Genomic DNA, 72089 nt, shown 5'->3' with positions numbered 1-72089 from the left:
CGCTAAATAAAGTGAGTTCGGGGGTTTCTATGATAATTACTTAGTTTAGAAATTTTTATCCTAAATAAAATTAGTTGGGGAGGGTTTATTGTTAAAATTTCTAAAGTAAATATATGATATATCTCTTAATACCCTCCTTTAGATTAGAGCACAAAGATTATAAATGTTCAACTTGGATACTAGTGTATGGAAAGGATGACCAACAAGTGTTTTGGTAAAGATATTTGGAAATTTTTCCATTGTAAATATATTCTTCTTTCGAATGATCTCAATTTTTATGTCATCTCTAATAAAATAACAGTCCAGCTCCACATGTTTCATATGCTCATGAAACACAAGGCCAGCTGCGATATGAACCATCAATTGGCTATCACAATACAAATCCATCTCTCTAGAATGCCCAATACCTGTCATAAAATCAAACTCTTACACCAATTCAACTCATTACAGCAATATAATCATAGATCGATATTACGCCTCGGCCGATTAACACGACACCATATCTTGCTTCTTCGACTTTCATGTACTTGAGAGTTTACCAATTGTACCAACCACCCATTCAAAGATCTCGATCTAATTGAACATCAAGCGTAATCCAAATTACCCCAAGCTGTAAGATGGAAACTAGAAAAAAACTTTTTGAGATAATTCTCATTTCAGGACACTCCTTCAAGTAACTAATAACCTTCAATGCACCTGTACAATAATCTTCTCATGGATTTGCATGACTGAGAACATAGTAAACAATATTAGGTCTCGTGCCAGCTAAATGAATTAGTTTACAAAAAACTCATCAACACTACTATAGATCAACGAGTAATGGTGAGTCGACCTCCCCAATTGATGATTTGGCTCCATAGAAAAATCTATCGGCTTATGAACAAGTAGACCCCCATCAACAATAATTTCCGGAGCATTCTTCCAATAAATAGATACCCTCCAGATTTCGTGCAATTTTCAATCCAAGAAAGTACTTCAAATTACCCAAATCTTTTCATAGGGAAAACTGCTCAAATGTGTCTTAAACTCTTGGATAACCTCACTTAATCTTCTTATCACCACAAGATCATCAACATAAACTAGAACGTGAAAGTGAACCACCACGAACCAATGAGAAAAGTGAGTGATAGGCATTACACTGTTTGAATCGATAACGAAAAATGGCCTTTATGAGCTTTTCAAACCAACACTGTGGAGATTGTTTTAACACATATGCAATCTACATACAATTCTTTTCTCAAAATAATTCAAACATTGTGGTAACTTCATATACACTTTTTCCTCCATGTTCCCATGAATGAAGAGAACATGAATGAAAGCATTCTGCACATCCATCTGATGTAATTCACAATTTTTACCAGCTGCAATCTAATTGTAATAATTTTGCCAGTGGAGCATTAAAGGAGGATTATGCTTTACAGGCTCTCGATGTTTGCAGAAACAACCAAGCCACTGAGATTGTTGGGATCAAGTGAACGAGAAGAGGAGAAGATACTACTGTAGAAGCTGGAAAAACGGAATCGATACAAACGATATATATTTACAAAACGACGTTAAGGAAAATAACGAAATGAACATGGAGGCGAGATATGATCTCTTTCCTTAACTCTAAATATTCGCTCCGTAACGGGCACTGGCGAAATATCGAGTCCCAGGATACAACCATGGCAGACGATTCACGCTTCACTCGTGAACGCCCTATCAAACTATAATCTACGAAACACTCTCGGAAATAGACTTACGCTAAGGGAGTTTCTTTATTGGTTTTGCGAAAAGTAAAAGTAGTGAAAATGAATGAAGAGGAGAGACGATATTTAAAGAGAAGGAGACGAGCCACTTCCCGCAACAGCAGCTGCACGTGGACGGAAATCCCGCGGAGATCGAGAGAAGTTGAGTTGTGAACTTCCTCTGCAAGACTCTCTCTCTTATCTCTTATCTCGTTTAAATATCTGACAAAACAAACTGCATGACGTTTTTATTTTCTAGACAAACTACATGTCGTTTCAAAATAAAATGCATGTTGTTTTTTGAGAATTAAATGGGTCAAACGTTGGGCTTAACTTGGTCCAAAAAGAATATTCTTATCGGGCCGGAGGCCCTCCACCAAGACCCAAGACCCAAGACCCAAAACCCAAGACCCAAGACCCAAGACCCAAGACCCAAGACCCAAGACCCAAGACCGCGACCGCGCCGGCCGGACGGACGGCGGCGGCGGCGCAAGCGTGGGGACTCATCTGTTCCTCTGAGTCGTTTAAACAATGCTATGTGTCTGAACATATATATACTCCTCTCTAATGCATTTGTTCCCCGATGTGGGACTTTGCATGTCCTTTTCATTTAATTGACAAAACTTGGGCTGGACCCATGTCATTTTTATTCACGTTTTTTATAAAGCTAATGGGTTTTATAATTTGATCCAACAATCCCCCACATGAATAGAAATGACTCTAAACATATGCAGAATAAATGCAGACTCGATAGACTCTAAAAACTTAAAACTTTACTGACTAGACTTAAACTAAAGACTAGACAGACTGACTTATCGAGAGTGTTTGCGAAAAATTCACTGTGTTTGAGTAGGTGGCATTTTTAAGCCTTGAACCACTCATAGTTAATATCTGTCGGGTTTACTTTACCAGAAGGTGAACATGATGTCTTGAACCAACCGGTGTTTTATGTAGACCGAGACAACAGGCACAACACAGCTTCATTTTCTCGTAGAACTTAGTTCTCTATTGTGTTCATTGTGACCCTGAACTATTCCTGGTTTTCATGAGTGAACTTAGAGAATATAGCCTAGCATTCATTCTCCTAGAAACGGCCCCATTTCACACTCATTAGGTGATTGACCATGAAAAGTATTGAGTAATACTTCGCTGTAGAAGCTATGGAATCATTAAAAGCATATGCTTATCCTTCTCTCATTCGTTAGCACTTATCATCTTTAGGAGCTGGGATGAGACTACTTTGTCTCAAAGTGCTTTGGTTAGATTCTGTTTGATTTTGTTTTCCCTTTGAACCTACGTCTTGGGATCTCCAGTCATGATAGGTAGGGTTGCAGTCAAGCATCCTCATTAGTTATAGGCTTTAAACCCATTCCTTTTGATGATTTAGCAACAACATCTCGTTGCAAACCTTTAGTAAATGGATCCACTAGGTTGTCAGCCGATTTGATGTAATCTATTGTGATTACACCAGTTGAGATAAGTTGTCTAATGGTTTTATGTCGTCTTCTAATATGACGAGATTTACCATTGTAGAGATTATTCCGAGCCCGAGCTATAGCTGATTGACTATCACAATGTATTCTTATAGCTGGTACAGGTTTCTCCCACATAGGAACATCTTCCAAAAAATTTCTAAGCCATTCAGCTTCTTCTTCTGCTTTGTCTAATGCTATGAACTCAGATTCCATAGTTGACCTGGCTAGCACTGTTTGTTTGGTAGATTTCCAAGATATTGCCGCTCCTCCTAGTGTAAAAACATATCCACTTGTGGATTTTGAGTTTTTAGAATCTGATATCCAGTTAGCGTCACTGTATCCTTCTAAAACTGCTGGTTCTTTACCATAGTGAAGTCCAAAATCTTTGGTGTAGCGCAAGTAATTGAGTACTCTCGTTATAGCTTTCGAGTGTGTATGACCTGGATTACTTGTATATCGACTAAGTACGTTTACTGCATGCGCTAGATCTGGTCTTGTACAATTGGTCAAGTACATGAGACTTCCGATCACACGTGCATACTCGTTTTGTGAAACCGCTTCACCTGAATTCTTTGTCAAGTGCATTTGGGGATCTAACGGAGTTTTTGCAGTACTATTAGAGTAGTTTTTAAATCTCTCTAATGTTGTTTCAGCATAATGAGATTGAGTTAAAGTAATTCCATTTGAATTTCTTATGATTTTAACCCCGAGAATAACATCTGCTAATCCCAAATCTTTCATCTCAAATTTTCTTTTGAGCATGTTTTTTGTTTGATTGATAATGTCTTTATTGCTTCCAATAATGAGCATATCATCTACATATAAACATAACAAAACATACGCATTTTTGGTAATTTTGTAGTATATGCATTTATCACATTCATTAGTTTTGAAACCATTTGACATCATTGTGTTGTCAAATTTTTCGTGCCATTGTTTAGGAGCTTGTTTAAGCCCATAAAGTGACTTTACAAGTCGGCATACTTTGTCTTCCTGTCCAGGAATGACATGGCCCTCAGGTTGTTTCATGTAAATTTCTTCTTCTAAATCACCATTTAGAAAAGCTGTTTTTACATCCATTTGATGGATTTCTAAGTCTCTTAAGGCTGCGATAGCTATCATCGACCTTATAGATGTTATTCTGGTTACTGGAGAATATGTATCAAAATAGTCAAAGCCTTCCCTTTGTCGGAACCCTTGAACTACAAGCCTAGCTTTATATTTTCCACCAGGTTTTCGTGTCATTATCCATTTATTACCTAATGCTTTGCAGCCAGGTGGTAAATCCGTTACGTACCATGTGTAATTTTGCATGATAGAATCGAATTTACTTTTGACAGCTTCATTCCAAAACGGAGCTTCGGGTGAAGCCATAGCTTCTGCCAAAGTTTTTGGAACATTTTCTACTAGAAATGCCATTAGGAAATCATCACCAAAAGATTTCTCCTTTCGAGCTCTTTTGCTTCTCCGAGGTTCATCTTTTTCTTCATTTTCTGAGATATCATTTATAGAAACTTCAACGTTTGTCTCAATTTCTGAGTCCTTGTCGTTGTCTCTTTCTTCTCGAGTTCGTTTTGAACCATGTTTTTCCTTGTATGGAAAAATATTTTCGAAGAAAGATGCATTTCTAGACTCCATGACTGAATTTTTATGGATGTCTGATATTTCAGATTCATGTACCAGAAACCGATACGCAGTACTATTATGTGCATATCCGATGAAAATGCAATCCACTATTTTAGGTCCAATAGTGACCTTCTTTGGTGGCGGTACTGCAACTTTTGCCAAGCACCCCCATACTTTGAGATATTTATACGAAGGTAAATTACCTTTCCATAATTCATATGGAGTTTTGCCAGTTATTTTGTGTGGAATCTTGTTGAGGATATAATTAGTGATAAGCAATGCTTCCCCCCACATGTTCTGGGGTGACCCAGATTCCTGCAACATTGCATTCATCATCTCTTTAAGAGTTTGATTTTTTCGTTCAGCAACTCCATTAGATTCTGGTGAATAAGGGGCTGTAGTTTGATGTATTATTCCATGTTCCTTACAAAATGAATTGAATGGACCATCATACTCGCCTCCTCTGTCGCTTCTAACTACCTTAATAGTTGTTTTAAGCTGATTTTCGACCTCGAGTTTAAATTCTTTGAATTTATCTAAGGTTTCATCTTTGCTATGTAAAAGATAAACATAACAATATTTTGTGCAGTTATCTATGAAGGTCACAAAGTACTTTTTCCCTCCTCTAGTTGGCATATATTTTAAATCACATAAATCAGTGTGAATTAAATCTAGAGGTTTATTAGTTCTTTCAACACGAGGTGAGGGCGTTTTTGTGAGCTTAGCCTGTACGCAAACTTCACATTTTTGTTTACTTGTTTTAAATTTGGGAATTAAATTTAAATTCATCAATCTTTGTATAGATTTATTATTTACATGGCCTAATCTTTCATGCCATATATTAAAAGACTCAACCAAATAAGCAACTGGCTCTTTCTTATTCATTGAAACTTTTGGAGCTACAATTTTCGGAAGGACGGTCATTACATTCAACTTGACCAGTCCATCCTTAACATACCCCTTTCCCAAATACATCCCATTCTTCCTAATCACGAGCTTATCCGCCTCAAAGCTTGTGGCGAATCCATTCTTGCTGAGCAAGGTTCCCGAGACCAGGTTTTTCCTCATGTCAGGCACATGCTTCACATTTGTCAGAGTGACCTCACGTCCAGATGTCATCTTCAAAATCACATTGCCGCATCCTTCAATCTTGGAGACTGCAGTGTTTCCCATCCTGAGCTTCTCTTAAGTCTTGCTTTTCTGATAGGTGCTGAACATCGCCCTATCAGTGCAAATGTGGGTGGTTGCACCAGTGTCATACCACCATTCCCTAGGGTTGTTGCTTTCAACCATGTTGGCTTCAGTCACCACAGCAACAAGATCCTCCTCAGTGAGATTTGCCTGAGCCTTCTCATCTTTGATCTTCTTGTGACACTCAGCAGTCTTGTGTCCCACTTTATTGCAGTAGTGACACTTCCCCTTGAATCTCTCCACATTCGCATTGATTTCAATGCCTTTGTTCTTGAAGTTTTTTCCAGTAGCCTTCAGTGCTGCAGCAGTTTTCGAAGGCTTTGCTGGAGAATGGGCGTGTACCTTTCCTTTGCCTTTGTGCTCAGCCATGTTGACACTATGCTCCTTAGCATTGATCTTGTCAGCAATTCGGTTTCTGGATTCGATCTGAAGCCTCATGATAAGCTCCTCAAGGCCCATCTTCTTCTTCTTGTGCTTCAGGTAGTTCTTGAAATCTGCATAGCTTGGAGGAAGCTTTTCAATGAAGCTGAGAGTTGTGAATGTCTCGCAGATGGACATCCCTTCAGCTTTGATTTCATAGCAAATGAGCTGGAATGCTTCCACCTGATCCATGATGGGTTTTGAATCCACCATTTTGAAGTCATGAAATTTTGCAACCACATACTTCTAGCAGCCAGCGTCCTCACCTCTGTACTTCTTGTCAAGTGATCTCCATAGCTCCTTCGCCGTTGGAATGTCACAGTAGACACGGTACAATGGGTCAATGAGGCGACCCAAAATGTAGCCTTTGCAGACGAAGTCAGAATGCACCCAAATGTCAACACTTGCGAGAGTGTGCACATCATCAATCCCGTAAGGGACAAGGGGCTTGTCCTCCTGGATGAACTTGTCCAGCTTCATCGTTGTTAGGAAGAACATCATCTTCTTCTGCCATGTTTTGAAGTTTTTGCCATCAAACTGGTCTGACATCAGTCCTTGAGTGAACAGGCTGGGCACAGACGGAGGAGTTGGTACTGCAACCGGACCACTTGAGGTTCCTAGAACTGAACCCGTTTGATAAAGACCAGCACCGAACAAGCTACGGCGCGTGGTTTCATCAGCACTGTTTCCCGCAAGAAGGGTAGTGGTTGTTGTTGCTGCAGCGGTTGAGGAAGCAGTGATGTTTCCAGCGGTTGTCACACCAGATACATCAGTTGCAGCAACGTTGATTGGAGTTTGCGCGATGGTAGTGTCAATGGGGGTGTTGTTTGCATCCGTCATTTTTCTGTTGAGAAAACATGAAAACGGATTAGTACTCCATTCAACAATAACAAATTATTATTAATATTAAAAATAAAAATAATAATCTAAATCGATTTTCATTTTTGGTGTTTGAACCAAATCATATCGATTTAAGTCTGAATAAATGTTTTGCAAATTCGCTTAAAGCGTTCGCAGAAACCGTTTATGTAGACTTTTAGATCGTTTCACAAACTCACTTAAGAAAGTGTCCGTGGAAACGATTCTCATATACCACGTTTGATAATTCGCAAAATACGCTTCGCGGAAGTGCTAGAGAGCAAATCGCAAACACGTTGCAGAAATGTACGAAACGTTTCGCGGAAGTGCTATAAAGCAAATCGCAAACACCGTTCTACAAACCGTTTACAGATCCTTTAATAGACCGTTTTATAAACCGTAAGATCGACCCGAAACAGCTTTAGAAAACTATTTAGAGTTAAGATTGTAGAAGCTGGAAAAACGGAATCGATACAAACGATATATATTTACAAAACGACGTTAAGGAAAGTAACGAAATGAACATGGAGGCGAGATATGATCTCTTTCCTTAACTCTAAATATTCGCTCCGTAGTGAGACGGGCACTGGCGAAATATCGAGTCCCAGGATACAACCATGACAGACGATTCACGCTTCACTCGTGAATGCCCTATCGAACTATAATCTACAAAACACTCTCGGAAATAGACTTACGCTAAGGGAGTTTCTTTGTTGGTTTTGCGAAAAGTAAAAGTAGTGAAAATGAATGAAGAGGAGAGACGATATTTAAAGAGAAGGAGACGAGCCACTTCCCGCAACAGCAGCTGCACATGGACGGAAATCTCGCGGAGATCGAGGGAAGTTGAGTTGCGAACTTTCTCCGCAAGACCCGCGACCCGAGACCGCGACCGCACCGGCCGGACAGACGGCGGCGGCGGCGCGCGCGTGGGGACTCATCTGTTCCTCTGAGTCGTTTAAACAATGCTATGTGTCTGAACATATATATACTCCTTTCTAATGCATTTGTTCCCCGATGTGGGACTTTGCATGTCCTCTTCATTTAATTGATAAAACTTGGGCTGGACCCATGTCATTTTTATTCACGTTTTTTATAAAGCTAATGGGCTTTATAATTTGATCCAACAACTACAAGATAAGACAACGAGAAGGAGTAGTAAAGGAGAGGATAACAAGAGGAGATGGACATTCACACCCATACACACACATACAATACAACTCAACCTCAGGCTCACTATATAAAACACTCCGACCTTATTTGGTATTAGGCTCATCATTAGCTTAGATTGATTCTTCTTCATAAAAATGTTTTAAACCTTTTTATATTAATATATAATATATTTTCGTCAACTTGAGTTTAATTACATTGTTGTGGTACTGAGAATATTGTTCCCCATAAGTTCTTTCTCCCCTAAATTTATGATATTCAATGGTTTCTACCAATTTTAGACCATGGTGTAACTCCTATTTATAGTCTATATTATATGTTTGTAATAGAGTTTTTCCAAGTTAGGTATGTTTTAGGCAACGTTGGAGATTCTGGAGCAATTTGAGGTGCAGAACTACGCAGATGCATCCTAAGTTTACTAATATATAGCTTTGAGTTAGATTTCCAATTCCACCTTTTTTAGGATAATCCGGATCCTAGATCAAAATTTATGCTCAATTTACTGAAGAGTGATTTGTCTGCCACGCGAGAGAAATTGTGCCGAGATTATGATTCAGTGTCAGCTGATACCTCTGTCGATCAATACTCCTTCTAATCAAAATCCCGACGAGTTTTAATGAAGTTCAATAATTGCAAATTGCCCCAAATTTCCTCTTATTTTCAAAAACGTTTTGTATGTGTTTTTACCTATATTTAATGTTTCCAAGTCTATATTGACGGCTACACTTTATTTTTTTCTGAACTATATTGAAGAGAAGATCAGAGATTTTCTTTAGAGATCGATTGGAACTCTAGTTTCGTATCTTATATTTTACGTAATTTATTCATTCACTGCTAATGTGGTCCATGATTATCTCTGAGTAAACAACCTGTAAGATTTATGGATTTCATGAAATTAATGTTAAACCACTAATCATTGATTTCTAGGGTTATTTACTGAATTTTACACCATGCTGGTTTGTAATATAGGCTCTAGGGTAAATATAGGAAGGTTAATTTTTAGTTATTAACGCATTGGCATAAGATATTTTTTAAAAATACCGTATATGGGAACTATGCCCACATGAATATGAAACGCAAAAAACACTCATGCTTTAAATAAATGAAATCAATTAAAAATAGAAGGTATCAATCTCTAACCGCGCTTGCGATCATTATGTTTCACGTACCGGGACGGAGACAGAAACGGGGACAGAAACGGAGATGGGAAACTGGCAAAATTTAAAAATTATGGGTATGGATACAGCATATATATACCAGCAGTGCCGGCTTTGACCTAAAGCTTGTAAAGCCAGGGCTTTAGGCGCCAAATTAGATTAAATATTGGGAAATTTAGGAAAAAAGAACGATTAAACTATGCTATTGTCTCTTTAGAATCATTTTTGAGATTTTTGTCCACTTAAAATAAATATTAATGTTAATTCCAATTTAACCCTCTAATTATAAAATTAATTTTTTAACCTAAAAACCAAACTAATTTAAAAATAGTTTTAATATTTTTCATTTGTTTAAAGCAAAGGAGGCGTACGTGACCACCATTCCAAACTTGTCGATGTCCTATCTCTGGTCCAAGTCATCTCCTCCCCGCAGTGCTTAACTCCCTCGTCTTCGTCATGTTCAGATTAGTCGTCTTTTTCAGAGTCGAGCTCCGTCGTCGTCGTGCTCCGGATCCGGCGAGAAGAAGATCGAACAACTCCAATGGTGATTTCCCAGAAATTTACAAAACAGGTCCCTCAACTTCTGGGTGTTTACAAATCGCTCCCAAACTTTGAAGTTGGCAGAAAATGTCCTCTTGTATCAGACCCAAACTTTTGATTGGTTAATCCAGACCCCTCGTAATTGCATAATTGTCCCTATTCTCTTGAGGATTTTTGAATCGTCCCACAAGCTGTGTAATTTGCAAAAAAAATATTTTAATAAATATGGGCAACAATGAATCGAACACGTCACCTTGAAATGTATAACTACAACATAAACCACTGCACTACTTGAAACAATTGAGGTTAAGGAGTGATTACAAAGTTAAATACAGTAGGGCCGTAAGCCAACTCCAAATCGTGGTTGGCAACAAGGAAACTACAATTTAAGGGAAGAAGATTTAAAAGAAGGAAATAAAAAGGATTTAATCGTTGGTTGGCAACGAAGAACTAAAATTTAGGGAACTTTATTTTAAAAAATGAACTAAAAAAGAATAAAAAGATTTTGAGAATATTTTGTGACAGTTAGTTCCAAAATTTTCGGATTTTGTTTTCAAATCCAGTAGAACTTACATTCTACAATCGGTAGAATAGAGATGAGACGGTAGATAGGAAATACTAATATTGTAGATAAAAGAGAAGCCAGTAGAATGCATATTCGGGAAAAGAAGATGGAGGAACATTTATTAGCTCTTATGATTTACCGGAAATATAGAACGTAGACGAGATGTAGATTGTATATACTACAATGATAGATCCTAAGTTATTTGGTAGATTATATATACTGTAATGATAGATCCTAAGTAATTTGGTGGAATTCACCGTCTACATTGTATAGATCACTGTGTTTTAAGTAGATTGCATATTTTGAAACGCCGTAGATGGTAGATCTAATAAATTACCATATTTACCTAATTTTTCAACATACCATTCCAAATATTTTTTGAATGAAATAATATTTTTCATATATGCATATGCTTGAGTACTTCATGTTTAATATTTTTCTTAATTTTTTTACATTGTAAATTAATTGATATGAATTTTTATAACATTGAAGGATAGTGTAGGTCCAAAAGTGACAATTTTTGGTTTTGTACTAAGGGGACAAAGTCTTAGATTATTAGTTCCTTTTTTCCAAATTTCCCTTAAATATTTAAGGGCATCCATTTTTCCATAAGTTGTGTGTAGTCTAGTAGTTGTGCGCCTAGATATCAGTATACATAGTGCAAGGTTCGATTCCAAGAAGGCGCAAAATTTTATTTTGCTTTAGGCGTCAATATATACTGGGCCGGCACTGTATACCAGTAAAATATATATATATATAAAATAACAAATTTATATGGTGAATCTAACATAACTAAATATAATTTAGTATCATATGTCTATTTTGCCAACTTAAAATAAATAAAAAACTATAAGAACAAGCTTTAGTCGTTTCCAAGCCAAAACTTGTTCCTTCGATTCCTGCTATAAGTGTTTTGGCTCAAGTTTATGTTACACAAGTATTAGGTCCTATGAAAACTAGTCTTATTCAACAACAAAGTTCTCTAGAGTGGTCTCTTTCTTGTTTTCTGGTTACAATCGTTTGTAGTTTGATTTATAATACATACGAATTAAGCTGCACCGAAACGGATACGAGAACCGGAAATGGGAACATGAACATGGACGAAAACGGCATAGTCAAAAAAGTATAGATACGGTGACGGGCATAGGTACATCAACAAATATAGATGTATAAACTGTAAGTTAAATTTAAAAGATACAGAATGTGTTTAACGTTTAACAGTTTTTACTATGTTTTAGTAGTAGTTTTTCTGTTTAGTTAATATGCAATCAAGATCATTTTTATTATTATTATGAATTTAGCGAACTTTAGCCACCAAGTTCAATTGTTGGTTTGATATTTAACAATGGCTAGTAAATTAAAGAAATAATTGGAGATAATAATTAATACAGTTATTAAAAATAAAATAAATAAATATAGTTTAATAATCTTTTTTAATTAGACTTTTAGTGTGGAAGCTCTCTTGATCCAATGGTTTGACAAAGGATTCAATTGTTTTTACATCCGGAGTTCTCGGGTTTAAACCCCAGAAAAAATTAAATTATGCAGATTATGGTGAAACAGGTTACAAGAGATCTTCAGTTTGGTGCAAGGCATACCATCAAACATGAATCTCATAGGACGGTTTAGAGTGGTGCAGTCAGACGTGTATTTTCAAAGGGTGGTAGAATTGTCGGTTGTAGAATCGTCTTTGTAATATTTTCATCATTATAATAATGTAATTAAATCGATAATAATCGATTCAGACGTAAAAAAAAATTAGACCTTTAGCTATTTAAGTTTTATAAATCTATAATATTTAAATATTTAAATAATATTTGTTAAAATGAAGTATACAATAATATAATGTGCTAATTTCAAAGCTACCACACATCATCATCTTCTTCTTTTTCTTCTTTTTTTTTGCTAAAATAATCATCTTCTTCTTCTTAAAGCCATTTAAAAAAAAATCATCTTCTTCTTCGTTTAGAGGAAGTGATTGTGTTACGTTTATATATTTTGCAGCTACTGCATTATAGATCATTAGGGGTCACAACTTTGATGTCAAACTGTTTCGGAAACGTCTCATATCCAACCCCTACCATCCCCGTCAACTGACTGCCGTCTCCGTCTTGTTTGAAACGTCATCGGGACGTTTCCGACGTGTCCCCGTGCTGTCCCCGTTTCAAAAATGTCTCTGGTACGCGAGACGTCTCCAGTACACATACCCGTGCAACCTGCATAGTGCATACGATTCAGATAAGGACTCTTAACTAAACCAATTCCAACATTGTTATTTATTTCCAGGTAAATAAGAAAAATTGAAATCCCCCCAAAAAATGTTTTTATAGTGTCATAAAATAATGGTAAACGAAATATTTTCTGTCGACCCACAAAAAATTATGTAAGAAAAAAAATTTGGTGTTGGTATTTCGCTGTCCCTTTAGCATTGATCTTCTCTTCCTTTTATAGGCTCGACCCCGCTATTCTTGCAACTGCTCCCGCGACCTTCTCGACTTTGGCGATCTGCTTTTCTACTTTGTTGACGTCGCTATGGGCTTCTTAACTTCGGCCCAATCCGTTTTGTCCATAGAATCTTTGTCTCGGACTATGCATCCTCCTAATTATCTCCTATGGAACAGATTGATACTTCCTTGCGGGCTTCTTGTTTATAGCCCATAATCCGAAATAGGCCCAATCACTTAGGAGACCGAAATTGGATCTTACATTTGTCCCCCAGCCCAGTCGGTTTAATTTTAAGAAACCGAAAGGGCGAGTACTTTTTCTTTGGTCGCGAATCTCGGAGCGGAGTGACCACGCGCGCTCGTTTGATTTGACCTATCGGCCACTCTTCCCAGATCGTGCGGCTCTCATTGATCGCGAAGATTGTCTCGGGAACTGTCGTTTTTCCCTTTATTTATTTAATAGATTTTTTTGTAATGGACTCATCTTCTTCTTCTTCTGCTTCGACTTTCTTTCTTCTGCAAACTTCTCTCATTTGTTCATATTTCATGGCGTCTCTAAACAAACCGGATCCGCTTACCCCAACCAAATACGAATCCATCCTGGAGCTTCGGGGTGTTCCGTACGAGGCTACCATTGATTATCCAAATGGCGATACTCCGGAGAACGTGAGACCGGGATATTGCGGAGCCTGCATGTGCTTTTTTCGCCACGGCCTTATGTCATTTCCTATCCCTTCGTTCCTCCTCGAGATTCTAGCGGAGTTGAAGCTGGCTTTCACCCAGATTACTCCGACCTTCTGGCGTTACGTCTTGGCGACGTTCGTTCGGGCCAGAGAGGAAGGGTTAGAGTTTGGTTTGGCTGAGTTAAAGCAGCTTTACACTCTCAAGCGAAGTAGCGGCGTCACTGGAGCGTTTCTTCTTTCTCCGCGTGCAGGTCGCTCGATTATTAGCGACATCCCTGGGAAAGACTTTTATTGGACGGACACGTTTTTTGTCTTCAAGGTCGATCCAGTGACGGTTGGGGATTTTGACTTTTCTCGGATTCCGATGAAATGGAACGAGAACGTAGGTAAGTAATTTCCTATTACCTCTCTTTTTTTAAACTAGCACGATCATTTGTTAGGTTTTGATCTTGATTTTTCTTCAAGGTTGTTTGGATCCTCAAAGTCGACTCCAGAGCTGCGTGGTTTGATCTCGGCGCTCCGCTGAGGTAAATGCAGTTGGGACAGTTCTACTCCAGAAAGGATTCGAGCTGCTTATGCTTTGCCCCCCGGCGTGAATTGTGTTGTTCCCGTCGCGCTTGTGGAACCGGTTCGTCCTCGGAAAGAGCAGAAAGATAAAGGTGAGTTACTTCCTCGTATTTTTTCTTTTTTTCTTTTCGTTTGATGATTTTAATTTGTTGTTGTGGCTTTGACTTTCAGGGGTGAAAAGGAAAGACCCTCCTGCGGAGCTTTCAGATGCCAATTCTGACTCCACACCTTTGAAACGATATCACGAGACTCCGGACAGACGGGTGACTAGAGCAAGCTCTCAGATTCAGTCTCTGATTGTCCGGGCTATGCCGCTTTCAGTGGTTCGTCCAGATCGTGATGCTCAACCGGATTCTCGAGTATCGGGCGAGGTGGACATCAAGGAAGTCGCTCCCAAGGTTCAGCGACGTCGTCTGATCTTGGACGATGAGTCTTCTAAAGATTTTAACGTTCCAAGCTCGGAACCTCCGATGCAAGATCCCGGAGAAGGTACTTCTAAGCCGATCAACTTTCCTGCAGACTGTCGAAGGGGTTCTCCGCTGGCGTTCTCATACGACGTCGATGCTCCGATTTTGGAGAATCCTGAACGACTCGCTGCCATCTGGCGGAAGCTGCGAAGTTCTTCGTGCGTGCTTCCTCCCTTGGAGAAAATGCGAGGTCGTGATGTCTATGTTCAGATGGCGATTGCAAATGCCAAGGTAAATCGTGTGAAATTATTTAGATACTGAAATCATAGCCTTAATCTTCTTATCTTTTTAGGCTATGGAGGCTAGCAATGAGTACGCTGCTTTGATGGAGGAACGGTTGGCGAACTTCCCCTCTCGAGAGGAGGTCGAAGGTCATCTTACTTTGATCCAACAGTCGCGATCAAAGTTAAGTGCGTCGCAGGCGAGTGAGCAGGAGCGAATGAAGCAAGTCGTCGACTTGAAGGTGCTTTTGACGGCTACAGCGACGGAGAATGTTGCGCTTGAGGAGGAGAAAATCGCGCTTGAGAAGGAGAAGATCACACTAGAGGAGGAGAAAGTTGCGCTAGGGAAAGAGAAGGTCGCGATGGAGGCGGACCTTGAATCTTTGAAGGCGAAGTTCAGAAGAGAGGCTGAGCTGCGAGAAAGAGTGGCTCGGAGGGAGAGGCGAGCTGCTTGTCGGTTGGTAGCCAAGGGTTACGATGCTGCCCTCGATAAGGCTAGGGAGACTATCCAATGGAAGAAGGCGGAAAGCGCCGCGGAGATGCTCCTACAGGAAGTTTGTGCAAAGATCGAGGCTTTGGCCAAATACTTGGAGGGCGGGTTCGAGTATGGCCTCGTGGCAGTGTCGGACGACTCTCTTAGGGGTCTCGACCTTCCTCAAATTTCTGATGACTCTGTCAACCTAGGGGGTTGAATGACGCATGTTTGATTTGGCGTTTTATGTTTATTTAAAAGACTTTGTTTGCTTCGCTTTTGTTATTTATGTGTGTTTTTTGTTGAAGAACATTTATATATGCTTTCAACGGATTAATGGATAATACCTTTAATCTGGATTTCTGTATTTTTGTTTGAGCATGCGTTTAGTATCTTTCTTAGATATTTTTGAAGTAGAGACTGATCAGGAATCTACTTTGTTGGGGTTCACGTGGTGAACAATGTTTTGGTTAGAGAGTTGTTTGGTTGTTTGGGCTGCGCTCGATGTTGATCAAGCCGATTCGTAGTTCTGAAAAATGTTTTTGTTTTATGTTATGTCGTTGGTGGCCCCCAGTTCGATGTTGGATCGGAGATGGGACATCGAAGTTAATTATAATATCTTTTGAGGTTTTAAGCGTTCCATGGCCTCATTTCGGGGCGTCCTGTTTTGCATTTTTCCAATTCGTAGACACTGTTGCGAACTTTTTTTATTATTTTGTATGGGCCTTCCCATCTCGTTCCCAGTTTTCCTGCGCCTTTTTCTTTTGTTCCATCGAACACTTTGCGTAGCACTAGGTCGCCGACTGAGAAGCTGCGGCCTCTTACGTTTGAGTCGTAGTAACGTGCAACGGCTTACTGGTAGTTCTGGATATGCACCGCAGCTCGTTCTCGACGTTCTTCGATCATGTCCAGATGTTCGAGCAGCATTGCTTCGTTTATCTCGACGTTATCAGGACATATTCCTCGTCGTGTAGATTGGACCTCAATCTCGGGAGGTATCACTGCTTCGATTCCGTATGACAGGGAGAACGGTGTTTCGTGGGTTGCCGTGTGGGGTGTTGTTCGACATGCCCAAAGCACTCCGTTCAGCTCCTCGCTCCACTTGGATTTTTTAAGGTCGAGTCTCTTCTTTAAGTTGTTTACTATTGTTTTGTGTGTGGCTTCGGCGTGCCCATTGCACTTTGGGTATCGTTGGCTTGCGAACCTTAGCTTGATCTTCCATTTGTCGTAAAAATCTTTGATAACCTTCGAGATGAATTGAGGGCCGTTATCGGTGACTATTTCGTATGGGAGACCATGCCTATAGACAATATTCTTCCAAATGAAGCTCGTTACCGTGGTTCCAGTGATATTTTGGTAGGCCTCGGCTTCGGTCTATTTGGTAAAGAAATCAGTCATTACTAGCAAGAATCGAAGCTGTGCTGGTCCCGATGAAACGAAGGGTCCAACTATGTCTATAGACCACTTCATGAATGGGTATGGCGAGTATATGGTTGATAGTTTCTGTGTTGGTTGGTGCAACATTGGCACTTGCCGTTGGCATCTGTCACATCTTAGTGCGAAATGCCCCTTGGATTTACTACGAGTGACGATTGGAGCGACCAGCGGGAGGTCGTCCTTGTTATTGGGGGTTCCTTTTAGAGGGATGTCTATACTGGGTCGATCTATTCCTTCAATCGGAATTACCCTTCTTATAGTCGGACTCGACGTTGACGCCAGAGCGGCGAGGGCGTCTGCTGAGGTGTTTTCTCCCCTCGGAATTCTCGTAAGCTCGAACTCATCGAATTGATGTGTAATTCCTCTTAATACTGCTAGGTAGGCCTCCATCCTTTCGTTCTTAGCTTCGTATTCGCCGTGAAATTGACTCGTGACGAGCTGCGAGTCGCTGAAGGCGATTATTTTTCGGGCTCCAATGCTTTGGGCAAGTCGCAGTCCGGCGATTAAGGATTCATATTTGGCTTTGTTGTTTGACGCGTTGAAGCCTAAACAAAATGATTGTTCGATCATTTCTCCTGTTGGAGATTCGAGTTGTATTCCTACGCCCGACCCTTGCCTCGATGATGCTCCATCGACGTGGAGTTTCCACTTCCGGGTTTTGTCATTGGTGTTAGTTTCACTAGGGACGAGCTCGATGATGAAATCAGCTAACACATGTGCTTTCGAACTTGTTCGAGGTTTGTATTCTATATCATATTCTCCGAGCTCGATCGCCCATTTTGGTAATCTCCCGGATTGGCTTGGGCTATGTAAGACTGTGCGTAATGGCTGCGACGTCATTACCATGATCGTATGGGATTGGAAATATGGCCTTAGTTTCCGCGGCATTTACCACTGCTAGGGCCAATTTTTCCATCACAGGATATCTTGTCTCACAATCGAACAGGGATCTGCTAACATAGTAGATTGGCTTTTGCTCGTTGTTTTCTTCGCGAACTAAGACCACACTTACTGCGTGTTCGGAAGTCGCGACGTATAGGTACAGAAGTTCGCCATGAATTGGTTTAGATAGGATAAGAGGTTCACTTATGTACGCTTTAAGCTCGCTGAGAGCGGCGTCGCAGTCGGCGTTCCATTCGAACTTTTTGTTTCCTTTAAGGAGTTTGTAGAATGGGAGGCATCGATCTGTCGATCTTGATATAAAGCGGTTTAATGCGGCGATCTTTCCCGTGAGCCTTTGCACATCTTTAACTGATTTCGGAGGTAGCATTTCGATAAGCGCCGAGATTTGTTTGGGATTGGCTTCGATCCCTCTTTTAGTTACGAGGTATCCCAGAAATTCCCCAAATGCCACTCTGAAAGTACACTTAGTCGGGTTTAGCTTCATCCTGAACTTATTGAGGATGTTGAAGCACTCTTGGAGTTGGAGAACGTGGTCGCCGGCTACTGAGGATTTTATCATCATGTCGTCTATGTAGACCTCCATAGTTTTTCCCAGTTGGTTGGAGAACATTTTATTTACCAACCTCTGGTAGGTCGCTCTGGCATTCTTCAGTCCGAAAGGCATCACTTTATAACAATACATTCCTCTCTCGGTGATGAAGCTAATTTTTTCTTGATCCTCAGGATTCATGAGGATCTGATTGTATCCTGAGAATGCATCCATGAAGGAGAGCAGCTCGTGTCCTGTCGTAGCTTTGACCAATCGGTCTATATGGGGTAATGGAAAGGTGTCTTTCGGGAAGGCTTTATTTAGGTCTGTGAAATCGATGCAGACTCTCCATTTTCCATTCTTTTTCTTTACAACGACTGGGTCTGCAAGCCAGTCCGAGTATTGTACTTCACGGATCGAACCTATTTTCAGCAGTTTATCAACTTCGTCATTGACCGCCTTGGCTCTTTCTAGGCCGAGTTTTCTTCGTTTTTGCTTGATCGGCTTAAACGTGGGATCAACATTTAGGTCGTGTGATGCGACGTTGATGTCGATGACAGGCATGTCAGCAGCAGACCATGCAAACGTGTTGATGTTATTTCTTAGAAAGATCTCTAGATCGTCCCTGATCTTTGGGTTGAGATCGCGTCCAATGCTAACACACATCTCTGGAGATTGCGGGTCTAGGGAAATAGTGCACGCGAGGTCCTTCTCAGGATCTTTCGTCGAGGGAACTCGCACTGTTGGTTGGTTTGCCCCCTTTGGAAACATTTTGCTGTACTCCGCCATGTAACAAGATCGAGACTGTTTTTGATTCCCATAAATGGTCTTTTCTCCGGCAGGGGAAATAAAATTTACGCATTGATGATAAATCGAAGGGACCGCCCTCATCTGATGGAGCCAAGGTCGCCCTAAGACGGCGTCGAATGGAGAGAGGTCGTGCATTACAGAGTAATCCGTTTCTTTCTCGGAATCGTGCGTCCTGACAGTGATCGCCACGTTTCCTAGTAAGGGTACTCTGCTTCCACCTTCAAAGCTGTAGAGGGGGGAGCATATTTATTGATTGCCAAATCAGGTCGGCTGATTTTCTCAAAGGTGTCATGCGATAGCAGATTGGCTACGCATCCGGAATCGATGAGAACCTTCGAAAAGGAGACCCTGCGAGGTCAATCGTGATGATTAAAGCATCGTCGTGGGGCATATCAAGCTCGACATTCTCATAAAGAGAGAAGGTTATCGTGTTTTCGTTCGGGATTGCCTTTCCGAGTCGATGATCGTCCCTTGAGTCGTGAGATGGAGCATTGCGAGCGGGATCTTTGGAGACTGCAAGCTGTCTCGATCTCGGGTCATCGGATCTTCGTCGGCGTAGGGTGGGATCCATGATTGTGCTTAGAAATCCTAGATCGAGTTCTTAGCAAGGATGTTTTTCGTTTATCTCCCCCACAGTCGGCGTCAAAATGTAGAACCTAAAATCTACACTCAAGTATTTTGTAGTGTTTGTAAGTAAACTAGGGAAGCGACAAAAGATGTAGGCAACGATATCCTTAGAACACAACGATGTAATCGGAATTTGGTAGACAAAAATTGACTTTTATTGATTAAGAGGTCGAGTACAAAGAATAGCTAAGAGATCGACTATAACAAGGAGGTCGATCAAGAATGAGATCTAAACGAAGTAAGAAAGATGTAAATGCGTGGTGTGCTCTCTCTCTAGGGTTTTCTTTGTCCCTTTAGGATTGATCTTCTCTTCCTTTTATAGGCTCGACCCCGCTATTCTTGCAACTGCTTCCGCGACCTTCTCGACTTCGGCGACCTACTTTTCTACTTTGTTGACGTCGCTGTGGGCTTCCTAACTTCGGCCCAATCCGTTTCGTCCATAGAATCTTTGTCTCGAACTATGCATCCTCCTAATTATCTCCTATGGAACAGATTGATACTTCCTCGCGGGCTTCTTGTTTATAGCCCATAATCCGAAATAGGCCCAATCACTTAGGAGACCGAAATTGGGTCTAACAGATGTGACATTATTTATTTTTCTTTTGTTTGAATGTGAAAAAGTATCAAAAGAATGGGTTATTTTCAGAAGAAGATAAGGAAATAAAAATCTGAAAATAATAATTCAAGACATCACTTGGAACTGTTATTTCTACCAGCAACGCTCCGAAAGATAGCAACGAATTGAGCAGTATGGGACAAACAGTACAACTGCAGTGCAGTTCTAACAGTACTAAAAACATATAAATATGTGATATATAGAAAATTTTGTTACTATTAATTGCGGTACTATGCGAATCGTAACATTCAGAGCCTAAAAGCTTTAACATCTCTAATAGTCTTTTATTCCCATTATTTTTAAGAGGTTTTTCATTTTAGGGTCTGACTGGTGTAACCGCAGCGGTTGCGGTTGCGGTTGCAGAAGTTTGCGGGTGCAGGTAGTTGCGGTTTTAAGCGTTTTCTAGAGATTTGTACGACTGGTACAGCTGTTAGAAATTGTTGCCTTTGCGGGATTCTTATGACTGATAAACTATCAAACGCAACATCTGTTAAATAATAATTTAACAATATTTACATTTTAGGTAATTATAAAAATATTAAAAATCATAATAATATGATAAATATAAAATTTATATTTATAAAATCATATTATTCAATTTTAAAAATTTATAGAAAATATTTTAGTTTTGAAGTTTTATTATATAAATTGAAATATAATATGAATACATTTTACAATTTCTATTATTTCAATTGAAAATTTTTATTGGATATTTTTAGTATTATTTTATTTATTTTGTTTTTAAAGAAAAAAAATTATCCTCCCGCAACCGCCCACAACCGCAAACGCTAGCTGGAACCAGCTTTTGATTTTAAGAGGTTCGGAGCGGTTTGAAGCGATTTGTAGCGTTTTCTGTGATTGTTTCGAAACGCCAACAACCGCTATGAACCGTAAAAGCTGCGTTTGCGGGTGGTAGCGGAAAAACCAGTCAGCCCCTTAATAACTCCTTACCCCTTAAATTTTAAGGAGATAAAGTATTCTTCCAAATTTTGAGAGTTCCTTTTCTTCCAAGTAATAGAGAAGATTCCAATCTATTAGAATATCCATGACATGAAAGTCCACTAGAATTAGAGCATTGCCGATTTGCACTTCAAGGTTTCTGATGATTCCTTCTTAATTAACCTTAGAGTAATTAACAAAAATAAATGAATCCTCAAAATGATCTATCTTTAGACTTAGTTAGTCTGCCATCACCTTAGGTATGATACTAACTGAAGAATCTGTATCACAGAGTACACATGGATAGTTAATACCTCCAACAATGCATGGAACTACATCTCATTACTTTCACTAAAAAAATATCCAGTCTGTGGATGTAGTAAGCCTCATTGAATGACTTATCCTAAGAGATCCTTAGTACACTCTTTGTAAAGCTATCCATCTCTTTCTCATTAGCCTCTCTCCTTAGATGCTTGGGAACCCTGTTATTTTTTCTCCTCTAAATTTTTCCTTCAGTAGCCTGGTCAATTATCATAGGATTTGCTGCATATTCAGATGCTGTTTTTGTTCTGTGTTGATATCTCAGAGGGTTTGGATGGGTACCGAGTTGCATTCAGTCTGGCTACATTGATGCTTGGTAACCGCACTTGATATGTCATAGGAGGGTGTCGATCGTTGATGAACATCTGATGTAGATCGTTGCTCGCCAGTTGGTGGCGGTCGGCGCTTTCCTGCTCGTGTCGATTGATTATCTTTGTTTTAACACGGTATGGCACATGGGGGAAGGGGTGTCGAGCGGAAAACTTGTCTTGTCGCTCGATCCTCACGGTCTCACATGACCCAACTGATTCTTCAGGTTGTGCGATCAGTGGTTAGTTTCTGGTGTCAACTAACCACCAATGTGAACTGTCGAATAACATGGAGCTTTGACTTGAAAGTCTCCTTATTGAAGCTTCTCATACTTCACCACTTGCCAGAAATCATCATCTACGATGGAACTCATGTGGTGCTTCAGTGCATCTTGTCCTTTGCCTTAGATCAGTGCTTCATGCCTCTTAACAAATTCATATGCCTGAACCAACTTCTTTAATTACATGTATTCTTAGAGCTTCAAAACTTGGTTCATGTTGGTGTAGACAACATCTATCTTCCTATTGAAATCCATTGTCAACTAATAATGACCCTCGATAATCTGATCAAGCATTCCTTTTATCTTGTTCACTTGAGTTGATGGTGCTGGATTCTTGTAAGAAGAACTCTCATAAGTTATGTTGTTGATGTTGTTTTTGTTGTAGGATTCTGATATTATGAACTCTGGTTGTAATTTCTCCTGACCATATATTGCCATAGAATTTCATCTTTCCACTTTGATTCCCAGATCTCTGATTCTGGAAATCAGTACTACTCACAAAGTTCACATCATCCTCTTCTTCTTCTTTTTTTGTCGCCATTGAGGACTACATTTTCCACCTGAAAAACTGACTTGCTTCATGAGAAGTTTATGAACACTGTCCATCTTGGCCTTAACTTCACCCTTCTACTCTTTTCTTAAATTATCAGCTGATTTCTTCCTCTTGAAGTTAGTGTTCTTGGTGTTATTGATAGATGCCAAGTTTTCAATAAGTCTTATCGTCTCTTTTGGATTCCTAGTGTTGAAGTGTCCTTCACTAGCAATGTCTGGATCCATCTGTTAAGCCAAAAAATGATTGTGAAGAAGGTACTTAGCAATTGTACCTCATTGATATACATGGTGTGGATAGTCCCTCTGGTATGACTTTATTCTGATCCAGGAGATTCAGAAATATTTTGTCGGCTCCTGTGTGAATATAGCAATTGTACTCCTCAAGTCTTTAGCACGTGCATCATCGAAAAATTACGCAGGAAGGCGTTTTTGATGTCAATCCAAGATGTAAGAGATCCTGATGGTAACTACTTAAGCCAGTGTAAAACATCTCCAGCAAGTTAGTACTTGAAGAGCTTGCAAAGAAGATAGTCTAAAACTCAGAGACTCCATTGGCTCTGATAGCAAAAACTATATCCTCAAACCGCTCCATTGGATACTCATGTGGGTGACCATGATTAGTTGTATGTACCACTAGTGTAAAGTATGACGGCTTCAGATAAAAATTGTTCCTCTGGAAAGCTGGAGATGAATTGCAGATCTGTGGGCATAGTATTGATCTGGACAGTTTGTAGTCAGTTAAAGTTCTGGGCCGAGCAGCCTTGACATTCTCATCAGCTAAGCCCGAGCATTGGCTGCAACATTCTCATCATTAGCAGCCTGTTGGACAGTTTCTTCGGGATCAGGGATTAATGCCCCCCTCATCTATCCTCTGACCTATTCCATCACGCAGAAGACCCTCGTGGTCATGCAGGTCTCCATTCTCATCATGTATAGTACAAGAGTCATAACCATGACTGCTCGCGGGTTATGTCCATCGATTCCAGTTGAGAAGAATCAATCGGTGCTCGTTACAAGTGTCGATCGACAAGAAGAGTTGATGTCGATCGGCAAGAAGATTTGATGTCAATCGATGATGTGTCTCTTTTTGCGGATTGAACATTCCAAACGTGCAGGATCTGAGAATAAAAGTTGTTTCTCCTTGTTGTTTCCGGCACTTCTGAACATGCACCAGAAAAAAAAAATTTATAAGTAATCTAAAAATAAAAATAACCTAGACAAAACCTATTAATTAAGTCTAATGGCGATCCAATGCTCTCCGGCAATAGCGCCAAATTTCATATCACTCAAATTACCCTATGAGCAACTTTACTCTCTTAAATAAGAGGTTCAATTATAATGCTTAGGGATCAAATTCAGAGAGAGAATGAGCACACAATAGACTCAACAATTATCAAAATTAAGCTAGACAAATATTAGTATAAAGTAGCAAATAAAGTAAAGTAGATTGATTGATTGTTTGTGAGGATATAAGATTAAATATAGATTTAGGGTTTCCGAAAATCAATGATTATAAAATTATAGATGCTAAAGATGTGTGAATAACCATCCTATAACTCGAATTCTACTGCAAAGATATCTGGTTTTCGCTGCGAGTCTAATCAAATGACTAAGTCCTATGCTCCAGCTATCGCACGTGAACAAAGATCGAGTGTCGATCGATAGTACTAACTAGGTATCAATTGATACTTCCTTAGGCAAGCGTTATTGTCCTAATCGATATGTTCACTAGATTCCTAGACTAGGTCTCGCATGTATCTAACAATCTGGCTCAAAAAAAAAAATTCATGCAATGAACCTACAATTCTTAGTTGTAAATAATCATAAGTTCAGGGTTCTAGTTAGCTATTCTATAACATAAGCAATAAGAACAGTTCTGATGAAGGAAACCTAATAATTCAACCTAGCAGTTCTATGGTTTACTAATCCATCAAAACCCTAATTAACCTTATATCTAATAAAGAGAAACTACTCATACATAGTAACCTTAAAGTTCCTATACAAATCTATGAAAGAGTATTGGATCTTATCTCCAATATGCTTTAAACCCTTAAAATTGTATGATGTGCGTAACAGTGGTGGTAAAGAATGTATATTGCCCAAACAATGGCAAACACTAAAAATATTAGGTAAAAAATCGGTCAGGAGTATTCTTGTAAATATGTGGATCTTTTGGGCTTCAAGTTAGTCAAGAACAAGTTGGCCTGTCTACTTACGTCGGTGTTAAGCGACAGTGTCGATCGCACTCCTTCTAAGTATCAAATCTGGCTAGTTTCTTGAGCAGCTACGATTTTTTCATCCAAAACGTTCAAGTCTGTTATGAAAGATGAGATATGGGAGACACTCACTCATAAGACTTCTAGGAAGTCTTCTAGTGCATTATATGTTAGAGGGAAGTTTTCCAAAATCTGATTCAGATCTGAAAACATGAATATCCAAAAGTATTCAAATGGTTTGAAAACAGACCAAAAAGTCAAAATAATGTAAAAGGTTTAAGCAACAAAAAAGTACTTCAAAAGGTAACATATCTAAGCAACAAGAGGTTACCAAATGAAGTATAATGACTTATAGATCTACCTTTTGGCCATCTACTTAGTCTAGAAATCGGATACTAAGTATTATACACTGATCTGTCGTTGGTATATAATGCGAACAAGATTTCTTATATATTCTACATTTGCTATAATTCGTTCGATTTAATTCTAGCAAGATGTCGTTAGTTTATCTGAAGCTTGATAACAAATTATAAAAATAACTCTATGGTTGACCTTATCTTGTTTGTGTGTTATAACTTGTTATAAATATTACCTAATATTTCGTGTAGGGAATAATATGTTTTCCACCCACTATGCAGTGTAGTAGTCAATGTATAATACATATTAATAGTCAAATCACAAAAATAAAAAAAATTCTATATTTCAGTTTATTATCTTTCCTAATTCAACACAAATTCTACCCTAAATCTCGCACCGTATATTATTTCCCAAGTAAAAAATCATCAAAATTACTCTTCCCTCCACTTGAACCTGGGTTATTCAAGAGAAAATTGCACACACAAACCACAAATCATGTAGGATTTCACACTACTTTGATATGTATACTAGTTTTTATACTATCAAGTATAATAAAATAAATAAATCTAATTTTGGATTGATCCACAATTAATTTTTGAGTTTTGTATACATGGCATTTACATATAACAGAGTCAAAAATGCAAAAAAAAAATTTGAAAGAAGACCAAAAAGGTGATGAAAAGGGCGATTTTATTATAGTTATTTTTCCGATGGTTTTTCCGACAACTCGCCACGTTTAGTGTGGTTGAAGATGATTTATGGAACATTGTGGGAAGTTCGGTTTGGATTTCATCCACGATTTCAGTTATCTCCATAATGGACCCCAATTTCCATTGATGAAAGGCGGTTGAGATTTTTTGAGAAAGGAACATATTGTTTAAATCTGATTTTAATGATTTAACTCGGAAGATTACAGAAGATGAAGTTCAAGCGGCTTTATTTGACATTGGACCACACAAAGCACCAGGATCTGATGGATTTACAGCAGTGTTTTATCAAAAATTCTAGGAGGACCTCAAGCCTGAGATTATGAAAGAATTTGAGAACTTCTTTGAAAGAGGGATTTTTGATGAACAACACAATCACACTAATCTGTGTCTCATACCAAAGGTTTATCCACCATCAGGTATGAAAGAATTCAGACCAATCGCTTTATGTAATGTATCATACAAGATCATATCAAAAGTATTGGTAAACCGTTTGAAGAAGCATCTGCTGGATCACATTATTTCTGAAAATCAGAACGCTTTTATATCGAACAGTCTGATCTCAGATAATATAGTAGTGTCTCATGAGATGTTTCACAGTCTTAAGGCTCGGAAAAAGTTATGAGACATATGGGATTTGAGAATGTTTGGATCCACTGGATAATGAAATGTGTTACCTCAATCAAGTATTCAGTTCTCATTAATGGATCATCTGAAGGCTACATTACTCCAGAATGAGGACTTCGATAAGGAGACCCTTTGTCACTGTACCTATTTATTCTTTGTGCTGAAGTGCTATCTCATCTAATGCATAGAGCTATGGAAGATCGATCTCTACTGGGTATCAAAGTCTCCAATCAAGGCCCTTCAGTAAATCATCTCCTGTTCGATGATGATTCTTTGTTCTTCTCTTTGGCTAATGTGAAAGTAGCCAATAAGTTGAAGATCAGTTTCAGAATAAGCAATCAATTTTAGTAAGTCATCTATTACATTTGGAAAAAGGGGTTTCTCCAAACGTTAAAACAAGTATACGGAATTTATTGGATATTCATAATGAAGGGGGGATCGGAAAGTATTTGGGATTGCCTGAGCAGATTGGTTTAAAAAAGAATGAGATGTTTGCCTACATTATTGATAAATTCAAAAGAGTTGTACAAAGCTGGAAGCAAAGACATTTGTCACTAGGTAGAAAGGAGGTTTTGTTAAAGGCACTAGCTCTAGCAATGCCTATATACTCGATTAATATATTTCGATTACCCAAGGAGATTTGTGAGGACATTAATAAAATTCTAGCTCAGTTTTGGTGGAGATAAGGAGAAAACAGAAGATTTCATTGGTTTTCTTGGAAACGCATCAGTGTACCTAAAAGAGAAGGAGGACTAGATTCCAGAGACTTGGAAGTGTTCAATCAAGCTTTACTTAGTAAACAAGTTTGGAGGATCATGCAACATCAAACTATTTAATGTCGAGAATTTTGAGAGCAAGATATTTTCCTGATGGAAATATCTTAACAGCAACCCTAAAGAAGAAGGCTTCATTTGCGTGAAGATCAATTCTATATGGGAGACATTTAATTACAAAAGGACTGAAAATTACAGTTGGGAATGGTTCAACGACTAATATGTGGACAGATCCTTGGATACCAGATCATCCACCACGACCACCAAGACCACGCTCTGAAGGTAATCCCGATGAAAAGGTTAACAGTATTTTAATACAGTGGGCAATGATTGGAATGAAGAAAGACTGCAGCAATTTGTGGATCCAGAAGATGTAAAACGAATATTTGCACTAAAGATAAGCTCCAAAGCAGCTAATGATCTAGTTGGGTGGCATTATAATGAAGATGGGAACTACACAGTAAAGTCAGGATATTGGTTGGGAACTTACCTCCCTGATCATAATCATCATGTACCGATTCCAGGGAACTCTCAATTGACGCACAAGATTTGGAGGACAACATTACCAATGAAGCTAAAGCACTTTCTATGAAGGATATTAGTAAACGGTCTTGCTACAGGAAGTAACTTAAAACGAAGACATGTAATACAAAATGACCAGTGTCGGAGATGCTGTCAAGCTGAAGAAACAGAAGATCACTTATTATTTGAATGTGATTATGCTAAACAAATCTAGAGAGATTCAGGATTTATGAATTTGGTTGTAGTGGGACAGAATGCAACGGTAGAAGAAAAAATAGAAGCATGTTTATCCAGCTGTTCATCTACTAGGTTATCCCATTTGCAAGAACTTCCTTTGTGGATATTTGGAGGATATGTAAAATCCTAAATGTTCTTATATTCAACAGAAGCAATTACAGTGGCAGTATGTTCTTCAGTATGCTCGTAATGATGCTACTGAATGAAAACAAAATGGAGTCTCACAATTACTCTAAGGAGGTCAGAATAACAGAGGAGGAAGACCAAGACGAGACGGTCATTGGACACGACCCCAAAAGGATTGGATTAAATGCAACACATATGGATATTTTCTGAATACAGGAGTACAAAGTATTGTTGTATGGATTATCAGAGATGAGAATGGTGTGTATAAAGAAGCGGCTCAAGCTACAGGTAAACGAGTTATGAATCCCTTAGCGAGCGAACTACAAGGCATCGTAATGGCGCTACAGCATTGTTGGGTTTGGGATTTCGGAAGATCATACTGGAAAATGATTGTAGCAAAGCAATTGATATTCTCAATAAAACATTACATTTTAGCTTCTATAACTGGATCAGGGAGATCAAATGGTGGGTTATGAGATTTGATGAAGTCTGTTTTCAATGGACATCATGAGGAGCAAATAAGTGTGTTGATAAGCTTGCAAAAAGTAGAGTATTACAATTGTAAGGTTTTGTTTTCCATAACTATGTACCAACATTCCTATCAAATCTTCTACATGAAGATTATGTAAACTCAAATCTTTATTATCAATAAAGTATGATGTTATAAAAAAACAAAGTCAAAAGTGCAAGTTGAAAGTCTAAGACGAAATCATAAAGATATTTATGTGTATTTAAAAGTATTGGGGCGAACATTAAAGATATTTCCTTGAATCAAAAGTTTTGGGGCGAAATCGAGGACTAATCTGTGAAAATAAAAGTTATGGGGAAAATCAGAAAGTAACAAATCTCAGGGGCCAAGTGTGCAATTATATTAGAAGTTAGCCATTTTTTCGTGATTTGGAGGGTTCGATGTGGAGAATATGAATGCTCAATCCGTCTGGCTCCGTCCAAACAACGCTGCACAATCCGAGAGAACCAATCGGGCAATGCGTGAACGTGTGGTCTGCTCGATTCAATGCTCTCTGGCTGTGACTGCTTGAATGGAGAAGATAAGCCCATGTAGGGGTGGAGATGACACGGCAGTTGTGGTTCCGGTGAGAGGAGAAGTTGATGGCGACAAACAAAGCACGGTGAAGCGACATCGGCTGCAACGAAGGAGATGAGTCGACAAATGGGAGAGAGAGAGTGATACCGGAGCAATGTGTTGTAGAGATAAAGCAGAACTACTAGAGACGGACTCACATTGGATAAAGGGGTTGCACCTATCACAGGTTAACATTATATATTAGCGAATTTGTAAGGTGTAACTGAAAAATACATAACACAATTGGTGTATTAACTCCTTTCATGACCCCTCTATAACTGAGATACATGGGTTCAAACACCAAATGTTATCTTTTTCACTATTTGTTTTAGTTTTAATCTGGGCCAAGCCCAATTAGTGATATACCTTAAAACCTACCTTGGATCCGTGATATACCATGGATTTTACCCATTTTTACCCATGGTATATAAGTGTTTTATATACTATTTATTATTTATTGGAGTCTATTTAGAGTATTTACAGGTTCAGGGACGATTTGGAGATATATGGTGATTTTGGTGTCTTTTGGAGTCTTTCGCAGTGCAGAACTGCACGGACGCTTCAGATGTTTAGATCTAGATGGAGACCTTCCCACCATTTGATATATCCCATATTTGGACACAAGCTATAGCTTTGAGTTCGCTTTCCAATGTCACCAGTTTAAGATCCATCCAACGGTTAGATCGGAAGTTATGCCCGTTTTACTGAAGAGTGGTCAGTCTGCCTCGCGAGAGGAAGCTGTCGAGAAGAGGATTGTATGTCGATCGATGCAGCACACTGCATGTCGATTTACAGGGACATCAGAATGTGGGCTGAGTATATTTCATGACCGACTGAAGCCCAGGAGTCACCACAAAGTTACCAAAATACCCTTGACGACCAGAAATCCTATTTATGTTATTTCCAAGCCATTGTTGACGGCTATGCTTTAGACGCTTTAGACGCTTTCTACGCTATCTTATTTTCATTGTTTCTCTTAGAAGAGAAGGGAGGAACTCCTTGAGAGTCCTCCTGGAAATTCTTTGCTTTTGGTTTTATATTATCTATTGCATTTTTATCTATTCATCTATGATTTCTGCGACAAACTTCATGTCTGAATAGATCCACCTGTTAGATATATGGTTCAGATAGGTTTGTGGGATTAGCCCCAAACTATACTTGTTAAGTTGTGATATTCATCAATTGGATTGAACTCTATGCTTGTTCTAGATTTGCTAACTAGAACATAGATCACTAGGATCTTAGATTATCTTGAATTATTCATTTGAGCGATGCCTGTCTCCCGTTGAGATGAACGACAGTTCCTCCTTGAGACCTTGTGGTCATATTCGGCTCGCGCCTAGGCAGATCTAGAAGCCGTCGATCGATATCCCGACAGGTGAATCGATCGGCGCTGCAAAAGGTGTATCGCTCGATATCTCAAAAGGATATCGATCGACTATTTTTCTGTGTCATCATGCGAAAGGTGTGGCGAGAGATCTAGATATTTTAACCAGTGATACATCACATATGTTAAGCGGCTGAGATCTATAGTATCATGCAAGCAACTAGTTAAAGCATTTATAGAGATTATAATCCCCAATTTCTGAATAGAAGCCCTAGATCTAGCAACCATCCTTCCATCAACTACCTTGGTTTCATAAGAACAACTACATTGTTCGCCCTTGCTATTTAATATATTTATTATTTTATTTACTGCTTTACAATATATTTACTGTTAGCCTAGCTAAATCATAACTATTAGATCTAGTGTGTGCCTTAGCTCCTTGTGGATTCGATCCCTAAGTACTATAACTTGACCTCTTTTGATGAGAGTAACAATCACTCCTTAGGGTAATTTGAGTGGTATCAAATTTGGCGCCGTTGCCGGGGAGCTTCGATCGCCATTAGATCTTATTTAGTTAGATTTTGTTTAGGTTTTATTATTGTTCAAAAATCTCATAAAATTTTTTTCTTCTGTTTCAGGTACATACCAGAAGCAACAATGAAGAAATGATTTTTAGCTTATTCAAAGAAGCAACATGCTGGGTTATGCACGATCCGTAAGTCTACGAGGGATGTAACGATCGACACCCTCCAAGCAGCATCGATCGATAGCATACACCACAAATCGATCGACATCGTCCATCACGAATCGATCGACACCCTACAAGAACCGGTGATCGACAGAGTACACAAATCGTCAAACGACACTGTTCACGAGAACATGTTCATATGGGTACTGTTCACCGAGGTACTGTCATCGTGGTACTATTCACGCGGGTACTGTTCATCCAGGTACTATTCATCCAATTACTATTCATCCGATTACTGTTCATCCCGGTACTATTCATCGGAGTACTGTTCACGAAAACACTGTTCATCCGAACACTGTTCATCCGAAATCGATCGACACTGTTCATTCGGTGTCGATCGATACTGTTCATCGTGATACTGTTCATCGCGACACTATTCATCCGACGTCGATCTACATGGTTCATCCCGTGTCGATCGATACTGTTAACTTCAGCACTGTTTACCAAAACACTGTTCATCGCGGCACTATTCACGAAAACACTATTCATCTGGACACTGTTCATCCCGGATCGATCGATACTGTTCATCCGATGTCGATCGACACTGTTCATCCGACGTCGGTCGACACTGTTCACCGAAACACTGTTCATCGCGGTACTGTTCATCAAAACACTGTTCACCGCGACACTGTTCATTCGGGTACTGTTCATCCGACGCCGAAAAATTTTGTTCATCAAGAGTCGACCAACACCACTTGCGGGGAGACAAAGGAGGTCAGAGCACTCATACTTAAGATCGATAAGAAAGGTATCTGGCGAGACGAAGAAAGTCGTCATTGCAACACCAGAGGACAATTGATTAATGCAGACGGTGATGTAATCCCTGATGTGATTGATGTTGCTGAGACAAACGACTTTAATTTTACTAGCCAATGGTATGATTTTGGAAGCGAGGACCCTTTCAAAGGTCTTCCTTTTGAAAATCCCAAAGATCTTATCAAGACACTCGAGGGGTTAGCCTCTTCAGCCCTCTCATCAGCAAACATGCAGAATGAGGTACATGTAGATCACATTATTTGCAAGATCTTTCCCTATTTTTTTATCTGGAGATGCTTTTAGCTGGTTCAGTAAGTTGCAGCCAAGATCTCTAACTTGTTGGGAAGACATCAAAAGCGCATTCCTATGTAAATTTTTCACTGAAGCTGTAGCAATTCGAAATAAAAGGTTTGATTACATGATAGAGAAGATGACTGAAGATCATGAGAAAGGAATAATGACTAGTATCAGCTAGATTATTGATTATGTCTACAGTGAGCAGAAAGAAGATTTTGAAACCCCAACAACTCATGTCAAGCAGCCGGACATTCAGGTTCAACATGCTTATGAGGATACACAGAGGGACAAACTGAACAGAGGACAGCTGGTCAACCATGGTACGGTTGAGGATGATGAACAAGATGGATCTGGAGAGCCGAGCATAGTAGAAAAAGCTGATACAAGTGATTCGATTTCAGCATCGATCGATTTCGGCACTTCAAAAATGATCGATACAGACTTGTCTCATCGATCAATACCTCTCGAAATCCCTGATGCTACTGCTGTGAATGCTGGGACAGAACGACAAAGAGCACTCAGAGACTACAACAGTCCTGAGGATTTATATGCTAAAAGGTCTGCATTAGGTCGTTCAACATTCCAGAGTTCTGTCCCTGAGCTACCTACTGCATATATCTCTCTTGTGGGTCAGACTCCTTTTTATGGTCTTCATTATGAAGATGCCACTAACCACTTAGAGGCATTCGAAGATTTAGCTTCGACCATCAAATGCAATAGAGTCCCTGAAGACTACTACTTCTGCAAATTATTCTCATATTCTCTTGCTGGAGAAGCAGCATGTTGGTTCAGGAAGTTGCCACAAGGATATGTTACTACCTGGAAAGACATCACAAACGCCTTCCTCAACAACTTCCGATGTAATGCTGCAGCAAATCTAGAGATTGAGATAATATCTATGCTGGAATATAAGGTAGAGGGTGATGAACAACATGAATCTGGAGAGCTGAGTAGAGTAGAAGAAGCCGATATTTGTAACACAAGCTCAGCATCGATCGACCCCGCGACCTCGACATCGATCGACACTATCACTTCAGCATCAATCGACACCAGCATCTCAACATCGATCGACAGAGACATTTGTCACAGATCGACACCACCCAAAATCCCTGAAAATTCGAGTTTTCCTCAGGAAATTGCAGACTCGACACAGAAGAGCATTGATGTAACAAGTTGTTATCCCAACCAAGATGTAGAAAAAGAGATCACCATGGAAGATTTCTTGGAGCTAGAAGAATTTTTGGAGTTAGATGGTGGAAAACAACTTGGAGACTTGGATTCGAGTGTAGAAGTCACAATGAGAGACTTCAAAGAGCTGGAGGAATGGCTTGAGTCAGAACAGAAGCTTGACGACGAGCGGAACACTATGAGAAAAGATTTGGAGACTTCGTCAAAGGCTAGAGTCAATCGATACCAACCTGATGAGATCGATCAACATCCACTATTCATTATCGATCGACACCCACCCGAGTGCATCGATCGACACACATGGTTGGACGAGCTACCAGGATGCACAGTTAAGCTGGAACCGATTGAAGTGAGAATGCACAAGTCTGAGACCTCATACCTTGCTGTCCCTGAACACCTAAGACCCATATGCGCAGAACAAGCTTTTGGGATTTGCAAAAGAGTGAAGAGGATACATGACCCTGTGAAGATTGTGGTTCCCTGTATCGTGGTTGAAGCTGAATCTCCTATACCACCAGATAGAGGTATACGTCTAGATTCCTACAATGAAGTATTTAATGATCATCAGCATGTATTAGCTTCTCAGAGGGAGATTAGGTGTAGAACTGAAGTCGACAAATGCCTCAGAGAAGAAGCCTCAATCGACACTGTTCAGAAAACATCGATCGATAATATCACTGGTTCATCGATCAATACCAGACGTGAATCAGAGCAGAATGAGTATGAAGTGTGTGGAAATATTTTTGATGGAGATACCACCACGCGTTCAGAAAAGTCTGGGGGAAAGATGATGATGAATTGGAGGAAGAGGAAAAGAACCAAAAGGGATTCTCAGTTAGCATTGATTCCTCACTTCTCCGATGATGTCAGGAAATTTGCAGTGAGACTACACAAGTCTGTGGAAAAAAAGAGGAGAAATTGGAAGAAGCGGAAACGAACCAAGGGAGGTTCTCAGTTACCATTGACTCCTTACTTTTCAGATTATGTCAAGACATCAAGAGTGCACAACAGAAACTTCTCACACCCGTTTGCAAAGCTTCGAGCACTCCTTATTGTTGAGATGATAGACAAAGGAGAAAAGTCTATGGAGGAGGCTTTCACACAAGAATGATACAGCCTCAAAGATTTGACATTGAGATTTGTTTTGGAGCATATTCTCATTCTCATCCGGACCAAATCAGATCTCCAAAAGTCAAGTTAATGACTAAAAATAAGCGCTGAGTGGGAGGCAACCCACTGTTAGGTAAAAAGAGGGATCCAAGGAAGAAGCTTTAATCTACCAACATCAACCGATGACTGCGCATCATTGGTCGACAGAGCATCACTAGCATCGATCGATCACCACTTAATTGTGTTGATTGATAGAGCATCAAGAGTATCGATCGCCACTTAACTGTGTTGGTCAATATTCACATCAAAGTTAGAATAGGGACCCGAGTAAACGATTGCCATAATATCGACAGACGAGAAGAAGTCGATATCGATCGACATAACCAAATCTGCCACAACTGATGACAACACATTTACATCGATCAGCATCTATTCCGGTCAGGTATTTCGTTCTAACTTGTTAAATTGAGTACTTATGGTTTATTTCTCACCAATCTCCGACTTGATAACACTATTATAGTGTTATTTAAGTCTGGGGGAGTTCTACTAATATTGTGTTTTAGTTTAAAAAAAAAAAATTAAAAACAGATCCAAGTAAACGATTGCCCAGCACATCGCCCGATGAGACCAGCTCGATATCGACCGCCAGCACTTCATATCAAACGATCGATTGTCTCTTCATTGTGTCAAACGATCTCTCTAACCATCGACCGATGCGACCATGTCGATATCGTTCGACAGTGCTTCATCTTCAACAATCGATTGATACTTCATTGTGTCGATCAACACAGACATCAGCGAGTTGGTATATCATTATAACTTGTTAATTTTCGTAATTATGCTTTATGTTTTTCATACCACCGACTGTGTTACACTGTGACAGTGTAATTTAAGTCTGGGGGGATTACTAATGGTTATTTACTTTATTTGTCTTATTTAAAATGTTTTCAAAAAAGTTTTTATTGAGTCAAGAAGGGGATATAATCTTAATCGATTTACTACTTGTCATCTAACCACTCTTTAGACCAGTCTTAGACTTACTGATTGCAGAAGTACTAGAGATACTAAAGTGGATCAACCTGTCAACTATGTTTGCACTTGCTGAAATTGTTTGAAGGAACCAAATCTGACCTCCAACCTAATACTGGCTTGATTTGCTTGTCTTGGGGCTTGGTATACAAGGGATCGGAATCCTCCTGCAAGTCTGGAAGGTAAAAATTCTGTGTGTTTCTGGTTCCCTTCCTTCTCTCTCTTCGGCATCTCAAGAACTAAGTTTATAAAGAAAAGATTGATATGATTTTTTGAGAGGCAGAGGGATAGGTAAATTACCTGCGACCTCATTATTCTAAATCTCAAGGATGATCACACATTGTGGAAACGAGGGATAGGTAAATTACTTGTGACCCCATTATTTGTTACACTTTGTCAAAATGTATGAGTTACAAGTGTAATGTCAATGAGATAGACTAGATGACCTGTGTTGGCATCGAAACCTGTTAAAATTAAAACTAATAAGATATTCAGAGAAGAGAGCTCAGGGGAGAAAGGAATCAGAGAAGATTACATGTGTGTTCAGAAACTTGTTTGAGTTGAATCCATGTCTCCTTTGATCGATACTCCCAAGTTAAATCCTACACTTTTATTGCTATGCAAGAAATGAGGTTAGTAGAGGGGATTGTCAGACATGATTTGTCAGGTTGTGGAACTAGTGGAATTTGGTTGCTATATTAGGATATTGTATAATTTGCTTCTAAGGTTAGGATGTTTAATGATTTGGTTTGCACTACTAGAGAGATGATGAACTGAGTTTTTAAAATCCTTTAAGTCCCTGCTGTTTTCAAACCTCTTTCAGAGAGACTGCCTGTTGGTTTTGCTTGAGGACAAGCAAAAGGGTAAGTCTGGGGGAGTTGATATACCATGGATTTTATCCATTTTTACCCATGGTATATAAGTGTTTTATATACTATTTATTATATATTGGAGTCTATTTAGAGTATTTACAGGTTCAGGAACGATTTGGAGATATATGGTGATTTTGGTGTCTTTTGGAGTCTTTCGCAGTGCAGAACTGCACGGACGCTTCAGATGTTTATCTATATCTCTAGATGGAGACCTTCCCACCATTGGATTTATCCCATATTTTGGCACAAGCTATAGCTTTGAGTTAGATTTCCAATGCCACCGGTTTGAGATCAATCCAACGGTTAGATCGGACGTTATGCTCGTTTTACTGAAGAGTGGTCAGTCTACCTCGCGAGAGGAAGCTGTCGAGAAGAGGATTGTATGTCGATCGATGCAGCACACTGCATGTCGATCGACAGGGACATCAGAATGTGAGCTGAGTATATTTCATGACCGACTGAAGCCCAGGAATCACCACAAAGTTACCAAAATACCCTTGACGACCTGAAATCCCATTTATGTTATTTCTAAGCCATTGTTGACGGCTACGCTTTAGACGCTTTAGACGCTTTCTACGCTATCTTATTTTAATTGTTTCTCTCAGGAGAGAAGGGAGGAACTCCTTGAGAGTCCTCCAGGAACTCCTTTGCTTTTGGTTTTATATTATCTATTGCATTTTTATCTATTCATCTATGATTTCTGTGATAAACTTCATGTCTGAATAGATCCACCTGTTAGATCTATGGTTCAGATAAGTTTGTGGGATTAGCCCCAAACTATACTTGCTAAGTTGTGATATTCATCAATTGGATTGAACTCTATGCTTGTTCTAGATTTTCTAACTAGAACATAGATCACTAGGATCTTAGATTATCTTGAATTATCCATTTGAGCGATGCATGTCTCCCGTTGAGAAGAACGACAGTTCCTCCTTGAGACCTTGTGGTCATATTCGGCTCACGCCTAGGCAGATCTAGAAGCCGTTGATCGATATCCCGACAGGTGAATCGATCGGCGCTGCGAAAGGTGTATCGCTCGATATCTCAAAAGGATATCGATCGACTCTTTTTCTGTGTCATCATGCGAAAGGTGTGGCCAGAGATCTAGATATTTTAACCAGTGATACATCACATATGTTAAGCGGCTGAGATCTATAGTATCATGCAAGCAACTAGTTAAAGCATTTATAGAGATTATAATCTCCAATTCCTGAATAGAAGCCCTAGATCTAGCAACCATCCTTCCATCAACTACCTTGGTTTCATAAGAACAACTACCTTGTTCGCCCTTGCTATTTATTATTTTATTTACTGCTTTACAATATATTTACTGTTAGCCTAGCTAAATCACAACTATTAGATCTAGTGTGTGCCTTAGCTCCTTGTGGATTCGATCCCTAAGTACTATAATTTGATCTCTTTTGATGAGAGTAAAAATCACTCCTTAGGGTAATTTGAGTGGTATCAATCCGCCACTGAACACTACCACGGAGAACCACCGGAGTAATGGTACGATTGACAGAGACGAAGCTCGAGTTGAGACGCAGTTGGGATGAGGAAGAAGAAGACAAAATGCAGTCGTAGTGTTTCCCTTTCCTTTTTTTACCTATAAATTGTATTAAGTTCTGTAAATTTAAATATTATATTTTAGTTAAATTTAATTTAAATGAATTTGAGGGTATAATTTTATTTAAAGAAATTAAAGTTCTAGTAGGATAGAAAAATTTGGATAACATATTAGAGCGACAAATTCAAGTTGAGAATGTCATATTTTTCCAATTTTTCCTTAGTTATATTTCCATGGTTTCTTTATCTTACCGCAAATTCATAAACCCTAGACGTTATTTGAGAAGTGATTTTGCTACATGTCATCTCTATAATCTGTTTTACAAAAGAAATATGACATGACTTCTGAAAAGTATGACATATATAAATTTCATTTGCTATTGATTTATATTTTTGATAACCTTTCTAAAATATGGTAATAACTCATACATTGCATTTAGTATTGATATTTATTTTTTGTAAATTTTTAAAAATATGGTAATAAATCATATTGATATTTATTTTATATCATTTATTACTTTTATACAAATTGATTTAATATATTTAAACAATATAAATAGATAGAAAAATATGTCTAAGATTATAATTTCAAATAAACAAAATCATTTACCTCAATTTAATATTTAACTAAATCAAATCTATATTTAAATATTGGTAAGAAAATAATAAAATATATAATATTTATCCAAATTTATTTTAAATATAAGTTAAATTTTAGAAAGAAATTTACTGCACATGGTACATGAAAACACCTAATATATTTGATTCAAAGATTCAGCAACATCTGTTCGCAACAGGCCGCGTTATAGAATATAAGTCTATGTATATAACCTCGAACGATCAATTTTTCACATTCTATGAAATGCTATATAATGTCAAAAGAACCTTTGACATATGATGGTGGCCTATTAGTTTCGGTTTAAAAACAACACCGACTCTCTATTTGTCACGTTTTATTCTTTCATTTAATTATCTTATAATATACACCATACTAAATTACTAAAGCTCACACGCAAATCTATTTGTCAAAATCGGTCAACTTTGACTAATTGCTTATTAAATAGATCAAGAGTTGAATCTTTCTATCTATTCCTTCGCTCAATCTCATTACAAGAAAAAAGAAACAGAAATATGAACTCATTCCATCTCCTTATTTTCTCCGTAGTCATCCTTTTCCGGTGTCTAAATCCCACCAGAGCTGCGAACTGTAATCCCGATGATGAGGCGGGTCTTTTAGCTTTCAAATCAGGTATAACCAAAGACCCTTCAGGAATTTTAAGTTCATGGAAGAATGATACTAGTTGCTGCTCGTGGGACGGTGTTAATTGCCGTAACAACGACCGCGTCGTCACACTCACTGTCAACATAGAGTCCGTTGATGCCGGAATATTTCTCGCCGGCACTATCTCCCCGTCGCTGGCCAAACTCCAGCATTTAGAAGGCCTCGTATTTATTAACCTCAAAAACATTACTGGTCCTTTCCCACGATTTCTTTTCCGGTTACCACGTCTAGAGTATGTTTACCTCGAGAACAGCCGTCTCTCCGGTCCTCTCCCGGTTAACATCGGTTCGCTAAGCCACTTAGATATGTTGACGGTTAAAGGAAACCAATTCACCGGTCCAATACCAAAGTCGATATCAAACTTGACCCGGTTAAATTACCTTAACCTCGGTGGTAATCTCTTAACCGGTACTATACCGTTAGGAATCGGTAATCTCAAGCTCATGTCGAATCTGAACCTCGACGACAACCGTCTCTCTGGAACCATCCCGAACATTTTCAAACCCTTGACTAAGCTACGAGTCCTCACTCTTTCTCGCAACGGCTTCTCTGGTACACTACCTCCATCAATCGCATCCCTCGCTCCGGTTCTTGCGTTTCTTGAACTGAGCCAGAACAATCTCTCTGGTTCCATCCCTAGCTATCTATCAAGATTCAAGTCCCTCGACACGTTGGACCTCTCTAAGAATAGATTCTCAGGAGCAGTTCCAAAGAGCTTGTCCAAGCTGACTAAAATCGCCAACATCAATCTCTCACATAATCTTTTAACCGATCCGTTCCCTGTTATGAACGTGAAAGATGACATCTTGACTCTTGACCTGTCTTACAACAAGTTCCAGATGAAAAAGATTCCGGACTGGATTACCTCGACGTCGCTCCTCTACTCGTTGAAGCTGGCGAACTGTGGAATCAAGATGAGATTAGATGACTGGAAGCCGACAAGGACCGACCACTACGTTTCTATCGATCTCTCAGAGAACGATATCAGAGGCAGCCCCGCGACGCTATTCAAGGAAGAACATCAGCTGCGTGAGTTTCGGGCGTCTGGGAACAAACTCCGGTTCGATATGGAGAAGTTGAGTATCTCCAAGTCGCTTGAGACGCTGGATTTGTCGAGGAATTTAGTGTTTGGGAAGGTGCCCGTGACAGTGGATGGGTTGAAGAGACTAAACTTGAGTCAGAACCATCTTTGCGGAAAACTTCCGGTGACTAAGTTTCCTGCAAGCGCGTTCGCCGGCAATAAGGACTGTCTCTGTGGCTATCCGCTTGCTCCTTGTAAAGGTTAATGGATTCATTCATAGTCTGTCAAAAGTTCCCATATTCTTGTTTTGTTTTCGTTTGTTTTTCATGCATTTGTGTCTTATTTACTGTTTTTCAGTCTGTCAATAATTATTCACTGTTTTTAGTTCATACGTTATGTACTGATTCGTGCTGCAGAAATCATGTACTTCACCAACATTTTTTCTAGTATATCTCCAACGTAACACCTTCAAATATTAAGTCTCACCAAATCATTAAGAGAAATTATATTGGATAGCTTAATTTACTTTAATGTCACAAAAATAGCTATCAAAGAGAAAAATGACCAAAAAATGTTTTAGTAAAGGGCAAAATATTAATTTATATCATTTAGGTTAATTAATCTAAACTTAGTTTAGAGTTAAGAATTGAGTTTTGGATATGGGTTTCAAATTTCAAAAAAAAATAAAAAAAGAAATATTAAAATTTTCAAAATAAAAAAAAAGATATTTTGGTCATTTTATTTTTTGAGAGTTATTTTGTAACAAAAATTTAAAAAAATGTTATTTGAAAAAATTGTCCATTCATTAATGATCAAAACATTCTATAAAGCTCACCAAATCAATTAAAACTAGATGGTGGGCCCGCTCATGCGGGCATAATAATCTTATAGATATTTATTAGAGAAATTGCCAAATATACCACTTTCATGATACCACTTTTCATTTCTACACTAACCAACTTTACCACTAAATTTTTAATTGATAAAGTACTTTTATACCTCTAACTAATTAAGCATAAAACTAATATCTTATTTCTCCTACATTTCACGAGTCCGAGTCGAGTCCGTCGCCGCCTAATTACTTCGCCATAGCTGTTCTCATCAACTGCATCGCCATGCTCGTCTGGTGAAAATCCAGCAGTGAAGATCCAGCGAGCGGCTCCTGGAGCTCGAAACGCGTCGGAGCTCAAAACGAATCGGAGCTCGAAACGCTCACAATCCTCACTCTTTGTCAGGTATCGCCGCTGTGACCCCAGCTCGAGTCGTGGCAGCCTGTCTAGAAGCTATGGAGTCGTTGCCTCTGCTGAAATCCTCGCCGTGAGTCCGCCATGGAAACTCCGGTACCGTCGTCAAGCTTGGATGTATCTCTCCTTTGCTCAATCCGCCTTACACTCAGCTCTGTCTTATTCGTCGTGCTCAGCTTAGTCATGTTCTGGGTCGATCTCGTGCTCCACCGTCGTCAGGAGTTGCAGTCTTCTCGTAACGGAGAAAGCACGAAGCAATAATGGTGGATTTGAGATGTTTTGCACATCTGGTCCTCCTTCTTTTGAATATTTACGATCTGACCCCTTAACTATTAGATTTGCAGAAAGGTCCACTCGAATCAAACCCTGAATATTTGGTATATTCTTATAAGTGATTTTATAAAGGTTTATAAATCATTTATAGGAATATATATAAACTATTAATAAAGGTTTATATGATTTCTAAATTTTTTATAGATTTTATAACTTCTTTTATATGCATTTATAAATGGTTTATAGACTCTTGCAAACAATTTTACATACCCTTATAATTTTTTTATAATCCTTTATAATGGTGTATAAACTTTATAAATTAGTTTTATAAACTCTTATGAATTATTTACATACCCTTACAAACTCTTATAAATTATTATACAAACACTTATAAATTGTTTTATAAGGTTTTCTAAATGGTTATAGACTATACAACTCTTATATCACCCCTTATAAATTGAATATAAGCTTTTATAACATTTTTATAAACTCTTATTAATAGTATACATACCCCTTATAAATTACTTATAACTTTCATAACTCTCTTATAAACATTTATAAACAGTTTATAGATTTTATAGCTTGTTTTATATGCCTTTATAAATGGTTTATAGACTTTTACAAATAATTTTATTATAAATTGTTTTATAATCCTTTATAAGATGCGGCGGTTCGGAGCCGTTTGGAGTCTAATCGAGGAGATGAGGAAGGAGAATCCTCACCTAATCGAGCCAAAGCTCTTCGTTGTTCTCGCGAGGAGATTTGAGGGTTCGAAATGGTGAAGAAAGCTGTCGAGCAGCTCGACGAAATGCCTGAACCGGACGAGTATGTGTTCGCATGTTTGCTCGATGCCTTGTGTAAGAACGGTTGCATTAAGGATGCTGCAAAGATTTTCGAGGATATGAGGTTACAGTTTTTTCCAACGGATCGTAGGTATTTTTCTTCATTGTTATATGGTTGGTGTAGAGAAGGGAAGATGATGGAAGCTAAGCATGTTTTGGTTCAGATGAATGAAGCTGGGTTTGAGCCTGATATTGTTGATTACACTAACTTATAAACATTTATAAACAGTTTATAGACTTTGTAAACTTCTTTATAAGCATTTATAAATGGTTTATATACCCTTACAAATAATTTATAAACATTTATAAATGATTTACAAACTTTATAACCTGTTTTTCATAAACATTACAAAAAAGATGTATTAACTCTTATTGATTATTTTTATTCTTGTAAACCCTTATAAATTATGTTTCAAACTCTTATAAATTGTTTCATAAGCCTTTCAAAATGGTTATAGATTCTTATGAATGATTTAGAGATTTTCTAATTGATTCGTAAACCTATGTAGACCTTATAACTATTTTATTAACTTTACCGTTTTCATAAACATTTATAAATTGCTTATAGACTTTACAATTTTTATAAGTCTTTATAAATTGTTTACAAAATTATCTAGAACCTAATCAGACAATATTCACCCTTTAGCTGCAACATAAACTAGAAGATACAAATTATACAGAGATACTGACTCAGCAAAATAAGCAAAAATCAGAGGACATGTTGGATTATATCCTTTGAAGGAGATTTATTTCAGCCACAGAGACGCCATCAAGCTCCTGTGTGGAATAGAGACTTCTCAAAGACTCAAATGACACATACAAGCACCTGCAAAAGCAACAAACTTGTAACTCACTTGCAGTTCTTAAAAAAACTCATCAAATCATAGGAAACAACTGACATATGAAACAAAAATGCAAGAAAGAGCAACAGAAACTGAGTTATTTAACACACTGTTTTCTGCAGCTGAGGTGGAACCTTCACTTTCGTCGTAGCATACCTTTTGACACTGCTAAAGGGAAGAAACTCTGCAGTCTAAAAAGAAACAAAAAACATTAGAGTGATTGGTTAATAAGACTTAAGAAAAAAGTAAGAGCCAATGATGAATATGGTGATTACCATTGTAGATCGAAGAAAATGTGTGTTGGCAGGGTTGTGGCTCTTATTTAAGCTTGAACACACACTTCTTCCATGAGTGTCGGGAACTGAACATGTCAATTACATTACTAAATAACTTAGATTTAAAAAGGGTTATAAATTTTCAAAAACTCAATGTTCACTATCAAAACTCTTTCTCTTAGATCCGACTATTAACATATAACACTTTCTCTTAGATCAAGACAACAAAATCCGAGAGAAATACTTACAAGTTGTGATTCTTGCTGAGGATTCAATATTTTGAGGTTTTGAGTTTCGATCTCGTCTGCTTCATGAAAGAGGATACACTCAATCTCGTGTCTGTCGTTCGATCTCGTCACCATCACCGCTCGTCGCGGTAGTCGCTCGATCTCGTTTGCTTCTGAGATAGGATACACTCGATCTAGTTCCACTCGCTCGATCTTGTCGCCATCATCGCCGTCATCGATCGATCTCGTCGCCGTCGTCGATCTCACTTCAGTGCCGTCGCCGTCGAAGATTTCTCTTGAGAGACAAAGAGATGAAATTAAGTTAGGATTATAAGAGGGTTATTTTTGTAATTTGCTCATTAATGAAAAGTGTATTTGTGAAAATGTCTTTAGAGTGGTGGTAAAACTGAAAAGTGGTACCAAACAAAGTTTAATTTTGAAATTTCCCCTATTTATTAATACATATATTTTTATTTCAATAATTAGGATGATAAGTTATGTCTATACTCTTAAATTTTTAAATTGGCAATATATGTATCTATAATGATGTTTCTCATTACAATATATATATATATATATATGACCATTATTAAATTTAATTTTTAATCTTTATAATTAAAAATATTATTTTCAGATAACAATATATTATATTAATTTACGTTCAATTATCTAATTTAATAGATACACATAAAATTATTAAAATATCTTTTTAATTAGAATACATATTATATATAACTATTTATTATATACATGAATCATATTATCTCTATTCATGTTAATTAATAAATATGCATTTGTCACTTAATATTTTTCGATTATATAAATTAAGAATTTACTTGATTAATATGTGTTTTTTTAAAATTTTAAACTTTTTATTAAAATTCTTTTCGGATTACAACACAATATATATACACATTATCTTTTTATTTAACATATATATTTTAAGATCTCTTAAATTTTTAAATTGGCAAAATATGTATCTATAATGATGTTTCTCATTACGATCTATATATATGACCATTATTAAATTTAATTCTTTTAATCTTTATAATTTAAAATATTATTTTCAGATGATAACATAATATATATTAGAATTGTTTTATTCATTTTGGAAAAAATTGCATTATATTAATTTACGTTCAATTATCTAATTTAATAGATACACATAAAATTATTAAAATATCTTTTTAATTAGAGAACATATTATGTATAACTATTTATTATATACATGATCATATTATATTTATTCATATTAATTAATAAATATACATTTGTCACTTAATATTTTTTCCATTATATAAATAAAGAATTTTACTTGATTAACATGTTTTTTTTTAATTTTAAACTTTCTATTAAAAAAAATTTCGGATTACAACACAATATATATATATATATACAAATTATCTTTTTATATAACATATATTTTAAGATTTTGGATAATTCTTACTGCTATTAGTTTTAAATTCGTTTTTATTTTTAGCTAATATATACCTTTTTATTCATTAAGGGCAATATCGATATTAACCACTCTAACTTTTAACGTGAAAGCTCCGTTGCGAAAAATCACTTCGCAAATATTAGTATATATATACCTATTCCAATATACCCACTGGTATTTTGGATGGTGACACTTAAAACTTAAGTTTTAAAACTTAAGTTTTAATTAGCTTAAAAAGTTTACACACAAAAATATGGTATTTTCTGATGAAAATCGTAACTTTAAAATTACTAAAAATTGTCGACAAAGTACTGAATATATTCAAAGTAGAGTTTTCGTGGGAAATTCATCGAGAAATCCCGACGAATTTTCGTCGGTATTTACCGACACCACAATTCATCGATACATAATTTTGACTACTTCATGAGAAAAATATATTCGTTAATTAAAAGTTGTAATTCTTGAGGAAAAATATTTATTTTATTGGAGTCCCTAAAAAAAACTAAAGAATTACATAATTGTTTTATAGCCATTTAAAAATAAATAAATAATGGTGAAGAATTCCCATGGTATAAGATAGTATAAGTATCATTGGTTACAAGTTACAACATATTCAATAAGTCCAAAGTAAAAACATGCCATGGTAAAATTCAAATAGAAACCTAAATTAATAGGTTAGACTAGATTCTAACCTCCCTTAAAAAGGCGGATATATTTTTCCTTTATTTTTTTAGAAATTTAATTTTTATATATGTTTTTAAATCATATTTTTTCTTTGTTTTATGCGTTTGTAGGCGATCCAAACCCGCTTTTGTATTCGATACATACCCGCAGTCAAACGGGTAATCCGGCATATGTAGTGTGGTTCAGATTTACTTAAAATCCGATATTTAAAAACCAGCTAAACCTGTAAAATTTTTAAAGACCGTCACTAACCCGCGATCCGATATTGGTTAACCGATAAACATCCATTTAAGTCTGATTATATTTTTAAAAAATTGGTTCAATGTTTTTTATATATTTAAAATAGTACATAATTTGAATAAACTATATGATTTGTGATTCTTTAAATTTTGATAAACTTTTAAAGGGCGGATATAACATGATGGATTTGTCATATGTAAGACGCTTAGACACAAAAAGCTTGTTTATGTGTGGGTGTAATATTAATAATAATGATAATATCAACTTATTTACTTGTAAGCAATATATGTGTTAAAGGGTCCCACCACACAGTTAGTTGAATGATCAAAAACCGCGTTATACATGTTATAATCTTCTATGAAAACCGATTGCGGTATTATTTGAAGTTAGATAATTGGTTAAACAGTTATATTTACATATGCGTATAAGCAGTTATATTTTGGGGGAAATTTTACTTTTACACTTTCTTTAGTACCACTATTCAACTTTACCACTAATGAATGAACCTTTTTATAAATACCACATTTATGAATGGGTAAATGACTATAGTGACCCTGACCTAATTTTCTTCCAAATCAGCATCCGCTCAAACACCTCCGATTTTTCTTCCTCCGCTTCTCGACCTTCTCCGGCGCCATCGATGATGCCTCCTCTTCCTCCATTTACTCGTGTACTCGGGAGGACTCGTGAATCTCGCCGTGCTCGCCGACCAGCTCAAACTCAATCGACTTCTCGTACCGCTACGACGTTTTAATAAGGCGCGTCCATGATGAGTCCATGCGTCTCTACCTTACGCTGCATCTATCCCAAGCCTCCGCCTCTTAAGCAAGTGCAAGAGCATCGATTCACTGCAGAAAGCTCACGCGATCTTAAAGGGGAATGGACTAATGTCTGACATCTCTTGTGCAACAAAGCTCGTAAGTTTATATGGAGCCTTTGGGTATACTAAAGACGCACGCTTGGTGTTCGATCAAATTCCTGAACCAGATTTCTATTTATTGAAAGTCATGTTCAGCTGTTATCACCAGGACATAGAGAGTCTCGAAGTCATAAAGTTTCAGGTTCTTCACTACCAAGTTGGGCAGAAGTATGAGCCTCACTATGATTATTTCTTAGATGAGTTCAACACTAGGAACAGTGGACAACGTATAGCTACTGTACTTATGTACCTGTAAGTAACAAAAACATAAAACCTTTTTTTACTCTGACAAATTTCTTTATGCTTTTTTTTAAATCTTCTTTTGGACAAATACTTTAGATCGGATGTTGATGATGGTGGCGAGACAGTGTTCCCTGCTGCGAAAGGAAACATTACATTAGTGCAGTCCCATGGTGGACGAGCTATCGAAATGTGGGAAAGAAGGACTCTATGTTCTACCAAAGAAGAGAGATGCTTTACTTTTCTGGAACATGAGGCCTGATGCTTCTCTAGACCCTTCCAGTTTGAACGGTGAAGAGATTCAACCACCAACATGAGGCCTGATGCTTCTCTAGAGCCCTTCCAGTTTCTTTTACTGAGAGTAACAATAATATCAGTGTCTCTAAACTTCAATATCCTTTGTGTCTGATTTTCAGGTGGATGTTCAGTGGTAAAAGGAAACAAATGGTCATCCACCATTTAGAAAGGCTTATAAAAAAACTGTAAGAGTTTGTAACATAATTTATAAGGGTTTACAAGAATATGTAATAATAGATAAGAGTTTATAAATATTTTGTAAAGTTTATAAGAAAACAGTTTATAAAGTTTGTAAATCATTTATAAATGTCTATAAATTATTTGTAAGAGTTTATAAATCATTTATAAAGGCTTATAAAGAAGTTTATAAAGTCTATAACCGTTTATAAATGTTTATAAAAGAAATCAGTTAGAAGGTCTTTAAATCATTTATAAGAGTCTATAACCATTAGAAATGCTTATAAGGTTTTATAAAATTATTTATAAGGATTTATAAAAAAATTTAAAGGTAATTCGTTTATAGGTTCTTCAAAACATTTTTAAAAGCTTAGAAATCATTAATAAGGATTTGTAGAAAACTTTTGGCTTAGAAACCATTGGTTGGCACATGACATGACCAGTTGGCATGTTGTGGTAGAATATTTTTTTTACACGATGAAACTATCACCTTTGTGTCAAAACAGAAGAATTTATAAAAGGTTTACAAAATCACTTACAGATGTTTATAAAGATTTTATATAGAATTTATAACGATTTAAATAAGTTTGTAAAAAGTTTATATAAGATTTGTAAGGGTTTATAAAAGGTTTTAATGGGTTTTTAAGAGTTTATATAGGGTTTATAAAAAATTATAAATGTTTATAAAACCGTATAAATATTTATATAACTATTTATAAAGGTTTATAAAACCATTTATGAACCATTTATAAATTTTATAAGAGCTTATAAAACCTGATCTCAACCATCTATAAAGTTTATAAAACACATATAAAATATTTATATAACTATTTATAAAAGCTTATAAAACTATTTAAAAGGGTTTATAAAACTATTTATAAAAACTTATAAGCTATTTATAAGAGTTTATATATTTATTTATAAGTGTTTATAAATTAATTTACAAGGTTTATAAATCTATTTATAAGAGTTTATAAATCACCAAATTAACCAATTTTCCACCATTTCTTTACTTATTAAAGAACATCATTCTTTTACAGTTTCTTTTGTAACGCTTTATAAAAAGGTATAATTGAGCATTGAGAGATACCCGAGGCAGCTGCTCCCATTGCTGTTGATGTTTGGATGGAACACCTTAGTCCTAAAAGCCACCTACATTTTTTGTTTTTGGTCACCACCACACGTATGAGCAACTAAACAAAGCACAACATGCATAGAGAACTAGAGCTGGGAGATACATAACTGCAAACAGGACAACAATAAAAGTCGAGAGCTGTGAAAGGAAGTACCTTGGGAGGTTTAAAAGGATAATCAGGAAGGAAATGAATGGTAACAAGAAAAACACCGCCAGAGTAAGGGCTGTCGGATGGACCCATTATCGTGGCTTGCCAATGGAACATGTCTTCCGCGACCGGTCCTATCAAAATTAAGGAAACAAAAAGAAGTTCAGAGTTACTACTTTTTAAGATGGCATCCCAGAAAAGTCTCAACTGAAACCAGATCTAACAAGTTAATCCAATCAAATAAAGTTTGAAACTTTGCTAAATCAAACACAAGGGTTATTATTATCATGATGAACCTCTGGTAAATTTATAAATCTCAGCTGAATTAACCCAAAATCAACCAAAAAAGAGAACAGAGAGACGAACACATGATTTAGATCTAAGCAAAACGAGAGAGATCAATAATAATAAAACCAGAGCAAAGAGAAGAAACAAAAAAATCGAAGGACCCATCCATCCATCAACATCATCAGGCAGAGGAGCAACAAAAAAAAAAACATAAAAATTCGAATCGCAAAGTAAGTCACACCTGCGCTGCATGAAGTAGGAGGATCCTTCTGCAGATCTTTCAGTTCCTTCAAAATCCGTTTCGATGCCATCTCCGATGATTACCTTTTTACGATCCCACAAACAAAAAACAAAAGGGTCAGAGAAATAAATATTTGGCAAGGAAACCAAAGAAAGAGAAAAACCAGAACCTTTGTTATGCTTTGATGAATAGAAAAGCCAAATTGTAATGCTAAACTGATTGTATCTCAATCTCTCTTTGTAGTAATCCCAGAAACCCTTCTCTTCACGCCAAATCTCAGTCACCTTATTACCAAATCCACTGTAATTGATTTTAGAAAACACAAACCAGAAGTCTAATAGAACTTGGGGTTTCTCAACTTGATCAGTGTGCGTCCATCGTCGTTGTGTCCAGAGATGGTAAAGACTGTGTTATCGGTGAGCTTAGAAGCCACAACATAGCTTCTCTCCGCGAGCTTCCCCTGTAACTCATAACTCTATAATAATTTATAAGGGTTTATAAAAGTATGTAAAGTAATTTATAAGGATTTGTAAAAATAATTTATAAAGTTTATGCACCGTTATAAATGATTATAAAACAATTTATAAGAATATGTAAAATTTCTTAAGCAGTGGAACCTTGTTTGATGTCTACATGTGCCTCAGAATCTGCCACGTATCATCAGTTACAGAGTGTACGACAAAGCGTTGTAAGTACATTAAGAAATTCAATCTAAAATTAGCATTACAGTTTCAACTTCACAAAGCACTTCACCAGGAGCCACTTAATCACGTTCTTTCTTCAGCCACTTAATCACCTTCTTTCTTCAGCCACCTCGCAATATCACCTCCTTTCTTCATTACGAGCTCACTCCAGCAACAGCTTGGTCGAAGTAATGAATCAGTAGAAAAGAACCAGACTCGGAACAAAAAGTAGTGAGCTTAGAAGAAGAGTCGTTTAAGCACCCAGCTCCTCCAGATATATTGATACGGGAACCATGTGAAGGCCACGGGAATCATTACAAAATGATGTATAAATATTTATATGCCTTTATAAATTTTTATAGCTAATTTATAACTCTTTATAAAATAAGTTATAAACCCTTACAACTTGGCAAATAGCTATAATCTCTTCTCATATATTACCTAATCTCTCCCATCCACATTCAACTGCAAGAACAGCTCTAACTATCATAACTCCTAAAGAATGTAGTCAATTCATCTCCAAAGAAGAGGTTCAGGTAGAAACTGAACTAAACTGAGATGTGGAAATTGAATCAGAATTGGCCAAGTCAATAAGTTCCTCGAAACAACGAGCATATAACTCAATAAGTTCCTCTGATTCAACTTTGCGTGGAAAAGAATGGATTTTGATACTCTGTATGTGATCTTGTTGTTGTTAAGTTTTTCAGAATTTGAATTCACAGTCATTGTAGCCAAGAATCTGAGAGAACATTGAGCCAATGTTTGAGGAGAAAAAAAACAGCAAAACAGCTTCTCGTCCTCATCATCTCCGCTCTCACTTTCTTCAAGCCTTATTAGTCTGAGATTCAGATTGGCGAGCCTGCGTGAGGCTGATCAGTATACTCCCACATTTTTATAATCTTCCCAACAAAGAACACCCCAGAGTCCACTTTACTATCATCTCCAACAGAGACACAGTCATAAAGACAGTACTCACAACCTTATCTTCTACACTCTTTTACCCCACTTGAATGGTAGGCCATCGACGATGTTCGCTGACTTCTTCTCCATTATTCAATGAAGCAGGTTTCTCCTAATTAAATCCAAATTAAAAAAAAAAAAGTAAGCAAAGGCAAGAGCTTTCTCGAGTCCTCGTTCGAAGGAGCAGCCGGTGGAGATTGAATCGGCGTGGCTCTTGTTGACGCCAGGACGAGTTGGAACGGAGCTAGGGTTTTGGGTGGTGGTCGTCGTAGAGAATCCATCTTCGACATCCACAGAAGAAAACGACGCCGAGGAGAGCAAAGCAACCGAGATGGAGGAGAGATATTTTTTTAATTATGTAAGGGCATAGTAGTCTTTCTCCTTCTTAAATTTTAATGGTAAAATTGGTTAGTGTATTTTTGAAAAGTGGTATCATGAAAGTGGTATTATCGGCAATTCCCCTATATTTTGATATGCAGTATTTTTTTAAATTGGACTCAACTAATATCAATTAGACATGTTCCAAATTTAACAGTATTGACTAGATTTTGACCCGCCATTTCAAAAGGCGGGTATACTTTTTGTTTTAGTTTTATATTTGTGTTATTTTTGTAATCATATTTATATTTAATATTAATTTAATTTAATATAATTTTGGTAACTACATTAAATATGTCAAGTTGCATAACTATGCCCTTATGTTATATAAATTTCAGAAATTATTTTAAAACTCTATTCATAAAGTTTGCAACATATTTTATTTTTTTAATAGTTACATAACATAATTATCAAAGAATATTCTTATCCAAAAAACCTGATTCGGAATCGACCTGAAAATCAAAGTCCCATAATATATTAGAACTGGCATATATGCTCGAACGGTTTTTAAATTGTTATATCCGAAAACCAATATCAAATCCAATCCGCACCGAAAATCTAACAAGTTTTTTGAAAAATGTTTGAAATAGTAATTTTATATATATATATATATATATATATATATATATATATATATATATATATATATATATATATTTGTAAATGTGTTAATATGGTATTCACTAACTTTAAGTAAAATCAAATTCAATAAATATTTTTAATCAAATAATCTATTTAAAACCCGTTTAACTAAAACCCGTATAATATATTCTTATAAATAATACTTCCCTAATAATATCAACTGATACTGTTCCTAATTTAATATAATAGATAGATTAAATAGTTTAATTTCTTATAAAACAGCTACTTATATTTATTGTTTATATTAATTGATTCATGAATTTTTATTGTATTGGTCTAAAGTTTAATCTGTTTTTAAAACTATATATTATTAAGTTGTATATATTTTCTATGATGTTGCTAAAAATATATATATATTTGCTAAGATTTTTACTCATGGGCTGTTGGTAGTTGTATGTCATGATAATAACAAATATTTATAATTATAAATTATAAAGCTAACACTGACAAAAAAATGAATGTTTCATGAAGTCGTATAAGTTTCGTACTAATCTATACTATTATTTGCGAAGTGATTTTTCACAACGGAACTCTCACGTTAAAAGTTAAAGCGGTTAATATCGATATTACCCTTAATGAATGATTAAATTTATTTATTAGATTAGATTATTGATTATAAATTAATATTATAAAGTTTAGACATAAATAAAAACGAGTTTTAAACTTTTAAAACAAGATAATTCAATAAACTGTCATAATAAAAGTTATTCAGAAATTAAAATATATTTTAAAAATAAAAAGATAATTCTTATATATTCTGTGTTGTTAGCAGAAAAAAATATTTTTTAATGTATTTCGAAAATAAAAAATTAAGATCTAATATTTTTGGAGAACTTAAAAATAAATTGAAAAAGTATCTCAAATTTTATTATAAATATTATCTCAAAAAATTATATGAAAACGTGTTTGAAAAAAATACAATTCCATGTATTTATATTTATGTTTATCTATATGTTAATTTTTGTAATTATTAATATATATAAACATATAATAATTGGATTAATAATTAAACTAAAATATTTAAAATAGTTTAATAAAAAATAAAAAAATATATTTCTATTTTTATAAATGTAATCTGTCATTGAATATTTTTTTAAGTTATTAAATTTATTAACGATGTATATAAGCAATAACAATAAATTTATTTATATTTTTTTGTTAAAGTGATTTTTGGGGTATTTTGTTTTTATTATTCAGTTGCAAAAAATTATTAGTCATTTAAGTAGAAAAGTTAACATTTATTTGTCTTTATTTTTTTCAAAATATTTTATTAGGAATGAAAATTATATTTTAAATATATTTTCAAAATATCTACCTCCAAAAGAAAATATTTTGAAATTATTAATTTTTTTTATTTACGACAAGTACTTCATATTTGTATTTTCTTTTCCAAACATGTTTTCAAGAATTCCACGGAATTATGATTTTGTTTAAATTAAAATTCTTTTAAAAGACTATTATGTAAAGAAAAATGTGATTCTATTTTTATATAAAAAGTAATTTTCAAAAGTGCATTTTAGCTATAATTATTAAAGTTTTAAAGTTAAAAGACCATTATAATTATGATTTTATAATAAAAATAATATTTTATAGGAAAACAGAAATTTCTGCTTTTAGAAATGAAAATAACAATAGATAGAAAATGTTCTTATCTTATACATTATACATTAATGTTTTGTTTGTCAACAAAGTTTTTCTGTTTGAATGTTTGTTTAGTTATTATCCTTAATATCGATACTATCTTTAATGAATTTGTATATATAATTAAAACGAATTTATATTAATCATATTATTTTTTTCTAATAAAATAAGGTAACTTATATACTGTATTTTTATCTTTAAATAATTATTTCTATTATAAAGGTTAAAAAATAAGATATAAAATAGTTTAAAAATAAGATAATTCTTATGTGTTGTGTTGTTATCTAAAATAACTCTTTCGCTCTCACGTTTAAATTTAGAGCGTTTAAAATCTTTATTATTCTTAATAAATAATTAGAATATATTTGTTAATATATAATTATCCATAAATTAAAAAATCATTAGTTTGGTATTCCTCATTATCTACAAGATTTTATATTATATTATCTAAAATATTTAACATCATATATTTTAAAAATAAATATAATTTATGTATATATAGATATTTTAAGTTTATTTTACGTAACAAAGGATATTTTATTAGAATAGAATATATTGAATATCAAATTAATATTTTGTTAGTTATTAAATATTTTAAAAACATGAGAAAAATTATTTTAAGGTTTCCGAATTTATAGTATATTTGTTTATATTTTTCTAAAAACTATTAAGCCCGCAAGTGCGGGCAAAACACCTAGTAAATAATATTATACCTCTCAATTATAATAGCATGAAGTACATTACGGTTAAATCTTAAAAAAAAAGAATATTACTGGTATCTTCGTAATCCTTAGATATAGGAGTTTAGTGGTAACTACCTTGGTGCTGGAATGTAGTGAATTTAATTACTTAAAATACTTAATTAAATTTATATAATTAGTTAAGCAGTTATATTAATATGATGTATATAATCAGTTAAACATTGCTTCCATTTTTATTTTTAAATTAGACCCAACTAATAACAGTTGGTCATGCTTCAATTTTAATAATATCTTAATATATAAAGCTTTGTTCTTCAAAGTTACTAATTAACATGATTGTGACATGTTTCAATTTTTTTAAAGATGGTGACATGTGTCAAAAATATGATATAATTCTCTTTTTTATTATTTAATAAAGATTTAAAAAAGGAAAATTCTTTAAAAAATGAAAGTTTCTAAACAATTACTATTAAATAATTTTTATAATTACTTTTCACTATTAAATAAAATTTAGAATTATTTCTTCAATATTATTTTTAGTATATATTTTGAATCATTATATATTTTAGAAAAGAAAAATTACTATTACATAGTCTTTTAAAATTCTATATTATAAAATATTTGATAGTAATTTCTTTTTTTAAAAGACTAAACAAAAATAATAATTGCAAAAAGGTACTAGAAAGTTAATTCTTTTTAAAAAAAAATTATAGTGTTTATTCTTAAATTCACTAAAGATAGAGAATTATAAAAGATAAATTCAAATTTTTTAAAAAATGTTAAACAAACGAATTGTAAAATCCCACAATTTCAATTATTTAATAAAAAACATGGAGAAAAACTAACTTTATAATAAATAATATTCCTTTTTAAAAGCCTAATTAAAAGAAAATTGTAAAAGTACTCTTATTATTTTCTTATAAGTAACTAACTTTCTTTTCTAATAGATAATTGTATATTAAAAATTATGACCAAAAATAGCTACAAACATTTCACATCTATATTTAGGTTTAAGTTTTCACATATTATTTTTACAAAACACAATAGTATGTACATGAAAAGTATTACCTGAGTATTTTCTTTTAATTTCTTGATACAACTCAACATTTTATATCATTATTACATTTTATTATAACATAAATTCCAATTTTGATGTTGTTGTTTACATCATATATTAAACAGATATTTTTCTATTAAAGATAAAATAGTTGCATAAAAATCATAAGGAAAAACTAATAACGTAATGTTATTATATCTAGGGAGTCTGCTATCACTTTATGTTATAATAAAATGTAATAATGATATAAAATGGTAAAGATAAAACAAAATCTAGGGTCAATTTATAACTCTTTCACTTTAAAAAAAATAAAACAAAATTCAATTATACAATAAAATACCTGTAGTAGTTTACTAAGATCGTGAAATATCAAACTAAATTTTATTGGAGAACTAGACAAGAAGTGTCTAATATATAAAGAGAAGACTAACTCTAATTAGTATGAGCCATTTTGAGAATGAGCATAAAAGTCAATTCATGTGAGCTTGCCATTAAAACTCAAAGTGGACAATACCATACTATTTAGATAATATAGAATTAAACATGAATTATCAAAATCCCAATAATTGGTATCAAAGCGGTTGACGAGAAATCCGAAAGAACACCTAAATACCCTTGGAGAGATGAATGGTATATCCTATGAGTTAGGAATGAGAGGTGTGTGTGTGGCAGAGATCAAGTCAAAAAGATTTTGGAAATCAGTTGTAGAAAAAAAAGAGTCAGTTGTGGGATACGAGATGAATGTGATCCTTAGTTTGAAGGGGAGAATATGAAATATCAAAATAAGTCCCACATTGGAAAATTAGACAATGAGTGCCTAACATATAAAGAGAGAAGTCCAACTCTAATTAGTGAGTGTCTAATATATAAAGAGAAGTTCAACTCTAATTAGTCTGAAGTTTTTTGGAAAGGAGCCCAAAAATAAATTCATACGGACTTGTCATTAAAACTTAGTTGACAACATCATATTAATCGGATAATATAGAGTTGGACATGAACTATCATAATCCCAACAAAAATACTCATTTGGGCATGTTAACCGTTAAAGGTGCTCTAAACCACTAAAAATACATAAATCAAATTGTTAACTAATAATTACAATTTTTTATATATCACTGAATCAAACATTTTAAATACCTGCAAGAAGAAAATAAATAAATACCCGCAAGCAAAATGCTAATAATGCATCAACCAATTTGCAATTGCTTTTTTTTTTCAATTTACAATTGCTACTTTCATGTTATCAGTTTTTATAATCCATTTCGGCCACAGACATTTTATACGTCGCTTTGGTCCCGTAAGCTCCGCCTAAAGGTCTAGAAACCATGGAAACATCAAAAACCAAATAACAAAAACGTATGTAGCAAATAATGTCTACAAAAAACTTTTCTAAATCTGCCGTCCACAAAATGAACACATTTAGTCAGAAAAGAACCAAAAAAAAATGAACACAGCTTCTCTAAATCTGCCACATACATTTAAATCATCTCACATATATACTCAACAAAATACAATGATTTACATAAAGAAAATGGTTAGGGTATAAAAAAGAATTTGAAATAAAGGAACATATTAATTTACTGTAATGAGGTTTTGTTATTACATCCAAAGTAGCCATACTGCAATTTCTTTTAGGAAAAACATCATTTAAATCATCAATTTTCAAATCTAGTTGAAATAAAGTATTAATTTTCTAGTAAAAAAGTATTTTAATCACAAACTTTCGTTGACCATATCATTTTAGGAATATCGTTAGTCAACCGTTTTAGTTGACTAACAATATATCTAAAATGACTTTTAATACAATTTCATCGTCCAAGTATGGAAAATGATCTCTGGTTATAAATACCCAACTAGCTTCTTTACATGCCCATATGTCAAAGTAATCTCCATGTAAAACGAGAACCGTACCTACATGGAGGAAAAATAAACTTTCGCTTAGGGCAAATTTTATATTTAAAAAAAAGCGATGTCATCCTATCTTTGGTAATTAAGTTTATAACATCTTTTAAACAGAGCCGTGATCACATGAGGAGAAAATAATCATCGATCTAGAACATCTATTTTCAAAAAAAAGTTAAAAAGATGCATGTTATCATTAATTTCATATAATATTTTATATTAAACAACTATAAAACATAGCCTCATTAGTATTTATATGGGTGAGCAAAAATAAGATTGGAAACATGGTTTCTTTAAGAAACCAAACAAAATAAGTACAATTTTCTTTTTTCCTAAAAATCTGGGTAAATAAAAGAGTTTCTCTATACATATTTTCAAAGCTAATATATTATTATATAATAAAACTAATTCATTTACTAAACCGTGGTTATACTAATAAAGTTGAATTTTTTATCTCCTTGGGGTGAGAAATGTCACGTGTCATTCTCCTTTTAATAATAAAAATATTTTCTCAATTTTATTTAATGTGTTTTGGTGTTAATTATGATTAGGTGTTAGTTTATTTTTGTTATTGACAATTTATTACAATGATGTTTTAATTCTGGATTGGAAGTTTAATTTATTATGAATTTTATGTCTTGATTTTTTTTAGATTTCATAACTGTTATGTTACATATTTTTTTTTAAATACTTTAAACTATTTCTTAATATTTTGTATGTCAAATAAAAATACAAAAAAGGAAACTAAAATTAAGTATTTTCAAAAAAATTTAAACATAAAATAGATACATATCCAAACTATTACTTTATGTTTGAAAACATTTAAAATATTAACTTTAGTTTTTATATATTTATTTTCAAAGCTAATATATTATTATATAATAAAACTAATTCATTTACTAAACCATGGTTCACCCACGGTTGACCCAATGATCCAGAGACCCGGTAAATCGTCCAGTTCATTGTCCGGGTCGGATGTCAAAACACTGGTTTATAAGGTTTCTTTGTATTTGATGTTGACGATGGAGAATGGAGCTTCTACGATTCTCCTTCTTTAAAGCAATCGACGTAACTGTCATATAATCAATCTAGAAATTCCACTCATCCTACTCTAATAATGTTTAGTAATTGATGGCGATTGAAGTCCAAAAGACTAACATTTGGTCTATTGGTATTGACACATAAACTCTATGGTATCTTCCCATGTTACACTGTGCAAAAAACCAATAACTTCTCTAATGCATGCTATCCGTGTTTACATTTTAAAAACCGTGAACATGATTAATATACTCTTAAAACTTAACTTAAAAAAAAAGAATCGCTACTTTCAATTCGAGAGAAATTTAAAAACGTTGCCTGCTTGCTAAAGTTATTTAAAATGATGTAAACCACACACCACCCTCACCATTAATCATTTCCACCACACTAACCATTTATTGTCAAAACTATTACTAAATGCAATAAGTCAGCAAGCTTGAATGTCACAGATAGTTAGAATTTGTCTTTTTCATGATCGTTATAGATGCTAACATCTCATTTACTAATTAACAAATTAACCTTTTACTAGGAAGATTTGGTGAAATTGTTCCATTCCGGTTAAAATAAAAGTTGTCCATTAAATAGAGGAGTTTAGGAACCATTTATAGTTTTTAGATAAAAACATATTTAGATTCATATTAAGATTCGTTGATATTCTAAATAAGGGTGGACAAACAAGAATTTTGTTATGAACACACACAAAATTTTCCATTATAATAAAACTAATATAGAAAATAATTTTATGTTTCTTATTTTAAGATACATCTTTTTGAGAGACCTTGAAACCAAAGTAACACATACAACTTGCACCTCTATATTTTAAAAGTCAACATGGTAATTTTAAAAATATATATTAGATACTCACCAATTATTTTACCAAAAATTGACACTTCACCCTTATTTTTTTTATAAAATTTATAAAATTTGGAATGTATTCCATCTTTCTATTATTTGAACTAAATATATTAGTAAAAGTTTTATAGTTCATATATAGTTATTTTAATAATTAATAATATAAGTATGTTCTCCATATAAAACATCAACTTTGTTTTATGTTTGAATTCCAACTAAATTAATTTTGTTATGACTATCGGTTTTTTATTCTATTTTTATTAAATCGATTAGTAACAACCACTTATGCTATTACAATTTGAACTAAACAATTTCAAACAAAATAATGTACTACGGTCACTAACCACTATAAAAAAGATCAGAAAATATCATTTTTAATATATTTTTATTTTCATATTTAACATATTTTATTTGTTAAGACCATATAATAATTTATAAATTTATGTAAAAGTGTAATATACGAACCCGGCGCGTAGCGCCGGAAAATCACTAGTTTATAAATAACAGTGTTTTAATTTATGTTTTCGCATTAGAATCAATAGTGATGGTTTATTTAAAAACAGTTTTTTTTGTATTTTCATATTTGATTAACATTGTCATATACTATATACAAAATCATAGACGAAATCATTACCACACAATGAACTTTGTTTTATAATTACTAGCGTATAGTTAGTAAATTTATCAAACTATTTCGGGGAAAGAAAAAACAGATGAAATGCCTAAACAGATATTTTACAATATTAAATACACTTTACATTTTTAAATACTCACAATCTTTATCAACTCCACATAAAATTCATAAAATCTATGATATTAATCTTTTAGTTTCAGTACGTATTCTTATATTATCATATTTTTATTGTTTATTTTTTTTAATTGTGTATTGAAAATGAAATCTGGATCTTCTTTTTCAATAGAAAACATAAACAAAAATATCAATTTTTCTAATTAAATTCCATATTCTTTACAAACTCTGTATATACATCAATGCTATTAAAATATAAGCAATTTTTATGTACTTACAAATAATCTAGGTTTGATACTCAAATCAGTTTTTGGGATTAGTTTTTTTTTTATTTTTTAGATTTGGCTAAAAAGCACTTTGAATTCGAATATGTTTTCTACCACCCTACAAAATTCTTTTTTTGTTATTTTTTACATTTTAGATCAGATATAAGATAGGATATTATTATTTTGGGTTCGTTCAAACTTCGAGTTACGAATTTTATACACAGGCCTACTTTAGATAAAAGAAGATACAATTATATAAAGTATTCGCTGAAAAATTATCCTGCGGTTTCAAACCACGGGTCAAAATCTAGTTATAACTTATAAAGCTAATGCTGACAAAAAAATATATTTATTTTTGTCTAAAACTAACAAAAATTATTAAAAAGTGGGGTTGTATAGGTATTTCTATTAATGATTTGTATGTGGAATAGTTGATCATCATCGAATGAATGTTTCATTAAGTCGTATAAGTTTCGTACTAATAAATAATATTATACCTCTCAATTATAATAGCATGAAGTACATTACGGTTAGATCTAAAAAAAGAATATTATTAGTATCTTCGTAATCCTTAGAAATAGGAGTTTAGTAGTAACTGCCTTGGTGGTGGAATGTAGTGAATTTAATTACTTAAAATACTTAACTAAAGTTATATAATTAGTTAAGCAGTTATATTAATATGATGTATATAAGCAGTCAAGCATTGCTTCGGTGTTTTTTAAAATTAGACCCAACTAATATCAGTTGGTCATGTTTCAATTTTAATAGTATTGATTATAAAACATGGTAGGTTCATATATTATAGGATATCTCTATGTCTAATTCTAGGAAATTTAATGAACACTGTTCCTTAATAAATGATCAAGAGACTCTAAGCTACACATATTTTGTCACTGCTGTTTTCATTCATGTTGCCAAAACAGTCTCAATACAAAAAATAAACATCATTATCCATTTCATCTCACACGATAAAAATACTCAAATTCTTGGGTCTATAACTCTCCATCTCTTTAAACTCCAAAGGTCTAGAGATTTTATTAACCATAGTTCAGAGAAGCTGTTTTTGCAGTTTGGTCATCTTCAGCTGCAATGTTATTAACCCTTGGACCTTTAACCTTTTCGGGAGACAGCTTTGTGAGGTTAATAGTCAACACACGTTCTCAAGCTTGGCCTTGACAGATTCAATATCCACACTAGGAGGTAGTTTGAACTGTCCCATGAACTTTCCATATTATCTTTCAACTCTATGCCACTGATTTCGTTTCTTCTCTTCCTCTCTTTTCCTCTCTCCACTTTCTGGCAGGACTTGATTCTCTTCAACTTCGATCTTCACCTCATCCTTCTTCAGACCAGGCACATCGAGCATTATTTCATGTCCTTCTGTTGTTTCTTTCCAGTCCAATCTCGCTGGGGATAGATCCACGCTCTGGTCCCTCTCGAGTTCTAGTTGGACCTTCTTCAAGATCTTGAATGGATCAAGAAACCTGTCTCGCCAGAGATCGGATAGCAAGCTTCCGGCGGTTCACTTGGTTTCATGTTTCCTAGTAACATAGCTCCTATGAAGAGGCTTAACATAGTAGCGTAAGGCAAGTGCTTCATTACGGTTTGGGATTCGTTTCTTGTAGAAGGTGAACACCAATGCGTTTGGATTTTAATAACTTCTGTTTATATTACTTGCTTGTTGTTCGCTATTAAGATAAGATACAGTCCTGTACTGTATACATATATGCATTTTGAAAGAATGCAGCAGGTTCCTGAAAGATCTATTGGTAGATTTTTGTAGAGAGCTTCGGATTGTTCTAGCTTTTTGGCTATGGACGTCTCACTAATTAAGTTATTGCACGCTGGATTGGCTGTTGTCTCTGAGTGTCTCCCCTCATGTTCCAGATACTACATGTAACAACTATGGTAAGACAGAAATAAAATTGGACCTGGCCCATGTCACTTGTTACTGTGCAGGCCTATTGTCATTGGCCCATTACTATTACTGCTTTTGATCAATCCAGAGATGGAATGTTGATGAGTCATAGAGCTTTGTCTATGCATGGGAAAGGGATGGGGAGTGTGAATGTGCCATGAGCTCCTGACATTCTAGAGTGTTGGATCTCCATTGCCTATGGTTATTCACTTTATCCCCCAATCTTAGTTTTGCATAGTGTGGTCCTCTCATTACTTTTGGCTTGCCATGCTTGTGCATTAAGAGATGCTTGTTGTTTTGTCTGCCAATTTATATCTCAAAAGGAAGCAAGTAGTACACAAAGCTTCTGGAGAATCTTGTCATAGGGACTTTGATAGCAGAACATTTATTGACTTAAATGCCACCCACAAAGTTGGTCTAACCTCAGCATGTGAACCTATTCAAGTTTGTTCTTTCTTATTCCACTTGTCACTTGTCTTAGATTCACTCCTTGTCCTACTTGTTAATAATGTTAAAGAACATTTTCTGTGTCTTTGTATTAGCAACTTGAAGGATGAAGATACAGTGTGAAGTGTGTGAAAAAGCTGAAGCAGAAGTACTTTGCTGTTCAGATGAAGCTGCTCTTTGCAAACCATGTGACATTACGGTTCATGAAGGTAATAAACTTTTCCAGAGGCATCACCGAGTTCCTCTACAGAAATCTGCATCCACCACATCATCTGCAGCTCCTCTATGTGATATCTGCAAGGTTCGTTTCCCTTATTTCTGTTAACATTCGCAGAGGTCTTTTAACAGTTTACTCAAACTGTCAAACACATATAATTTTGTAGGAGAGAAAAGGGTACTTCTTCTGCTTAGATGACAGAGCATTGCTCTGTAATGACTGTGATGGAGCCATTCACATCTGCAATTCCCACCAAAGGTTTCTACTTTCTGGAGTCCAAGCTTCGGATCAGTCTTTGACTAAAAGCTCCGGATGCAGCACTAGTCTTAGCTCTGAAACTTACCAGATTCAGTCAAAAGCTTCTTTGGATAGTCAACGATCCAGTGAGGAGAATGAAGCCGGAAACTCAGGTGAGACAGACAAGAGTCCTTCTGTCATCTGAAGTCCTTAGAGAGACACAAAATCATGGATGGTCCATTCATGCTTCTAGACTAAGTGACAAACTGTTTGATGTTGAAGTATAATAATAACAGTTTATGTAATGAAGTCTATGTACAAAGATATATATGTTGTATGCATATATCATTCCACTCAGAAGAGTTGGTTGAGGAATCATATTGGTGTTTTATCCTGGTAAATATAAACATGATTTCAACATTAAATCAAAAATCGTATTTTAAATCTTGAAAATGACATACATAAACGTTTTTTTTGAACTTTTTAAATTATCAATTTTAACCTTCAAACAAACAACTTTAACATATCAACCTTGAAATTTTATTTTCTACTCAAACATTTATGATATGAAAATATCTATCTTATTAAAACAGGAACATTACAACTTTTTCTAGGTGGATTTTTAAAGGTGGACCTCATATATTTAAATTAAATGTCTCATTCTTTATATAAAATACGTACTATAGTCTAATTTTGCATTGATGTATTTCCTTAAATACAGTTCTTCTTTTTGTCTATATTCTATATATGATTTTTACATTTATTACATGTCGATTTAGATAAGATATATACTAAAAATACTAAAAATATTAATTATACTATAATTACCCTATACAATTCATTTTAAATTGATCAGTATACTTTCATTGGCCATATTAATTTTATTAGTACTAATAACATTGGGTAGATAAGTCATAGACATATACATAAAGATATGACTATTCTTATAACTACGTTAGGCCTAATCTACTTTCTAAAACAAATAACACATAGCTTCATATATTGTATAGAAAATAGTAATATTGTATAGTATTATACTTATACAATAATACTAAAAACAAACCAAACTGAAATATAATATATATCGAACATGCTTTGAACCATTACACACAAAATATATTAGACTTTAGAGATAAAATTCACTTTGAAATTACGTAATAATTATTTAAAAAATTAAATTTCGTAATGTACAAAAAACATAAGTTTTATATAAAATTTTGTGTTACAATAAAAAAACACAACTCGCGCTTGCAAAGCGTTATTTTTACATACGAAAGACAGTTTTGATATTGTTCTTTAAACACAAAATTGAATTATACAAACTCGATACTACATAAAACTAAACAATATAGAATACATTTTAAAAATAAAACCCGTGCGGATGTGCATATGTTTATATAATATATAAATATATTATGTTACACATATTCTCATATAAATAATACTCCAATGTAAGTTTTGTATGATAAATGTTGAAAATACAAAATATATAGCACTATATATTTTAAATAATATAAAAAATCTACTTTACGTTATCATAAATTTAAAAATCAGATTTAGTAGTTAAACACATTGCTTATTTAAACACATTAGTATACATTGTTATTTATCAAAATTTTATATTAATACAGATTGTGATCATATATAACATTTAGTAAAAACAAAGATAAAAAAGAAAATTGACTCCCGCTCGGTTGAGCGGGTCATGATCTAGTAGTATATTAAAAGTGAAAATATGTAGACGTCAAGTTTACTATAGAAAAAATCAACTCAATCATATTATTATTTATAATTTTTTTATTTGATTAAAATGCTAAATTAAAAAAATAACAAAACTACAATCATAAAGTTAGATCCGTTTGCGGAGATCCATGACATTTGTTTTGATTGTTGTCAGATGAAAAAATGCTATATAGTGAACCATTATCTTAACTAGATTTTGTACTCGCACGCGTATTAATATTTAGTTTATGTTTTATAATAATTGTAAACTACTCTTTCTATTTCAGAAAATAGGTTTTTAGAGTTTTACGTTTATTAAAATATAATAAATGTTTACAACTTAATTTATTATTTATTTTTTCATATACTTTTCAAACAACTATTCAACAATAAAATTTAATCAATTCAAATATTCACAATTAATGTTTTTCAAAAGTATACAAAATCACTTTAAAAATCTAGAAAATCTATCTTTGTGAATTCAGAATAAAATCTAGATAATTTTATTTCGGGAATGGAGGGAGTATTTAAGTAGAAATTTATATACATATCTTTTGTGAAAATGTATCTAAAATATTATTTTCTGTTCTTTAATTTATGTTTGTTTATCAAATTATTACTTTTTAAAATAATTAATTCTTAGCTATGTATTCTTTGAATTGACAAATGTATAAATTATATTTATAAATGTATTTATAATGTTTATAATTTATATTTTTTATCTTTTTAATATTACGTAAATTTCTCGATTCATAGAAATTGTAATACACTACTCCCTCTGTTTTTAAAGATAGATGTTTTAGAAAACTAAATTGTTTCACAAAGATGTATTTTTTATGTTTCCTATACAAAAATTGTAAATTTCAATAAAATTGATTGAATTTATTAAAAGACTATTGGTTAAAATGCATTGGAATTTGATAATTTCTAAAAATGATGTATAGTTAATGTGTTTTCTTAATATGTGTGAAAACACCAAAACATACATCTTTAAAAAACAGAGGGAGTATTGTATATATATTTATCATACATTTTCCTATTATGTTCCTTATTTAATATAACTGCAAGTGTAGTGTTTTATCGTATATGTTATTATTTTTATCATACATTTTAATCAGACATTAAAGTTACCTATCATGATGCTTGATTAATCTAGATAAAATGTATGATTAAAAATTATCAATACACTGTTGAATTCATATTGTGTATGATAATATGTATGATAAAAGTTAGATATAATAATCGTACATTTTACCTATTTTTTATTTGATAAATTTATTAGCATCTCTATATATTTTACTTATATGAACACATTCAATAACTTATAGCCTCAACTTATATATATAAAATTGAAAATTTTGAAATTTTAGAAACATAAACGTTTTTTTTAACAATTTGGCATGTTTCGATTTATGGTTTTAAATTTGATGTAGACAATCTAAATAGCTCATAACATCACAAATACTTATAATCACACTAATAATATATGTAATCACGCCCTTTTGACTCCTCACAAATCAAGGTTGAAAACTAAATAAATAAAGTTCTTTTTCTCACTTAAATGGATACTCCAAGTCAAATAAATACTTTAAGGAAAGACTTCTCAGCGCAGTCAAACAAGATAGGATTTTCAACATGATAAGTTTCATGGACAAGGCGAGCTAACAGCGGTGCTTTCCTTTCATGCCGTAGGTCAATAAAATAATCTTTTTCAGCAAAAAAAAATCTCATTAACTAATTGATGAGAAGAAGTCTCAAATGCTCTCATTTGAGGAGGCGAGAGTTTCTCTGAAAAAAACTATTCTCTTATTGCTTTGAACATTCTCCTTGGTTCTTAGTCCAAAGAAAAAGACAAGGCTGAGTTGCCCCTTCTACCATCTGAGGTGGAATACGGATCTAGATTTGCTGAGTTTATTCTATGGAATAGGCCAGGCCCTCAAACTAGCGAACTAAAATGGATAGCTTCTTGGAGAATTGCGAAAACCACAATTGGCGCATTAGTCTTTGCAGCCTTAATGCTTCTTGTTGATTCGTTCTTTGATATTTTGATTGCCAATTTCACAAACAAAGAACAAAAAAAAAACACAAGAAATGGCTTGATGCTTTATGTTTGATACAATGATTAAATATGTAACCCTCCAATATTTTCGGTTGCTGACACTTTCTAAAAGAGGTTTTTGAACAAAAGTGCGAGGATTTGATAGTACAGTCGTGTCCCCCTATACATTAGGTCGTCTATGTATCTCTCAGTGTTACAATTCAAGGGTTAACAGAAAAATGAGAACCCTAACTCTTGTTGAACCTAAGCGACTCTTGGCTTCGGGTTGAGCTCTGTCTCCATACTTATTGGTATTTTTGGGGTTGAAGCAGCTGCGCCAAACTTGCGAACAAGGATCTTGAAACACGGAAGCAACACAACGTACAGCGCAATAAAGAAGAATGGAGTTGCTACAAGCCACCCTAGTAACTGCAGTAACCAATAAACGATAGGACTAACAAATCAAAAAGACTTTATCTTGAAAAACAAGATTCCGGAAAGAGAAAATAGGAGTATCATTGTAGCTACTTACCGCATTACCAATGCTTAAAAAGACTTCCTGGGAGGCTTGACCAGTGAAAACCTTCTTGAGGGCATCTGATGTCAAAGGAAAATGAGGTCCACCAGTGACTTTCTCACCAAGTCTTAGAAAAGGCACCACGAGGCTTTACCCAAAAGACATGAATGATAAACAAAATCCAAGTCAGAGAGAGAGTTGATGATAGTAAAAGATTAGACGGATGTGTGTATAGATAGCATAAAGGTTATACGCAAGTTCTGCTGGAGTGGCAATGATGTTAGCCAACATTACGGTAGGAGCATGACAAGCAGAACCAAGAAACGCAATAGCTACTCCACATAGAAACACAGGAACACCTGTTTTTTAAGAACCCAAAAACCAATCTCAGTAAGTTACATTTCAATCTCAGAACGTAGCAAAAGCGAAAAGAAGTAAGCTTAGGAGACGCACCGCATATCGGAAATATCCCCAAGGTAATACCGAGTGCGGCGGAGAAAGCAAGCTGCTTAGGCTCAGTACCTCTATTAGATAATTGAAAAAATGAAAACAAAATCAAAGTTACAAGTTACCACATCATTAAAGAGAATCATTTAGGAGCCATAAATATTTTTCCTTTAATGTTGCAAATTAAGAAAACAACATAGATCAGGTTTTAAGACGAAACAATCAACAAATAGCAAAGGAGATCTATCTGATTCCATCTCTTAACTCAAGTATCTTGGAGGAGAATCCGAGTAAATAAATAGACCTAATATCAGATCCCATGTGAAAGTATGATAGAAAACGCGTAAAGAGAGAGGGAGAAGACAGACCTACGCAAGATCTGGAGGAGAGGGTCGGTGATTTTCTTATTGAACCAGGCTTTCAATCTACCTTTTGATAAACCCATCACGATTCTACCAAATCTTTAAGAAAGTTAGAGAGAGAGAGAGAGAGAGAGAGAGAGAGAGAGAGAGAGAGATTATTAACAGATTGAGAGATGATGGAAACGTGGAATCGGCTTTTGCCTCCGTTGGTATTTTAGAAGCGGGTTCGGGTAATCGGGTCTACTATTGACTTCCAAATCAGGTTAAGGCTCAAAATATTTTTAATTTTCTTTTATTCACTGGCTCATAATAATTAAGGAAATATTTACACTCCAGGTCACTTTCTCACTTGTTAATATCACTTTAGGTCACATGTTTATACTAGGACACTTTTTCAAAACCATCAGTTGAGATCAAACTTTTTTAGTTCATGCTCAATCATCACGTGACCAACTTACCAAATAAATGGGCGGGATTCATTTATAGCCATAGATTTATTGCAATTTTGGACGGTCCAGATCTAATGTTATAGATCATAACAAAATTGACATCTCTTCTATACAGATCTAATGTTATCCTTATTCTCTTTTTTTTTTTCTTAAGCTTATTTCTTCTCCACCGTCGTCGTTTTTTTTTTTTGAATCTCTAAAAACCATAAAACTCTATCATTAATCTATTGGTTTCACAGATTCGAAAATCTAACAGATGAGAAAGAGCACTTGACTTACAGAGAGAAGGAAGAAGATGAGTTCTGATCAGTTCAAGATCGAGAACGAAGAAGCGTTACCGCACACTCTGTTTATGTTCATGGTTATGCCGCAGCTGCTCTCAGGGTTACGCTCATGGTGAGTTCTAGTCTCTTCTCACTCTTCTTCATTTGAGGCCACCACAATCGGTAACATCCCCTCAATTGCCACCGTCATGTTTTCTTCTTCTGTAGCTGCAAGGATCCGAGATGCCAAGAAACAAAAGAAAAAATGATCAAAATGGGATGTATTCTCTACTGGGGAGGGAGTTTAAGAAACATAGTGCTAAAGCTTGCAGCTTTTGGTGTTCGGTAGTTGTAAAGTTTTGATCTTGGCCTCAATATTAGTTTCTCTTTCATGTGATTGAGAGACTACTAATGTTTGTCACAAGTTTTGAATTTACCCTTATTGTAAAGTTTTGATCTTGAGTCAAGAAGCCTAATGTTTTGCTCTCTGAAGAATTGAGATATTGTGTAATATATTGGTTTCACAGATTGGGAAAATCTAATGTTTTGATCAAAAAAGGATGGATTCTTTACTGGGGAAGGAGTTTAAGAAACATAGTGCTAAAACTTGCAGATTTTGGTATTCACTGTTCAGTGATTGTAAAGTTTTGATCTTGGCCTTAATTTTAGTTTCTCTTTCATGTGATTGAGAGACTACTAATGTTTGTCACAAGTTTTGAATTTACCCTTCTTGTAAAGTTTTGATCTTGAGTCAAGAAGTCTAATGTTTTGCTCTGTGAAGAATTGAGATGTTGTGTAATATAACACCAAGTACATATATACACCTGATCATTGTACAACAAAATCGAACAAATCCGTGTGTACAACCAAAATGAACACATCCATGTGTACATCTGATCTCGTGTACAACTATATATATTTCATCATTTTCTAATAGTACACAAAAAACAATTATACAGATCTCGTGTACAATATATGTCACTCAACAATATACAAATGAGTATAGTACAATGAGATGTAACATATCTAAATCTGTTTTTTTGCTTTAAATACAAAGTGTATATATGTAAAGTTGTACATGTGGATATCAATAAACATAATATGTACATGTCAAAACATTCATCTAATTTTGTATACACATCACACATGTACACACGTGTTATTGTACACCTGCATTGGGTCTCGAACAAGCACCATGCTTCTTCCTCTTCTATCATATATCTCATCATCCCATTTCCCCCACCCATCTGGCTTGTATGTACCAATCTTCATCATCGGCTGCACAATAAGCTGCATCCACCAAAAAAAAATAGTCAAACTACAACACACATACAGAATCACAAGCATCATTGTACGTGTGCACAACAATAAAAAGGTTGCACACATGTTCATTCACAAAACTAAACACAAGCGTACATGTGTACATATGCACCAATCTAAACAACCGCGTACACACATCCCTTACACATGTGCATTTGCGACCATCAGTACAGTCGTTAACACTTGTATAAATACAAAAAAAGCTAGCGACTCCAATAACAAATATCAAAGAAAAAAAACACACAGCCTAATAAACCACTGCAATTGAGTTTACTATAACTATGGGAGAATGTCGTAACTCACCAACGCAATGCTCTTTCCCTGGTCGCCTTCCCCTCGCCACCAAATCTGGTCCAATCATGGCAAAAAATTATAAAAAAATCAACCATCAGCAACAACAAATAGGAACAGAAAACCCAAAAACATTCTGGTAATGGCTAAAAATACTCACCCACTACGTGTTCTTTTCCCGGCCGCCGACGAAACGCCGTCAAGTCCTCCGCGTCACCTGGGTTTTGTTCCTCTGCATTGTTCCAAAATCAAACAAGAAATTAGATTAGGCGAAATGTAAAAAAGACAAACGGATTCATATTCTAACTAACAAAAAAATACAACCCAACAAAACCCTAGACTAAATCCAAAGCGAGATAAAAGACACCGGCGATGTCCGACTAACCTTCACAATGGCCTTTGCCAGAACGACGAGCACTCATCCTCATCTCGGTATCTAAGCGGAATTCAGGCAGCAAATTGTGATTTCTGGTCAGAGCAATCGGTGAAGAAGCGAAAATGAAATTGTCGTCCTCTGTAACTGTGTTTTACGATAATAAAGGAGAAGAAACTGAAAATATCTATGAGTTTTCAATATCTTAATATTAAAAGAAAAAAAACTAAACCAATTATAATTTGAAATTCAAAAATGTAACCAGCCTTAATTGCTCTGACGGACCAAACAACTTTAGTTGGGCTTCAGTTGCAAAAAAGTGTCTCAGTATAAAGAAGTGACTTATTGTGGTGTTTAAAGTC

General features: G+C 35.1%; 5 protein-coding genes, 1 long non-coding RNA gene and 1 pseudogene across 18 annotated transcripts; 4 read left to right on the top strand and 3 right to left on the bottom strand.

Moving 5' to 3' along the window:
• The first annotated feature begins 13716 nt into the window (after positions 1-13716).
• LOC108824867 (meiosis-specific protein ASY2-like) lies at positions 13717-15800 on the top strand. Its single transcript, XM_018598240.1, has 5 exons — positions 13717-14239; positions 14294-14318; positions 14391-14512; positions 14592-15118; positions 15180-15800. The coding sequence occupies exons 1-5, from the start codon at positions 13717-13719 to the stop codon at positions 15798-15800; spliced, it is 1818 nt and encodes a 605-aa protein (XP_018453742.1).
• Positions 15801-39518: 23718 nt separating this feature from the next.
• On the top strand, positions 39519-41137 carry LOC108825945 (DNA damage-repair/toleration protein DRT100-like). The gene has a single exon (XM_018599312.2). It carries the CDS (start codon positions 39577-39579, stop codon positions 41011-41013), a length of 1437 nt encoding a protein of 478 aa, XP_018454814.2. The 5' UTR covers positions 39519-39576; the 3' UTR covers positions 41014-41137.
• Positions 41138-43673: 2536 nt separating this feature from the next.
• LOC108823678 (SUMO-conjugating enzyme UBC9) lies at positions 43674-52209 on the bottom strand. 9 transcript variants are annotated; one of them, XM_056994590.1, is made up of 9 exons: positions 50618-52209; positions 50428-50542; positions 50259-50341; positions 49736-49863; positions 49537-49598; positions 44473-44746; positions 44225-44310; positions 44060-44140; positions 43674-43933 (listed from the first exon to the last, which is right to left on the bottom strand). In XM_056994590.1, exons 3-7 carry the CDS (start codon positions 50326-50328, stop codon positions 44272-44274), a joined length of 573 nt encoding a protein of 190 aa, XP_056850570.1. In that variant the 5' UTR covers positions 50329-50341; positions 50428-50542; positions 50618-52209; the 3' UTR covers positions 43674-43933; positions 44060-44140; positions 44225-44271. The 9 variants fall into 9 exon arrangements, with proteins under 9 accessions (XP_056850570.1, XP_056850569.1, XP_018452438.1 ...); XM_018596936.2 differs by having other exon boundaries at positions 43675-43933; positions 50428-50558; XM_056994589.1 differs by having other exon boundaries at positions 44060-44133; positions 50428-52209.
• A 9954-nt stretch (positions 52210-62163) lies between these two features.
• Positions 62164-62725, bottom strand: LOC108823822 (22.0 kDa heat shock protein-like; annotated as a pseudogene).
• LOC108823824 (B-box zinc finger protein 23) lies at positions 62619-64358 on the top strand. Of its 5 annotated transcripts, XM_056994587.1 has the most exons (6): positions 62645-62754; positions 62910-63034; positions 63133-63245; positions 63368-63488; positions 63587-63792; positions 63875-64358. In XM_056994587.1, the coding sequence occupies exons 5-6, from the start codon at positions 63598-63600 to the stop codon at positions 64148-64150; spliced, it is 471 nt and encodes a 156-aa protein (XP_056850567.1). In that variant the 5' UTR covers positions 62645-62754; positions 62910-63034; positions 63133-63245; positions 63368-63488; positions 63587-63597; the 3' UTR covers positions 64151-64358. The 5 variants fall into 5 exon arrangements, with proteins under 5 accessions (XP_056850565.1, XP_056850567.1, XP_056850566.1 ...); XM_056994585.1 differs by having other exon boundaries at positions 62619-62754; positions 62900-63245; XM_056994586.1 differs by having other exon boundaries at positions 62910-63245.
• Positions 64359-67745: 3387 nt separating this feature from the next.
• Positions 67746-69212, bottom strand: LOC108823823 (uncharacterized). The gene is made up of 5 exons (XM_018597106.2): positions 69038-69212; positions 68676-68746; positions 68476-68581; positions 68238-68370; positions 67746-68134 (listed from the first exon to the last, which is right to left on the bottom strand). Exons 1-5 carry the CDS (start codon positions 69112-69114, stop codon positions 67970-67972), a joined length of 552 nt encoding a protein of 183 aa, XP_018452608.1. The 5' UTR covers positions 69115-69212; the 3' UTR covers positions 67746-67969.
• Positions 69213-69676: 464 nt separating this feature from the next.
• LOC130499812 (uncharacterized) lies at positions 69677-70364 on the top strand. Its single transcript, XR_008938672.1, has 2 exons — positions 69677-69876; positions 69972-70364. It is a non-coding gene; the product is annotated as an uncharacterized LOC130499812 (long non-coding RNA).
• The last annotated feature ends 1725 nt before the right edge of the window (positions 70365-72089 follow it).

This window comes from Raphanus sativus, chromosome 9, assembly GCF_000801105.2.
Source record: "Raphanus sativus cultivar WK10039 chromosome 9, ASM80110v3, whole genome shotgun sequence".
Classification (NCBI taxonomy): domain Eukaryota; kingdom Viridiplantae; phylum Streptophyta; class Magnoliopsida; order Brassicales; family Brassicaceae; genus Raphanus; species Raphanus sativus.
Note: the sequence above shows the minus strand (reverse complement) of the source record. Positions and strands in the feature narration are given on the sequence as shown.

Bases quoted from the DNA above. Each gene is read 5' to 3' on its own strand.
- LOC108825945 (XM_018599312.2), top strand. From the start codon at position 39,577: ATGAACTCATTCCATCTCCTTATTTTCTCCGTAGTCATCCTTTTCCGG.
- LOC108823823 (XM_018597106.2), bottom strand. From the start codon at position 69,114: ATGGGTTTATCAAAAGGTAGATTGAAAGCCTGGTTCAATAAGAAAATC. The intron at 68,582-68,675 runs GTGCGTCTCCTA...CTTAAAAAACAG, and splicing joins GGGGATATTTCCGATATGCG to GTGTTCCTGTGTTTCTATGT. The intron at 68,371-68,475 runs GTATAACCTTTA...TTTTGGGTAAAG, and splicing joins GCCACTCCAGCAGAACTTGC to CCTCGTGGTGCCTTTTCTAA.
- LOC108823678 (XM_056994589.1), bottom strand. From the start codon at position 50,328: ATGGCATCGAAACGGATTTTGAAGGAACTGAAAGATCTGCAGAAGGAT. The intron at 49,599-49,735 runs GTACTTCCTTTC...CAAAAAATGTAG, and splicing joins ATCCTTTTAAACCTCCCAAG to GTGGCTTTTAGGACTAAGGT. The intron at 44,747-49,536 runs GTATCTCTCAAT...TTGTCTCTCAAG, and splicing joins AATGGGAGCAGCTGCCTCGG to AGAAATCTTCGACGGCGACG.
- LOC108824867 (XM_018598240.1), top strand. From the start codon at position 13,717: ATGGCGTCTCTAAACAAACCGGATCCGCTTACCCCAACCAAATACGAA. The intron at 14,240-14,293 runs GTAAGTAATTTC...ATCATTTGTTAG, and splicing joins GAAATGGAACGAGAACGTAG to GTTTTGATCTTGATTTTTCT. The intron at 14,513-14,591 runs GTGAGTTACTTC...TTTGACTTTCAG, and splicing joins GAAAGAGCAGAAAGATAAAG to GGGTGAAAAGGAAAGACCCT.
- LOC108823824 (XM_056994585.1), top strand. From the start codon at position 63,598: ATGAAGATACAGTGTGAAGTGTGTGAAAAAGCTGAAGCAGAAGTACTT. The intron at 63,793-63,874 runs GTTCGTTTCCCT...ATAATTTTGTAG, and splicing joins CTCTATGTGATATCTGCAAG to GAGAGAAAAGGGTACTTCTT.